Source organism: Hyla sarda, chromosome 4 (assembly GCF_029499605.1).
Source record: "Hyla sarda isolate aHylSar1 chromosome 4, aHylSar1.hap1, whole genome shotgun sequence".
Taxonomy (NCBI): domain Eukaryota; kingdom Metazoa; phylum Chordata; class Amphibia; order Anura; family Hylidae; genus Hyla; species Hyla sarda.
Window position 1 is genome coordinate 121,534,794 of NC_079192.1, and position 72,089 is coordinate 121,606,882.

Below are 72,089 nucleotides of genomic sequence, written 5' to 3' on the forward strand. Positions count from 1 at the left end.
GGCGACAATTCGGAGTCACATGTTAGTTGTTCCCAGAAAAATGAAGCAGAGTATAGGTTGAAAATTGCAATTTTCAAAAGCTACCCTTCATCCATTCCTGGAAAATAAATTTAGGAAACACCTGTGCATTAAAAATGTCCTCTTTACCCCTATACCCAATCCTCAGGGTGGGTACTTTCTGTAATGGTGCCACATGTGGGTGTTTAATTTTTGTATTTTCCTCGGAATGTATGTAACCGTCAGCTACTGATATGCCAAAGGTCACAAATACAAAGTGACCTCTATGACTTCTGAGCCTTGTTGTGCGCCCGTCCAGCACGTTACCCCATATGTGGATGTATTTTTATAGTCAGGGGGAAAAGCCCTCAAAAATTTGTAACCCAATTTCTCATATTACTCCTTGTGAAAATGTTAATAATTGGGTAACCCCAGCATTTTACTGTAAAAAAATCTAATTTTTCAATTTATGGCCCACTTTTCAAAAAACCTGTGAGGTGTTATTTCCCACTGTACCCCTTGTTACCCCACAATGGGGGCTTTATAAATGCACATGACCCCCGACTTCAATTACAACAAAATTTTCACTCCTTCTATTCTGAGCATTGCAATGCGTCCACAGAGCAATTTACATCCACATATGGGGTATTTTTTTTCTCAGACAAAATTGTTCTACAAATTTTGGGGGCCTTTTGCCCTATTACCCAATGTGAAAATGAAACATTTGGGGTAACACTATCAATATAGTGCAAAAAAATCAAATTTTTCACTTTTACGGCCCACTGTTCAAAAAACCTGTGAGGTGTAAGTACTCACTGTAACACTGTTACGTTCCCCAAGGGGTCTAGTTTCCAAAATGTATACCATGTGTTTTTTTTTTTTTTTTACTGTCCTGGCACCATAGGGGCTTCCTAAATGCGGCATGCCCCCAGAGCAAAATTTGTAACTCCTCTTCTGAGACCTGTAGTGCGCCAGCAGAGCACTTTTCACCCCCATATGGGGTGTTTTCTGAATCGGGAGAAATTGGGCTTCAAATTTTGGGGGGTATTTTCTGCTTTAACCCTTTGTAAAAATTTAACATTTTTGGGAAACCAAGCATTTTAGGCAAAATGTATTCTTTTTTTTTTTTTGCATATGCCAAAGTCGTGAAACCCCTGTGGGGTATTAAGGTTCACTTTACCCCTTGTTACGTTCCCAAAGGGGTCTAGTTTCCAAAATGGTATGCCATGTGGGTTTTTTTTGTTGTCCTGGCACCATAGGGGCTTCCTAAATGCGGCATGCCCCCAGAGCAAAATTTGTTTCAAAAAAAGCCAAATGTGACTCCTTCTCTTCTGGGACCTGTAGTGCGCCAGCAGAGCACTTTTCACCCCAATATGGGGTGTTTTCTGAATCGGGAGAAATTGGGCTTCAAATTTTGGGGGGTATTTTCTGCTTTAACCCTTTGTAAAAATTAAAAAATTTTGGGAAACCAAGTATTTTAGGTAAAATGTATTCTTTTTTTTTTTTTGCATATGCCAAAGTCGTGAAACCCCTGTGGGGTATTAAGGTTCACTTTACCCCTTGTTACGTTCCCAAAGGGGTCTAGTTTCCAAAATGGTATGCCATGTGTTTTTTTTTTTTTTTTGCTGTCCTGGCACCATAGGGGCTTCCTAAATGCGGCATGCCCCCAGAGCAAAATTTGCTTCAAAAAAGCCAAATGTGACTCCTTCTCTTCTGGGACCTGTAGTGCGCCAGCAGAGCACTTTTCACCCCCATATGGGGTGTTTTCTGAATCGGGAGAAATTGGGCTTCAAATTTTGGGGGGTATTTTCTGCTTTAACCCTTTGTAAAAATGTAACATTTTGGGGAAACCAAGCATTTTGGGTAAAATGTATTCTTTTTTTTTTTGCATATGCCAAAGTCGTGAAACCCCTGTGGGGTATTAAGGTTCACTTTACCCCTTGTTACGTTCCCAAAGGGGTCTAGTTTCCAAAATGGTATGCCATGTGTTTTTTTTTGGCTGTCCTGGCACCATAGGGGCTTCCTAAATGCGGCATGCCCCCAGAGCAAAATTTGTTTCAAAAAAGCCAAATGTGACTCCTTCTCTTCTGGGACCTGTAGTGCGCCAGCAGAGCACTTTTCACCCCAATATGGGGTGTTTTCTGAATCGGGAGAAATTGGGCTTCAAATTTTGGGGGGTATTTTCTGCTTTAACCCTTTGTAAAAATGTAACATTTTGGGGAAACCAAGCATTTTGGGTAAAATGTATTCTTTTTTTTTTGCATATGCCAAAGTCGTGAAACCCCTGTGGGGTATTAAGGTTCACTTTACCCCTTGTTACGTTCCCAAAGGGGTCTAGTTTCCAAAATGGTATGCCATGTGTTTTTTTTTTGCTGTCCTGGCACCATAGGGGCTTCCTAAATGCGGCATGCCCCCAGAGCAAAATTTGCTTCAAAAAAGCCAAATGTGACTCCTTCTCTTCTGGGACCTGTAGTGCGCCAGCAGAGCACTTTTCACCCCAATATGGGGTGTTTTCTGAATCGGGCAAAATTGAGCTTCAAATTTTGGGGGGTATTTTCTGCTTTAACCCTTTGTAAAAATGTAAAATTTTTGGGAAACCAAGCATTTTAGATATTTTTTTTTTTACATTTGCAAAAGTTGTGAAACCCCTGTGGGGTATTAAGGCTCACTTAATTCCTTGTTACGTTCCTCAAGGGGTCTAGTTTCCAAAATGGTATGGCATGTGGGCGGTTTTAGCTGTTCTGGCACCATAGGGGCTTCCTAAATGCAACATGCCCCCCAAAAACCATTTCAGAAAAACATACTCTCCAAAATCCCCTTGTCGCTCCTTCGCTTCTGAGCCCTCTACTGCGCCCGCCGAACAATTAACATAGACATATGAGGTATGTGCTTACTCGAGAGAAATTGGGCTACAAACACAAGTAAAAATTTTCTCCTTTTACCCCTTGCAAACATTAAAAAATTGGGTCTACAAGAACATGCGAGTGTAAAAAATGAAGATTTTGAATTTTCTCCTTCACTTTGCTGCTATTCCTGTGAAACATCTAAAGGGTTAACACACTTACTGAATGTCATTTTGAATACTTTGGGGGGTGTAGTTTTTATAATGGGGTCATTTATGGGGTATTTCTAATATGAAGACCCTTCAAATCCACTTTAAACCTGAACTGGTCCCTGAAAAATATTGAGTTTGAAAATTTTGTGAAAATTTGGAAAATTGCTGCTGAACTTTGAAGCCCTCTGGTGTCTTCCAAAAGTAAAAACTCAAACAAACAACAAAAAACGTGGTCTCAAATGGCTGGAGGTGCTCAACCCCAAATGCGGTTGTGCATTTATACTGGGGGAGCAGATCCTGCCCTTGTAGTCCGTTGCTAAGGGCGATCCCCAGCATAAAAATGCATACAATGGAGGATGCCTGCAGCGGACCACAAGTGCCACAATAGAATCCTACACCAGATAAACGGTGTGGATGTGTAACAATTAGAATACAATACAGGAATATGGGTGCACTACTGTGGTAGATGTGGTATATTTGGAGGTGTGTAAACTCCAACATTAATGCGCCTTGAATATCTACAAGGCAGCATTAAGGTAGCACCTGTGAGGCCAGGCACCCATATTAGCCAACTCAGGTGGGGCTTGCAGCTTGCCTCCCTCCTCCCATTGCATGTGTGCTCAGTCACGCTGGAGGGTATCTGGGAGGAAGTTGTGAGTCGACCGAATGCTGCCATAATTGCCCACTGACCCCTGTTTTGCTTATCAAGCACAGTTAGGATTAGCGTTAGGTCTCGCACCAATTTGAGAAACCTTGGCGTTGGTGTGCGGGCTCTGGTGTGTCCTTCATATAAGGATACACTGGCGAATGTCTCAATTTTAACATCAGTGTTGAGGGATAGCCAATGTATTGTTTACATCTACCACAGTAGTGCACCCATATTCCTGTAAAAGTAAAAACTCGTCAATTTTATGATGCAATCATAAAGTAGACATATTGTATATGTGAATAAAAAAAATGTATTTTGAATATCCATTTTCCTTACAAGCAGAGAGCTTCAAAGTTAGAAAAATGCTAAATTTTCTATTTTTTCGTCAAATTTGGGGATTTTTCACCAAGAAAGGATGCAAGTTACCATAAAATTTTACCACTATGTTAAAGTAGAATATGTCACGAAAAAACAATCTCGGAATCAGAATGATCAGTAAAAGCATTCCAGAGTTATTAATGTTTAAAGTGACAGTGGTCAGATTTGTAAAAAAAGCTCTGGTCCTTAAGGCCAAAATGGGCTTGGTCCTTAAGGGGTTAAAGAAAAATTTTATTACATAAAAGTTAAACTAAGAAATCTCATTAATCACTTCAATTGTGACACCATATGGTCTCCCAACCCACCACATCCAGACACTCTATGTCAGTGATTCAAATAGCAACGCCTGTTATCTGCATGTCATAATGAATAATAGTATTATTATCCTGACCCAGCACACTCACTATGCATGTTATCGCAAGGCAAAGTGTTCTACACCCCTATTGAGGCTCTTTGTAGCTCGGAAATAGCTGTTTTTAATTGCGATTTACTGCAACTAAATCCGGATTGAACTCAATTTTTGGGGAAAATTTGGCGAATCAGCCAATGACTATACATAACGCATCAGTACAACATACAGCACTAGTCTCCCAATGCTATACATCATACCACAGGCTACACTAACATTCCTGAACAAGGTATAAAACAAAGTCAAGTACCATATTTATCGGCGTATAACACGCATTTTTTAGGCTAAAATTTTTAGCCTAAAGTCTATCTGCGTGTTATACGCTGATAAGCCGCTGCAGTTCAATTATTTAAATTAGCGGGCGCTTTAACCCCTTAAGGACTCAGGGTTTTTCCGTTTTTGCACTTTAGTTTTTCCTCCTTACCTTTTAAAAATCATAACCCTTTCATATTATGGCTTATTTTTTGTGTCGCCAATTCTACTTTGCAGTGACATTAGTCATTTTACCTAAAAATGCACCGCGAAACGGAAAAAAAATCATTGTGCGACAAAATCGAAGAAAAAATGCAATTTTGTAACTTTTGGGGGCTTCCGTTTATACGCAGTGCATATTTCAGTAAAAATTACACCTTATCATTATTCTGTAGGTCCATGCGGTTAAAATGATACCCTACTTAGATAGGTTTGATTTTGTCGCACTTCTGGAAAAAATCATAACTACATGCAGGAAAATTAATACGTTTAAAATTGTCATCTTCTGACCCCTATAACTTTTTTATTTTTCCACATATAGGGCGGTATGAGAACTCATTTTTTGCGCCGTGATCTGACGTTTTTATCGGTATGATTTTTGTTTTGATCGGACTTTTTGATGACCAAAAATACGCTTTTTTTGACTTTGGAATTTTTTTGTGCGTACGCCATTGACCGTACGGTTTAATTAATGATATATTTTTATAGTTCAGACATTTACGCACGCGGCGATACCACATATGTTTATTTTTTTTTTTTTTACACTGTTTTATTTTTTTATGGGAAAAGGGGGGTGATTCAAACTTTAATTAGGGAAGGGGTTAAATGACATTTATTAACACTTTTTTTTACATTGTTTTTGCAGTGTTATAGGTCCCATAGGGACCTATAACACTGCACACACTGATCTTTTACACAGATCACAGGCGTGTATTAACACGCCTGTGATCAGTGTTATCGGCGCTTGACTGCTCCTGTCTGGATCTCAGGCCCAGAGCAATCATTCGCCGATCGGACTCCGAGGAGGCAGGTAAGGGCCCTCCCGGTGTCCTGCCAGCTGTTCGGGACGCCGCGATTTCACCACGGCGGTCCCGAACAGCCCGACTGAGCAGCCGGGTCACTTTCACTTTTGCTTTAGAAGCGGCGGTCAGCTTTGTCCGCCGCTTCTAAAGGGTTAATACTGCACATCGCCGCGATCGGCGATGTGTGGTATTAGCCGCGGGTCCCGGCCGTTGATGAGCGCCGGGAGGGACCGGCGCGATCCCGCTTCATATCGCGGGAGTCGGCGCAGGACGTAAATATACGTCCTGCGTCATTAAGGGGTTAAATCAATGAACTGCAGTGGCTTTTGCAGGTCCAGAGACCTGCCATCGCTGCCCGATTCTCTGCCCCTGCCTATCCTGGGGTCCAGAGACCGCCGCCACCACTGCCCCATTGCCTCCCCCATCCCCGGTTTTTCTGACCCCGCAGAAGCCCCCAGGAAAGGCAGGGGGAGAGAGGCCATCGCTGCCCGCTTCTCTCCCCCTGCCTTTCCTGGGGTCTAGAGCCCTGCTGCCACCGCTTCTCTCCCCCTGGCTATCGGCCGCTGCCCCATTGCCGGCACCAGGGGGAGAGAAGCGGCGGCAGCAGGGCTCTAGACCCCAGGAAAGGCAGGGGGAGAGAAGCGGGCAGCGCTGGCCTCTCTCCCCCTGCCTTTCCTGGGGGCTTCTGCGGGGTCAGAAACAGTGTATCAGGGTATACACATGCACACAAACGTACCCTCATTTTACAAAGGGTATTTGTGTAAAAAACTTTTTTTACCCAAATATCCTTGGTAAAATGAGAGTGCGTGTTATAGGCCGGTGCGTGGTATACCCCGATAAATACGGTATATTGTATTGTAGAAAATTGTCCATTTTCAGTTTTTTGTGAATTAATTTAACAATAATGTGCAATATTTTACAAAGGAACACATTGGGCGACATATTCAAAAACTTAGCAGTCTAAGAGTGTGCAAGATTTTAAATCTGGCATACTTTACAATGTGTGCTTAGTCTAAACCAACTCTTTTTTTTTGTAGACTTTTGAAATTTTGGTGCAAATGAAGCCATGCCCATTTTTTTTTATTTTTACTTTTTACACTTTCAGCTTAAACAATACATATACACTATATACACTACGTTTCAAATACCCATGCTTACCACCCCCACCCTACTGCCCAGTGGGGAACAAACAAACAAAAGAGAAAAAAAGTATAAATAAATTAAATAAATATACTGTATAAGTAATTAGGAAAGCAAGCAAACAAAATATCTTAATTTAACTAAAGTTCCCATGAAGTTTTTAAACCATCTTCCTTTTTTCCTGGATTCTCTACTTCGGCATTTTTTATATGCCTTCACCCTATTAACCAGGTTTACCCATGCCTCTTTATCCCAGACACTTTGGTTAAACCATCATCTCAAGACTAATAATCTTGCAAGATTAAGTAATAAACTTGTTTTTTTGTCCTGCGTTTTATGGTTTGAAAAAAACGCCTGAAAAAACACCAGTGCAATTTCCTGCATCTGGCATGTTTTCTGGCGTTTTTTCATTTGTGTGGAGATTGTAATTTTGTTGAGTACCAAAAAAAAAAAAAAAAAAAGAAAAAAAAAAAAGATGCAGTAGTGATGGGAAAAAAATGTATTTAATGACATTTTAAAAAAAAATTTTTAAAGTGTGTGTTTCACATTTTTTTCTCTCTTTTTTTTTAAACATTTTTTAAGTAGTACTACTACTCCCAGCATGGAACACACTGTTCCATGATGGGAGTAGTAGTACCTGTACTAAAAGACATATTGCCCCCGGTGTCAGTCCTGACAACCGCTGTGATCCTCCTGTATAATATATAGATGCGGCCGCTCTTCTATGGTCCCCTGCACTGACGTATATATACACCTATTGATAATTCCCACAGAGAGTTGTAATTGGCTGGAACCATCTGGCCAATCACATCTCTCTGTGGGAAATATGAATAGGTCTATATATACCTCAATGCAGGGGACCATAGAAGAGTGTCCTGGGACCAGAGGAGCTGTGGTCGGAGCACCGAAGATGATGTGCTGCTAGTAACTTACCATGCGCACATCCTCCTCCTTGCTGCTCCACTCCACTCTGCTCTGTTTCTATGGGCGCACGCACGGGACGTCAGCAAAAAGAACGGTGAGCAAAAATCCCAGAACCACACAGGAGGACCTAGTGAATGACCTGCAGAGAGCTGGGACCAAAGTAACAAAGGCTACCATCAGTAACACACTACGCCGCCAGGGACTCAAATCATGCAGTACCAGACGTGTACCACTGCTTAAGCCAGTACATGTCCAGGCCTGTCTGAAGTTTGCAAGAGAGCATTTGGATGATCCAGAAGAGGATTGGGAGAATGTCATATGGTCAGATGAAACCAAAGTAGAACTTTTTGGTTAAAAAGTATTGATATGAACTTTTGTTATTGACCAAATACTTATTTTCCATCATAATTTGCAAATAAATTCTTAAAAAATCAGACAATGTGATTTTATAGATTTTTTATCTCATTATGTCTCTTATAGTTGAGATATACCTATGATGGAAATTACAGGCCTCTCTCATCTTTTTAAGTGGAAGAACTTGCACAATTGGTGGCTGTCTAAATACTTTTTTTTACCCCACTGTATCATTTATGTGCTACTATGCTGTTTATATCTTCAATACGTGAATCTTTCTTTGCAGAGTAACTACAGTATGTTTGGAGTCTGTGTTTTTCTTTCATGTACCCCTGGCTATACAATGCATGTACATTTTCCCCATATCATTCTGCAATTCCTTATAATGAAAAAGAAAAAACAGAACTTTGGAAATTGTTGCAAATGTATTAATTAAGTAAAAACTAAAATTAGAATTTGAGTATTTAGACCCTTTGCTATGATACTTAAAAATGTAGCGCTGGGGGCCTATCTTTTCTTTTGATTATGTTTTAGATATTTCTACATCTTGATTGGAGACACCTGTAGAGAATTTAGTTAATTGGAAATATGGGTCTGGAAAGACAAGTCCCTGTCTATATAGTGTCACAGCTGACAATGCATATCGGAGCAAAAACCAAGCCATGAGGAAAAAGAACTGCCTGTAGAGCTCAGAGATTGTGACAGAGGGATTGTGTGGAGGCACAGATCTGGAGAAGCTGAAAGTTTCCAAGAGCCCAGTGACCTCCACAATTTATAAATGGAAGAAGTTTGGAACAACCAAGACTCTTCCTTGAGCTGGCTTTATCACCAAACTTAATAGTAGGGGGAGAAGGGCCTTGGTAAAAGCAGTGACCAAGAATTCAATGGTCACTTTGACTGAGCTTCAAGGATCCTGTCTGCAGGTCAACCATCACTGCAGCACCCCACCAATCTGGGCTTCATGGCAGAGTGGCTAGAAAGAGGCCTTTTCTCAGCAATAATAATAATTAAAAACATAAATTAAAAAAAAACACATAAAAGCCTATAGTTTGCAAAAAAAAAAAAAAAAGACTCTCAGACTGTGAGACACAAAATATTCTGGTCTGATGAAACCAAGATTACATTTTCCAGCCTCAATTCTAAGCGTCATTTCTGGAGGAAAACAGGCACTGCTCATTACTTGCCCAATACCATCTCTACAGTGGATAAAAAAAGAAAAAAAAAAGAGACTGATGGGGGCGCCTCATGTATTACCACTTAGACCCTATAGGGAATATGGTAGAGGGAAGGGCTTTTCTGGCCCTTAAGCAGTGGCCGCTCATCTGGAGCGAATATGAAATTCGCATATAACCCAACAAAGTGGGTAACGAATGAAAACAGGAACAGCTGCTGTGCCCAGGGATCCAGGAGAAGGAATGACCCAATCCTGAAACAAATAGGTTGAACAACTGTCAAACATTGCCCGCAGGATGTTGACACCTGGAAGCCGTATGTTGCGGGCTCCGTAGCAATACTGATTTCTGGCCATCTAATACTGTGTACTCTGAATAACTTTGACATTCATTCTGCATGTTAACATACTGGTATTTTTACTCATGATGCTGCACATTTCTATGTAATTTGAGAGATTATTCACTGTTTGATGTATGATGTAATCATTGTAGCTCCGCCCCTTTTGTACTGGCACCAATTTTTTTTAAAGTATACATACTCTGGTTGTATCCTAGCACCCCTATACTGATCCGAGGAAGGGGGTGGCTCCCCCGAAATGCTTCATCCTTTATTTGTTTTAATGCTATTGTTTTTTACTTCAATAAACCACTCCAGTGCTTTGAAATATTCCTGGTTTGGACATCACTTCTTATTGGACACAGCAGCGACATTCAAAGGTTTATTTTCCTCTACTCCGATCTTTACAGTGGAGCATGGTAATTGTAGTATCATGCTGTTGATGTGTTTTTCAATGGCTGGGACAGGAAGACCGGTCAAGGTTGAAAGAAAGTATAATGGATGAAAAGTACAGAGACATTCTAAAAAAAAAAAACTGAGTCAAGGTTCTCTGGAATCCACATAGCCAAGACAACACAGGAGTGGTTTAGGGACAACTCCGTGAATCTCCTTGAGTGACCCAGCCAGAGCCCTGACTTGAACCAAATTGAACCTCTCTGGGGAGTGCTGAAAGATGCTTCCACCAACGTGCTTGAGCGGATCTACAGAGAATGGAAGAAAATCACCAAATCCAGCTGTGTAAACCTTGCAACATCATCACCAAGAAGACTGGAGGCTGTAATCGCTGCTAAAGGGGTTTCAACTAAGTAAAGAGTCTGAATACTTATGTCATTGAAATATTTAGCATTTTCTCTTTAATAAATTTGCAAAAATTTCTAGAATTCAGTTTTTACATTCTCAGTATGGAGTATTGAATGTAGAATGATACAGTGAAACTTAGATTTTTATTTTTTATTTTAGCACAAGGCAACAACATAACAAAATGTTAAAAAAAAGCGAAAGTCCCTGAAGACTTTGCACTATATAGATTTATCCAAAGGTAAATTTGACTTCTGCTGTGTGTTCTAGTAATGCTGCTGTGTACAGGAAGACCTGTGTGTAAAGATATTATTCCCTTTGTTTGGATGAGTGATAGATTTTGTGCCACAAACTCAATTGCATTCATAATGAACATAACATAAAAGAAAACTGCAGCGCAGAAGCATCCTAGCAGTGTCTTATTGCCAAGGTCTATAGGAAATGGGTTTAAATATTAGTGTGAGAACAGTAAAAAAGAGTCGATAGATGCAATAAATCAAACAGCAGCATATAAGTATAGGGATGTTTATATCCTAGTTTACATTGATTTGTCTATCTTATATTTAATGTATTACATTAATTGGAAAGATATTCATGGAGATGATTTATTATAGAGAGCAGCTCTAAAAGACCCCACAGAATACAGCTACAGCATCTTTTCTCACTGAGGATAACCATGTATCATAACAAATTTAGTTTGTATGTATATTTCTCCTGCATTTACAATCAAGCTACACTAAAATTACTTTCTGATGTATACATTTACCTGAAAGAGTACCTGTTATCTTAGTTTTGCTGCTCTCTCTAAAGGCAGAATAATATAGCGACAAATATACTATATGTTCTCCTAAACATCTTGGCATTATAGCATATGTGACTGTGTCTATTACGACAATTTGCTGCCCTTCAGCCTAACCAAGTTGGCGGGTTCCCTTTAAAGAGTACATCTCATTAACATGATAAATTTTATAATCCTCCCAGTTCACTGCCCAATCATGATAAACCACCGCCTGCTTTTATTTTTATTATTTGTTAGTTTTCTACCTTGATATTGCTCTGAATTTTCAGCTCAGCCTCAGGTTTAGGTTCACAGACTGGGAAGGGGCGTTACCCAGCAGGCGTGACATCATCTGAAGCCATACAGGGGAGAACTTCCTCCCTCACTCTGCAACCAACAGAAAACGGCAGTTAAGTGTGAGAGGAGCTATGATTGGATAAGGCTGGACACACCCCCCTCAGCTCTCCAGACTGCATTTCCTGTCTTTGGACTTCTGCCAAGCCAGCAGGAGTCCAAAGTCTTTGCAAAAGATGGGGGGAAATGTGCTCTGGACAGGTAGGGAGACACCTAGTGGCAGCTTTTTTAAACACAAATAAAATATAGAAAACTTTTTTTTTTAAACAAAGCATATTAGAAACATTTTTTATTTACCATAAGCTGTGCAATAGCAAAAATTAGTTTTAGAGTGCCCATTTAAGAGCTTGTTCATGCAATGCTCATTTTGTGTATTTTGTGATGTTGTAATTTATTTTTTATAGACAAAACAAAAAGTGGATGCCAAAGAGAGAAGCATGAAGATGTTTCCTTATCTTTTTGGATTGAATTCAGCCCCCCCTTAATAAATAAGCACATGCTAAATATTTCACCAGAACTACATTGTACAGATGAAACCAGAAGAATTAGAATATCGTGCAAAGTTCATTTATTTCAGCAATGCAACTTAAAAGGTGAAACTAATATATGAGAGAGACTCATTACATGCAAAGCAAGATGGTTCAAGCCGTGATTTGTCATAATTGTGGTGATTATGGCTTACAGCTCATGAAAACCCCAAAGCCCCCACCCCCCAATTGCTATTATTTGGGGAGCCATAACAGCTGCTGGTGTTGATCCACTGTGCTTCATTAAGTCCAGGGTCAACGCATCCGTCTACCAGGAGATTTTGGAGCACTTCATGCTTCCTTTCCTTTTAAGTTGCATTAATGAGATACAATGGACTTTAGCACGATATTCAAATTTATTGAGTTTCACCTCTATATGGAATTACATCACCAGTGTTAAAAAGTTTGACATGTTGTCCAGACAACTCACAAGTTCAGGTCATACCGAGTCTCAGTCCTGGCTGTAATTTTCCATTCTGCCCAGGCTGCAAAAAGAAATATAACAAACTTTAACTCACCTTTCGGTGCTCGTTCTCCCATCTTCTGGTCTTCTGGGCCCTGGTCTTCTTCTGTATTCTGGGGCCTGACATAGCACAATGCGCTGAGCTTATCATTGGCCGCAGTGATGTTCCACTTTGGTCAGTTTAGTGTATCGAGTCCCGAGGAGAGACAAAGCTGCAGCCAGCAAAAAGCTCAGTGCAGTCTGATATGTCAGGCCCCAGAATGTGGAAGGAGACCAGGGCCCAGTAGATGGGAGACTAATATCAGCTCACCAGGGAAGCTGAAAAAGGGAAATTAAAGTTTGTCATATTTTTCTTTTTGCAGTCCGGGCAGAATGGAAAGAAAAAATAAATAAGTGGAATACTCCTTTAAGCTGTGGGTTCTGTTCAGGCTTGGAGCTTGTAACCACAGGGGAGGCATCTCATTCGCTTGGCTTTTGCATACATTACATAGAGAATGACAGCATTGTGTATTGCTGCTGTGCTGCAACTTTCACTGAGTGGGGGAAGGGGAGACCTAATTGGACCTTATTTTTTTCCATATTGACATAATTGAGTAATGAAAGCAGAAGAAATGATAGCATTTAGAGCTGTGGTGGTGTGACCCAGGGTCGAACACAGGGAAGAGCATATCAGAAAGGCTGTTAGAAGCTTAAAATGGGCACTGTCAGATACAAAAACTTTTTATATGTTGTACATCTTGGCAAAACTTTAACCTTTCTATTAAACTTTTCTTATGAAGTATATTTCCTTTTTATAGACACCATGGCTTATAAAATCATGCTTTCTCCAAGCTGAAGCACAGGCATGGACAAAGTCCAGTAAGTTAGGGTGGGCTAGCACTACTCTGTCTGATAGGACAGGAGAGAGCACAGAGGAGTACTATCAGACAGGAGAGAGCACAGAGGAGCCCTATCAGACAGGAGAGAGCACAGGAGTCCTATCAGACAGGAGTGAGCACAGAGGAGTGCTATCAGACAGGAGAGAGCACAGAGGAGTACTATCAGGCAGGAGAGAGCAAAGAGGAGCCCTACCAGACAGGAGAGAGCACAGGAGTCCTATCAGACAGGAGAGAGCACAGAGGAGTGCTATCAGACAGGAGAGAGCACATAGGAGTGCTATCAGACAGGGGAGAGCACAGAGGAGTCCTATCAGACAGGAGAGAGCACAGAGGAGTCCTATCAGACAGGAGAGAGCACAGAGGAGTGCTATCAGACAGGGGAGAGCACAGAGGAGTCCTATCAGACAGGAAAGAGCACAGAGGAGTACTATCAGACAGGAGAGAGCAAAGAGGAGAACTATCAGACAGGAGAGAGCACAGAGGAGTACTATCAGACAGGAGAGAGCACAGAGCAGTACTATCAGACAGGAGAGAGCACAGAGGACTGCTATCAGACAAGAGAGAGCACAGAGGAGTACTATCAGACAGGAGAGAGCACAGATGAGTGCTTTCAGACAGGAGAGAGCATAGAGGAGTGCTATCAGACAGGAGAGAGCACAGAGGACTACTATCAGACAGGAGAGAGCAAAGAGGAGAACTATCAGACAGGAGAGAGCACAGAGGAGTGCTATCAGACAGGAGAGAGCACAGAGGAGATCTATCAGACAGGACAGAGCACAGAGGAGTGGTATCAGACAGAAGAGAACACAGAGGAGTAGTATCAGACAGAGGATTGCTAGCCCACCCTCACTTACTGGACTCTGTCCATGCCTGTGCTTTAGCTTGGACAAAGCCATGATTTTATAAGCCATAATTTCAATAAAAAGGAAATTTTCTTATGAAGTATATTAGAAAGGTGAAAGTTTTGTCAAGATGTAGATCATATAAAAAGTTTTTGTATCTGACAGTGCCCAGTTATCTTAGACAGTCCAAGAAGAGAAGGACCACCTTTACCTGTACAATTGGATATTGAGCACAAAAAAAACATAAAGGGTCACATAAATTTTTCTCCGCATGTAAGGGGCTATGTGAGTTCCCATGCTGGGTCCTTATCAAATCTTTGGAGAGTCTTCTAGATCCTGAGTTCTCAAGCCAGGGTACGCATACCCCTAGGGGTACGCCACGGGTTGTTTAGGGGTACGCAAAAGCGTTGACAAATATCGGCCATGCATTGGCCAGCATTTGGCAGCGCATAGCCGCAGCTCGAGCTGCGGCCGCAACTACTGTAAATTATTTCCCCTGACGTTGTGTGGAGTTGCCGCACAGCGCAGGAGGACGTCACATGTCAGTCCGCCCCCGCTGAACGGGACGCGCTGCATGAAGGAACACCACAGGGAACCGCAGGAGGCCAGGTAAAACAGAAAAAAAAAGTTAAAAACAACTGTATGGGGGTGTATGGGACGGAGCACATGGCATTAAGATGGAGGGGGGATGAGGGGGGATGGGGAGTAATAAAGCACAAGGCATTAAAATGTAATGCCTCGTGCTTTATTACTCCCCATCCCCCCCCCTGCCATTATCCCTCTCCCCTTCCATCCAAATATCCCCCTACCATTTCCCCCCCTCCATCTTAATCCCCTTGTGCCATTCCCCCTTCCTCTGATCCCCTTTTGTCATATCGGATAATAATTGCACAAGGGGATTAATATGGAGGGGGGTAAAATGGCAAAAGGAGATCAGAGGGAGAGGGGAATAATTGCACAAGGAGAATAATCAACCCCCCCTCCATATTAATCCCCATGTGTCATTAATCCTCCCCCTCCCTCTGATCCTCTTGTGTCATTATTACTCCACGACCCCCACTCCCTCACCCCCGATCCACTTTTGCCATTTTCCTCCCTTAATCTTAATCCCCTTGTGCCATTATTATCCGATATGGCAAAAGGGTTATCAGAGGAAGGGGGAATTGCGCAAGGGGATTAAGATGGAGGGGGGAATAATGGCACAAGGGGATCAGAGGGGGAGGGGAATTATGGCGCAAGGGGATTAAGATGGAGGGGGAATAATGGCACAAGGGGATAAAGATGGAGGGGGGAAGCATTAGTATAAAGGTAAGAACACGCCTTTTGTCTGCGGGTACCCCTCGCGCAAGTTCCACGCGAGGGGGTACCAGCGGACATACTTTCAGCCTTTGGGGGTACAGTCGCCAAAAAGGGTTGAGAACCACTGTTCTAGATTGTGTGACATCACTTCAGTTCTTTCTCATTCTGTCAAGAGATTGGGCCTCATTTACTATTGCAAACCCGACATGTTTTGTCGGGTTGTGCGCCAGATTCTGTCGCATTGCGCCAGATTCTGTCGCATTGCGCCAGAAATTCTGTCTGGGCCAGAATTGAAAAAACCCGACTAACTCTCCATTTTGCCAAGAAAACCCCAAAAAAGGGGGTATGGCCGCCGGCAAAGGGGTGTGGCCTCCGAAAAGGGGCGTGTTCCCGACATTTTTACAAAAATCGAACATATTTACTAAAGTTTCCACATAAAATGTGGTGGGTTTGAGCTGAGGAAAACCCTACAGATCAGAGCATGTGGAAAAAGCAAAGTGTAGGGAAAGTGGAAAATGTAGGAAAACCTTAGTAAATACTGTGTAAAATAAATTGTAGGGAATAAAAACCCACAAAGAAACCTACACAACACTCTTAGTAAATAAGGGCCATTGACTTGAATCAACAGACATGTACAGAATGTAAGATACCTTTGGGCAAATTAAGTAAAATTACAGCAAGGTCAGCTAAAGGTCTGACAGTGAACCTAGAATGAAAGAATCCTCAGTGACAGTCAATCTTCTAGTCAATATCTTAAATCGAAATGCAATTTTTTCTTCACACATAGTAACACCTAAAAGGTACCAGGAAACCTCCCTTTAATAAGTATATTCCATGACATGGAGCTGACTTCTGTCTTCTAATAAATGATCTTTGATGTGCAGAATTACATAATGTGCTCCTGGTCAGAAAAATAATTGCAGCGGAGAAACGTAACAAATTTCTAGTGTTGCATGTTTATTTTTAGTCTTTATTATCATTACAGAATGATATTGATTTTAGAGATCTATACAGGAATATATCCTTTGGTCCTGAAGATCATACTCATTACCTTTCCCAAGTGTGGCTATCTATTGGGTAAAACTGAGGAAACAAAAGGGTAAATTATTTCATCGACACAATTGGAAAGCGTTTAGTTTTTTCATACAAAATGACATTCAGAAAGTGTGTTGACCCTTTAGATGTTTCACAGGAATAGCAGCAAGGTGGAGGAGAAAATTCTAAATCTTCATTTTTTTACACTCGCATGTTCTTGTAGACCCAGTTTTTGAAATTTTACAAGGAGTAAAAGGAGAAAAAGGCCCCGAAAATTTGTAACCCAATTTTTTCTCGAGTAAGGAAATACCTCATATGTGGATGTCAAGTGCTCTGTGGGTGCACTAGAGAGCATGCCACATTTAGGAAGCCCCTATGGTGCCAGAACAGCAAAAAAAAAAAAAACTACACCCCTCAAGGAATGTAACAAGGGGTCCGCTGAGCCTTAACACCCCACAGGTGTTTGACGACTTTTTGTTAAAGTCGGATGTGTAAATTAATTTTTTTTTTCACTGAAATGCTGGTTTTCCCCCAAATTTTTAATTTTTACAAGGGGTTATAGGAGAAAATACCCTCCAAAATTTGTAACCCCCTCTCTTCTGAGCATGGAAATACCCCATGTGTGGACGTCAAGTGCACTAGGGGTGCACTACAATGCTCAAAAGAGAAGTCACATTTGGCTTTTGGAAAGCAAATTTTGCTGAAATGGTTTTGGAGAGTATGTCGCATTTAGGAAGCCCCTATGGTGCCAGAACAGCAAAAATAAAATAAAAAAACTCATGGCAAACTATTTTGGAAACTACACCCCTCAAGGAATGTAACAAGGGGTACAGTGAGCCTTAAAACCCCACAGGTGCTTGACAAACTTCTGCTAAAGTTGGATGTGAAAATGAAAAAAAAAATTTTCACTAAAATGCTGGTTTTACCCCAAGTTTTTCATTTTCACAAGGGGTAATTGGAGAAAAAGCCTCCCAAAATTTGCAACCCCATTTCTTCTGAGTACGGAAATAACCCATATGTGGATGTAAAGTGCTCTGTGGGCGAACTACAATGCTCAGAAGAGAAGAAGCACCATTGAGCTTTTGGTGAGAGAATTTGGTTGGAATAGAAGTGGGAGGCCATGTGCCTTTACAAAGCCCCCCGTGGTACCAGAACAGTGGACCCCCCCACATGTGACCCCAATTTGGAAACAACACCCCTCACAGAATTTAATAATGGGTGCAGTGAACATTTACACCCACTGGCGTTTGACAGATCTTTGGAACAGTGGGCTGTGCAAATGAAAAATTATATTTTTCATTTTCACGGACTACTGTTCCAAAAATATGTCAGATACCTGTGGAGTGTAAATGTTCACTGCCCCCCTTATTAAATTCTGTGAGGGGTGTAGTTTCCAAAATGGGGTCACATGTGGGGGGTCCACTGTTCTGGCTCTACGGGGGCTTTGTAAACACACATGGCCTTCAATTTCAGACACATTCTCTTGTCAAAAGCCCAATGGTGCTCCTTCTCATCTGAGCATTGTAGTAGCATTTTACATCCACATATGGGGTAGGTTCTTACTCAGGAGAAATGGGGCTACAAATTTTGGGGTGCTTTTTTCCTATTATCCCTTGTGAAAATGAATAATGTAGGACAGAGCATGTAGGACCCCTTAATAATGATAATGGGGAGGTTGTCACAGGCGATCAAGAGAAGGCGGAGCTACTGAATGGGTTCTTTAGTTCTGTATACACTATGGAAAAAGGAGCTGACATTGGCCAGATCAGTGCTGGTAACACATCATGTAATGTACTGAACTGGCTTAATGTAGAGATGGTACAAGGTAAGTTAAGTGATATAAATGTAAGCAAATCCCCAGGACCGGATGGACTACACCCAAGAGTTCTTAGAGAGGTAAGTTCAGTAATATCTGTACCCCTGTTCATGATATTTAGAGATTCTCTGGTGTCTGGTATTGTGCCAAGGGACTGGCGCAAGGCGAATGTGGTGCCAATCTTCAAAAAGGGCTCTAGGTCTTCCCCAGGAAACTATAGACCGGTAAGTTTAACGTGCATTGTGGGTAAATTGTTTGAAGGACTTATAAGGGATTACATACAGGAATACATAGGGGATAATTGTATTATAAGTGATAGCCAGCATGGGTTTACTAAGGATAGAAGTTGTCAAACCAATCTAATTTGCTTTTATGAAGAGGTGAGTAGAAGCCTTGACAGAGGAATGGCTGTGGATATACTGTTTCTGGATTTTGCTAAAGCATTTGATACTGTCCCTCACAGACATCTGACAGGTAAGTTAAGGTCTTTGGGTTTGGAAATTTTAGTTTGTAACTGGATTGAACACTGGCTCATGGATCGTACCCACATAGTGGTGGTCAGTGATTCGTACTCTGATTGGTCCCCGGTTATTAGTGGTGTACCCCAAGGTTCAGTACTGGGACCGCTGTTGTTTAATTTATTTATCAATGATATAGAGGATGGTATTAACAGCTCTGTTTCTATCTTTGCAGATGACACCAAGCTTTGTAGCACAGTACAGTCTATAGAGGATGTGCATAAGTTACAAGATGACTTGGATAGACAAAGTGTCTGGGCATCCACTTGGCAAATGAGGTTCAATGTGGATAAATGTAAAGTTATGCATCTGGGTACTAATAACCTGCATGCATCGTATGTCTTAGGGGGGATTAAACTGGCAGAGTCACTGGTAGAGAAGGATCTGGGTGTACTTGTAGATCACAGACTACAGAATAGCATGCAATGTCAGGCTGCTGCTTCCAAAGCCGGCAGGATATTGTCATGTATCAAAAGAGGCATGGACTCAAGGGACAGGGACATAATACTCCCCCTTTATAAATCATTGGTACGGCCTTACCTGGAATATGCTGTTCAGTTTTGGGCACCTGTCCATAAAAGGGACACTGCGGAGTTGAAAAGGGTGCAGAGACGCGCGACTAAACTAATATGTGGCATGGAACATCTTAGCTATGAGGAGCGATTAAAGGAGTTACAATTGTTTAGTCTTGAGAAGAGACGTTTAAGGGGGGATATGATAAACGTATATAAGTATATTAATGGCCCATACAAAAAATATGGAGAAAAACTGTTCCAGGTTAAACCCCCCCAAAGGACGAGGGGGCACTCCCTCCGTCTGGAGAAGAAAAAGTTTAGTCTCAAGGGGCGACACGCCTTCTTTACCGTGAGGACTGTGAATTTATGGAACGGTCTACCTCAGGAACTGGTCACAGCAGGAACAATTAACAGCTTTAAAACAGGATTAGATACATTCCTGGAACAAAATAAGATTAATGCTTATGAAGAAATATAAAATCTCATCCCTTCCCCAATATCGCGCCACACCCCTACCCCTTAATTCCCTGGTTGAACTTTTTTGACCGTACTAACTATGTAACTATATAACATTTTTTTTTTCATTTTCACATCCAACTTTAATGAAAATTCGTCAAACACCTGTGGAGTGTTAAGGCTCACTATACCCCTTGTTACATTCCGTGAGGGGTACAGTTTCCAAAATTGGGTCACATCTGTGTATTTATTGTTTTGTATTTATGTCAGAACCGCTGTAAAATCAGCCACCCCTGTGCAAATCACCAATTTAGACCTCAAATGTACATGGTGCGCTCTCACTCCTGGGCCATGTTGTACGCCCGCAGAGCACTTTATGCCCACATATGGGGTAGTTCTGTACTCAGGAGAAATTGCGTTATAAATTTTGGGGGTCTTTTTTTTCCTTTTACAGCTTGTGAAAATAAAACGTATGGGGCAACTCCAGCATGTTAGTGTAAAAAAAATTTTTTTTTTACACTAACATACTGGTGTAGACCCCAACTTTACCTTTTCATAAAGGGTAAAAGGAGAAAAAGGCCCTCAAAATTTGTCGTGCAATTTCTCCCGAGTACGGAGATACCCCATATGTGGTATTGAGTTGTTGTTCTTCAACAGCTGGAGGCTCTGTTTTTGAAACAGTGCCATACAAGACGTTTTTTTTTTATTTTTTTTTATTGGGGGAGGGGGGGGCTGTGTAGGGGTATATGTAGTGTTTTACTTTTTATTTTGTGTAGGTGTAGTGTAGTGTAGTGTAGTGTTTTTAGGGTACATTCCCACGGGCGGGTTTACAGTCAGTTTCTCTCTGGGAGTTTGAGCTGCGGCAGAAAATTTGCCACATCTCAAACTTGCAGTAGAAAACTCGCTGTAAACCCACATGTGTGAATGTACTCTGTACATTCACCCTTGGGGGGGGGGGGACAAACCTCCAGCTGTTGCAAAACTACAACTCCCAGCATGCACTGATAGACCATACATGCTGGGAGTTGTAGTTATGCAACAGCTGGAGGCACATTGGTTTGCGAAACACTGAGAGTTTGTTACTTAACTCAGTGTGTCGCGACCAGTGTGCCTCCAGCTGTTGCAAAACTAGAACTCACAGCATGTACAGTCTCTCAGTAAGAAGAGGAGATGATCCAGCGTGGGTCAATAGAAATCCAGACTTTATTAGAACTCACAGTAAAAGCAGTAAAAGCAACCAGCAGATCAGACGCGTTTCAGGCGCATGCGCCCTTCGTCAGTGATCAAGTCTCTCAGTGCATGCTGGGAGTTGTAGCACTTGACGCCCACATATGGGGTAGTTATGGGGTAGTTCTGTACTCAGGAGAAATTGCATTACAAATTTTGGGGGTCTTTTTTTCCTTTTACCGCTTGTGAAAAGAAAAAGTATGGGGCAACACCAGCATGTTAGTGTAATTTTTTTTTTTACACTTACATGCTGGTGTAGACCCCAACTTTACCTTTTCATAAGGGGTAAAAGGAAAAGCCCCCCAAAATTTGTAATGCAATTTCTCCCGAGTACAGAGATACCCCATATGTGGCCCTAAACTGTTTCCTTGAAATACGACAGGGCTCCGAAGTGAGAGAGTGCCATGCGCATTTGAGGGCTAAATTGGGGATTTGAATCCGCCACAAAAATACCCTATGGCAGTGTTTTCCAAACATGGTGTCTCCAGCTGTTGCAAAACTCCCAGCATGCCTTGACAGTCAGTGACTGTCCCGCAATACTGTGAGTTGTTTTTTTTCAACAGCTGGAGGCTTCGTTTTGGAAACAGTGCAATACAAGACTTTTTTTTTAATTGGGGGGGGGGGGGACTGTGTATGGGGTATATGTATATGTAGTGTTTTACTTTTTATTTTGTGTAGGTGTAGTGTTTTTAGGGTACATTCACACAGGCGGGTTTACAGTGAGTTTCTCTCTGGGAGTTTGAGCTGCGGTGGAAAATTTGCCGCATCTCAAACTTGCAGCAGAAAACTCGCTGTAAACCCACCCGTGTGAATGTACCCTGTACATTCACATGGGGGGGGCAAACCTCCAGCTGTTGCAAAACTACAACTCCCAGCATGCACTGATAGACCATACATACTGGGAGTTGTAGTTATGCAACAGCTGGAGGCACATTAGTTGCAAAACACTGAGAGTTTGTTTCTTAACTCAGTGTGTCGCAACCAGTGTGCCTCCAGCTGTTGCAAAACTAGAACTCCCAGCATGTACAGTCTCTCAGTGCATGCTGGGAGTTGTATTATTGCAACAGCTGGAGGCACACTGGTTGCAAAACACTGAGTTAGGTAACAAACTCGGTTTCACACCCAATGTGTCTCCAGCTGTTGCAAAACTGCAACAATCAGCATGCATTGACAGTCAAAGGGCATGCTGAGAGTTGTAGTTTTGCAACAGCTGGAGGCAAACTGCTACAACTTCCAGCATACCCTTTGGTAGTCTGTGCATGCTGGGAGTTGTAATTATGCAACAGCTGGATGCACCCTTTTCATAGAAAAAATTTGCCTCCAGCTGTTGCAGAACTACAACCCCCAGCATGCACAGACTATCAAAGGGAATGCTGGGAGTTGTAGTTGGAACTCCAGCTGTTGCATAACTACAACTCACAGCATGCCCTTTGGCTTTGCATGCCAAGAGTTATTGCTAAGCAACAGCAGGAGGTGAACAGGCATCACCTCCTGCTGTATCCTGCCGCCGAGACCGCCGCTGCTGCCACCGATCCTGCTGCTCCTGTCCCCACCACCGCACCAGAGGTAGGAGACCCCTGCCGGCATGATCGCCGTCCTGATCACTGCCCAGCAGGGTCATGATTGGTCGGTCGTGCCACCTCACACCTGCTGGGTAAGGGTGAATGGGGCTGTCTCGGACAGCCTCATTCACCCTTTTTTTCCGGGTCACCAGAGATGAGCAGTGAGCGGCGGGGACCGGAATTCCCACATATGCCCTCAGTCCTTAAGGACTTTGCAACGGGGCGTGTGGATACGCCCAGCGTCCTTAAGGGGTTAACCTGCCCAAACACAATTGATATGTGTTGACTGAACGTAATGCGTATCTGGGCCCTCTGACTCTCCACTGACAGCAGATGTTGGGTCACAGTAGGATCAGGCATGTTAGAGTTCAAGTGACCAATCCTTTTGTTCTTGGGGAGATAAGCCACTGCCAGTGGTGTTTTCTTCCCCCAGCTAAACCTAGTATTCATGTGTATAGGGGGGATCGTGAAAAATAGCTGTTGGGTAAATGAAAGAAGAACAATGTAGCTTTACAGGAATGCCCACTCAGCTCTAAACTTGCAATTCCACAAGCAAACATGTCAGAGAAAGCAGGTCTTGAAGAAGCAACACAAAACTAATCAGGTAATGACATGATGCTTAGATACCGTACATTTCCAAATTTTTGAGAACAGTAAAATATGTGTAAGTTGGAAAGAAGAAGAATATTAAAGATCCTACTGGGATAGTAGGTGACATACCATCTGATGTTCAGCGTAGTCATGTGGTGTCTGCTGAAGAGATATGTTTGAGATTGAGACATCACAATTATATCTATCTGCCCATTGTCTTTTTCCAACCTTAAATTACTGCCATTCATGCCAAAATATAGGAATTCATCAAGTGATTGATCCATGTCTAGCTGAAGAATAAAAAAGACATTTATCTAATGGTAATAGGTTTCTGGTTTCTAAGGATTTATTCCTGTATGTCAATGAGTGGTTCGAGGTTAAAAGGGTCAAGGGTATTTGTCAAATATATCATTGAGAATCTAAGTACTGAATAAATCCCTACATTTAATAGTCTTGTTTGATTGTAACCAAGGACAGAAACTTTTGTTATACATCCATATACTGGAGCACTAAATGGGACACATCTAGATGTTAGGATGCTTTACATGTTGAGGTTTTGTTTGTCATTTGTTTATGCTCAAACCAGGCGTGAATAAAAAAAATAGTAAAATGCAAAGTATTATGTTTTTTCATACTTTCTCTTCCATTATAAACCGCATTTAATTTTATATTTATCCAGTAAATCACAAAACCTAAACAAATATTGAGCATGTAAGTGCCCTTTTAGGCTGGGTTCCCGCTAACTGCATGGAGTCCATTGTTATATGCAGCCCATTTGCCTGTCTAAGGCTGGGTTTCCACTTTGGAACAGTTTAAAAAACTGTTTAAAAAAAAAAAAATTATATTGGACTCCATGCAGGTAGCACCATCGCGGATCCCACACTGCACTATGTGGGCATTACAAATATCATTATGGACGCCTAGTTGTAGCTAAGTGTCATTTGGCCATGAGTGGATGGATTATCTGTCTCATTACTGTGTACATTATTGCTGTGACTTTTTATGGATACACTACTGAACACTGCAAATTATCTGCACACTGCACTCCTGGCATAGTATGTTTGTTATTTTTTTTTTTTTTGTTCATGCTGTTGTGCACTTTTTACCTTGGGGTTGATTTTGGTGTAATTAGGCGGATTACCAATTTTTCTTCAGCCTCTTGTGTACTAAGATAGATCACTATTTGTATCTGTATACCAGTGCATATACATTTATGTAGGTTATTTTACTCTACTTGTGCTTTGGTGCCAAGATGCTGTGTAAGATGAACCTGTAATAATTGGACTGGAGAAATGTGTTGGAATAATAGGAATCACAAGATATTATAATTCATTAGAACTGTAACCAATTAATCACCAGTTTAATAATTGGTTATAAACATTTTTTTTTAGTAACCAAAGCTGTGTTGTGATTTAGCATTTTATTGTAGATTTTACAATTTGTTGAGTTTTCATTAAATCATTTTTTCCTAGCATGAGTTGCTATGTTCCCTCCCTAGCCATTGGCCTCTACTTTTTGTTTTGTTCCTTACATAACACTAAGCAGGTACTGTCTTCATGGTTGGGGCCATTCTATTAAGGAAATGGGTACCCACAAAAGGCAGAGCTTCATATACAAAATTTTGGAGACAGAAAATGACACCTACTGGATGTTTCTCTCTCTCACTGATGGAGACTATTATTCAGGGAGTACTCCCCTGGGGACCACTTTGGGAAAGTCCCCACCCTCTTGTGTGTGTTAAGGGTAAAAACATTCATAATACCACATACTTCGTTCCCGGGTTTGGTCAAATGCCAAATCTGTAGAAACCCAGAGGATCCATTTTTCCACAAAGCACTTTGACACCTATGATATTTAAAGTGATGCAAAAAATACTTAAGCTTTACTAAGAAAGGATATACATAAATGCTCTCAACTACTAACCACATTTAAAGTAATGATAAAAAATAAAAAGTATCAATCTTCAGTTTCTGTATTGTAATACAATGTATTATTTCAAGTTAGTGTTGTACTGTTTGGGTTTACTAGCTCTGGGTGTTATTTTTCCACATTTTACTGACACATTTTCAACAATAAAAGGAAAAAATTTCTAAATGAAACAGTTTTTATGTGACTGTTTCTTCATTTAGTGGGATCAAAGGTTATTGGACCAGTGGTACAGTCAGATGACACAACTGGATACACGTATCTGTACAACAAGCACCTATGAAGTACAAGTGGAAAATAGCATATATGTTAAAATTACATTTAATAATGAAACATTTTGGGTACTCTACATATAAGCTGACAACATGTCAACATTTAGCTATATCCAGAATTAAGATCTTACAATGGATTTCACACAAACCATTTATTTTCGCGTTGCAGGATTTGCACAAAATGTGTCTTACTGGTTTGTCTTCACAAGTAGACTGCGTCTACTGGGAAAAAACAGAAAACCATCTCTGTACAAAACAGTTTGCTAGGAGCACGCTGCAGGGCATGGTTTAATTAATATTTGTAGCACATCCAATTGTAGATAATTCGTAAGTCAAAACTGCAATGTCTCATAGACAGCTGCTCCCAAGCCCATTTGTCCTCAAGTCCGAGTTGTTTGAAGAGCCATTGTAAGACTGAAACGCCTGCATCTCCTGATTTAGAACTATCATCTTTTTAGCACGAAAAGAGGACATTGAGCAACGAAATGACCCTGTCACAGAGGAACTTGCGTCCGCATCTGATGTCCTTCTTCTTCCGCAATAGCGCTGAAGCCCTTTCCGAAAGTGTATTGTGAAAAGTCCATATGTGATGGGATCTAGACAGGCATTGACGAGGCCAAAGATGAACAGAATGTGTGTAATTGACTGAGAAACCTTTTCTTCCATGGTCTCGGGATAGAACCAATACCACAAGCCTAGGAGATAGTATGGGGTCCAGCAGATGATAAAAGAGCTAACTATTACAATGCTCATTTTAAGAGTTCTCATCCGAGCTTTGGGGATGTTGTTCTTAGAACGTCGGAGGTAAACCTCTTTAGAAGACACTAGAATTAAAAAGAAACATTTTATTCTTAAATTTCTGATATAAACAAAGCAAGACAAGGCATGAAAAGTTCAAACATATATAGTACATATACAGTATCTCACTATTAATGGCTGTGTGTTAAGGGGGCACAAGATTAAACACTTATATAGGCTGTGCATTCCCTACTTTACATTGTAGCAGAGTGTCATTTCTTGGGTATTGTCACATGAAAAGATAGAATATTTACAGAAATGTAAGGGAAGTACTCACTTATTTGAGATACTGTAGTATTTTTCAAGAGAATCAAATATTTCTCACAGAAAAGGATTGCAGTAACACATGTTTTGCTATACACATGTTTATTCCCTTTGTGTGTATTGGAACTAAACCAAAAAAGGGAGGAAAAAAATTGGACATAATGTCACACCAAATTCCAAAAATGGGCTGGGCAAAATTATTCGTCCACACCCAGGGGAGATTAGCTACAGTGCCATGGGTTGCAAACTTTTTTATAATGTTGCGCATTGTGGACAGAGGCAAATCTAGATCTCTGGAGATGGCCTTGCAACCTTGAGATTGTTGATATTTTTCCACAATTTTGGTTCTCAAGTCCTCAGACAGTTCTCTTCTCCTCTTTCTGTTGTCCATGCTTAGTGTTGCACACACAGACACACAATGCAAAGACTAAGTGAACTTCTCACCTTTTTATCTGCTTTCAGGAGTGATTTTTATATTGCCCACACCTTTTACTTGCCCCAGGTGAGTTTAAAGGATCATCACATGCTTGAAACAATCTTATTTTTCCACAATTTTGAAAGGGAGCCAATAATTTTGTCCAGCCCATTTTTGGAGTTTGGTGTGACATTATGTCCAATTTGCTTTTTTTCCTCCCTTTTTTGGTTTCGTTCAAATACATACAAAGGGAATAAACATGTGTATAGCAAAACATGTGCTACAGTAATCCTTTTCTGTGAGAAATATTTCATTTTGTAGAAAAATTTCATTTTACATTTACGGCCATGACTGTATATTTAAAGAAGCCAGTGCTGAGTTGGCACACATTGAAGGATTCGTTTTGAGGGCCTTATCTCAAACTATACAGATTGTGGGCATGTCTACTTTTACACTAATTCAAGGTAATTGATGCTTTTACCATGCAAACAGATGCTTTCATCAATAAAATCTGTATATGTTAGATGAGAATTAAGAGTGTTCCCTATGAACAAATTTTTGGCTCCATATCAAATTCAAGTGGGGCTGTCTTCTCATAGACTTTAGGGCCTGTTTGGCACTATCTATTGGAGAGGTTTGATTCTAATGACAGCCTAGAGAAGAGGTAGTTGCCACATGGCAGCCATATTATTTCATTTCATTTTAGCCTGTAGATCAAGGAAGCAGTCATCACTCTTAGGCACTGACCTGGATTTACTTGGACTTGCGTTTCAAATGGCAGTCTTAAATAGAAATGCCAAATTTATAAAGAGGTACATCCTATTAATACATTTGGCATATCATTGGATGTCCATGTGCCACAAACTTAAAGGGGTATTCCAGGGAAAAACTTTTATATATATATCAACTGGCTCCAGATTAAACAGATTTGTAAATTACTTCTATTAAAAAATCTTAATCCTTTCAGTACTTATGAGCTTCTGAAGTTAAGGTTGTTCTTTTCTGTCTAAGTGCTCTCTGGTGACACCTGTCTCGGGAAACGCCCAGTTTAGAAGAGGTTTGCTATGGGGATTTGCTTCTAAACTGGGCATTTCCCGAGACAGGTGTCATCAGAGAGGACTTCGACAGAAAAGAACAACCTTAACTTCAGAAGCTCATAAGTACTGAAAGGATTAAGATTTTTTAAAAGAAGTAATTAGCAAATCTGTTTAACTTTCTGGAGCCAGTTGATATATATAAAATATAATATAATATATAAAATATAATGTTTTCCTGGATAACCCCTTTAAATCTACAACACCTATGGGCTGACATTTCTGTAATTTATGACAAGTCATAAGTACCTATGCTAATTTGAGGGGAGACAAAAAATGGGTAACAGTCCTACTAGGCTTGGGGTGAGAGATAGGAGAAAGAACAGAAGAAAAAATGCAAAGAGTAATAAAATAAATAAAAAAGAAAAGAGAATGAGAGAGAGAGTTTCCAAATTAAAATAGCATTTATTTAAATAAACTTAGTGGAGTGAGGTCCTTGGCAGGGCCCTTGCTTCAGACTATTCACGAGATATAAAATATAGATATACTATGAAAACTGTACTGAAGGTATATATAAAAACAACACTGGATAATAATACCCCTATTAAATATAATTAGAACTGGACACGGAAATAGGAAATATTAGGTGCTACAAGTGCTGCAAATATGGATATTTTCTCCGCAACTGGAAATGGATTGTGTATAGTCAATAGCTTGGCAGGGACGGCACCATGCCGAAATAAGTTAGTTAGCAGTACATAATATTTTGTCACAGTGTTTGGCAACGCTGGATGCCCCCTGTTTGGAGCCCACTCTACCCTGACTGCCCAGGGCTACAGTATGAGTGGCTTCAAACTCAGCGGTGGTTGTAGCTGATTGTCCACAGTTATTGTAATCCTCTGCTTCGGGACCTCGCTATCACGCGCGGCGCGAGGACAGGTATGCGAGGCTCCGAGCGCAATGTGAGTTTAGCACTGTGTGCCTCTTACCGGCTATGCCGATCGTGGGCTGGATGCAGTCATCCTAGCTGCGGCTAGCCAGCGGAGCAGAAAGAGTTCCTGATGGAGCGTGTTTCTCTAATCACAGGCTCCTAATCAGTCCTTCCGTGTGTCCACAGTGGGGATGCTATGCTAATTTAACTGTGTAGTAGTGTGCGATTCAAATACACAAAAAATCTTTAACCTGTATAAGCCGAACACTCTCTCCCTATAGTTTAGGGAAAAAATTCAGAATTTCCAAATTCTTTTTAATTTTTTACATTTTTTATTTATTTGTAGTTTTTCCCATCACATACATCTGATGGTTATAAGAACAGCAGCCTTGGCTCAGTTTCTATAACTCCAACACACTTGAATGGAGAGTCAATCTCCGTATACAGATATATATATATATATATATATATATATATATATATATATATATATATGATATGGATGGCTTGTTAGGTGGAACAAAAGTCTGGGTGGAGCCCTGTGGAAAGCTACTTCACTTTTTTCTAGAACCTAGGCAAACAATTAACATCAGATGATCTGTGCTTAGCAAAAAATGAAAAGTTATACATTCCAGCCTATAATATTAGCCTTCTTTTCTCAGCATAGTACTTACATGTCCCCTTGCTCATGCGCTTTGATATCTCCAGCAGAATTCTTGAGTAACAGGAGATCATGATCAGGAGAGGAAGCAGGAAGAGACACACGAAGCTCACCATGTTGTAGGTTGTCTCCTGCCAGTGCTCCTGGAAACTGCCTCTGGTGGTGCATTGGGTGAAGTTCTGTGGTTCGGTGATTGTTACTGTATGAAACAGAAAGAGCTGGAAGGAAAGGGGAGCGAGACAAATGATTTGTTTATGTATGTTACACCTAATGGCCAATGCTAGAATCAATAACAAAGAGCTCACAATGTGGGGCTGTAAAAAGGTATAGGAAGGATAGGCAGCCACCAACAGTACATACAACTGCCTCCCCTGTCTAGAAAAGAAGGGATGCCCCCCTATAAGGACACTGCTGCTGGTACTGGTTAAGGGACTGTGGTTGGTATTCATAGGAGGTATTGTGGATGAACACTCTAGTTGAGACTTATTGGGGCTGATACATATAAGCATCTGGGTGCTTAGGGTCTGGCAACGGTATCATGTATTGTGAATGATAGCATGTAAGCACATTTTCCTTGAACGTCTTGCCAACCAAAAGAGCTAGTTGAGTCTCTGAGTCACAGGGTCTGTACTAAATGTTACTAACATCTACAAAATTAAAGTATGTCTGTTGATTTCAAAAGCTTTTCATATTTCCTAAAGACATGTGCAAAGTTCTGATCAGTTGGACCAAAGTGTTCAGACCCTGAGCAATCTTATGAACAGGACATAAGTCAGGAGAGAAGAACACAGTTGAGCTCTTCTTTCCCTGCTTTCTGTCTATAGGACCAAGACGGTCCCATAAACTTGCTTTATCAGACCATCTCGGTCACATCATTTAGAGCTGGGAGAGAAAGTGCTTAGCAGATAGGGGACTGCACACTCACACAATGTCTCTATGACATATCACTTTTAATTTTTTTTCCTAAACGGCATGGCCCCTGTCATGTCTGGGCAGCGAAGGAGTGCTGCCCTGATCTCACTCATTCCCTCTGGCCCTGCCTACTTGCCTATCCATCTTAAACAGCGGATCGACAACCACAGTGACGGTCCCTTCCTTAATAAGTGGTGTAAGTCACTGTCAACAAAATAAACTACAAAACAGACACAGGTTGGGACATAGTAGGAAACACACAAACTAACAGAAATTATACTAAACAAACACACACAATTAGTCAAGGTCCACTAGCCGAGTCAATACCAGGAGATATCAAAGGTGCCAAGTCGCAAACACAAGAGAAGAGTCAGGAAGCCAAGCCAAAAGTCACAAATTCGAGAAGATCAGGAATATAGATAATAATTGCTAATTACTTGAGAGAGCTCTTTCACATGCAAGGTCTGAGAGTACACTGCAGGTTTATATAGCCAGCAAGACAGGTGCAAAGCAAACAAGGTCAGCTGACCAGCCAGACATCTGGGCGTAGCCCAGCAACAAAAATAACAAAAGCTCACCCTTGGGGTTCTTACAGCCCCTTCAACTTTTATTCGACTGGTTGTTTCAAGGGAAAGAGTATGTTATGCTACATTTCATACTGCTATAGACTCAGTTTTCGTTTATCTGCAGATAGGACTTGGTTGATAGAGTCATATACAGTCAGCCACAAATCAATAGATATAATCTACACCAAACAGCCATAAGATGAGCTTGGACAGCAGTGATACATTTTGTAGAAGAATGGTAGAAAACATCGGGGACATCATAGATCCTCTGGGTTCTGTATATCAATACTGTCAGTGTGTTTCAGAGAGGCAGGAGTCAGTGAATGAATGATGCAGGCGCCACTTACATGGTCAATCTGATAATGTTCATTGCAGAATTTCTATGCTTGGTTTGCAGTACAGCCACTTTACATTTTGATCAGGCATTCATGACACCCACGCACCTTATACAATAGCAGCAGTAATTTATTTTTCTTTTTTTCTTTTTTTTTTATGGACATTCGCATTCTTTGTCAAAGAAATGAATGAGAGGTTACTGTAATCCTGTTGCAAAAATCATCGACTAATGACAATATGTAATTAAACTGAAACCACGGACAATTGTAATAACTTTTCTCTCTCTCTTCACTTTGTGTATACATTTTTAAAAATGGTTCTATTAACCAAGTAATGACTGCACCAGTTTTTTGTTTTTTTTCATTTATGTTTTTCTTGCCGCCTTCTAAGAGCCATAACTCTTTGATTTTTAATCAACTGAGCGATATGGATGCTTGATTTTTGCAGGACAAATTGTACTTTTTAACTGGCACAAAAATATTTGTGGGGTAAAATAAAAAAACAAGCAAACACAAATCTGCAACTTTTGTGTAGTTTCATTTGTACTCCATTTGTTGTGTGATAAAACTATATTCTTTAGGTCAGTGTGATTATAACAATACTCGATTTATATAATTTCTGTCATGTTTATGCTTTGCTTCGCCATACTCTTATTATAACTTTTATATTATGGTTTTGTCTGTATTACAGCTTGTTTCTGTGCAGTCATCTGTGGTTTTTATTATTAGCATTTTGGGTTTATCTGGAAAATGTTTTCCCATTTTCCAGATAACATTCCAGGGAACATTTTAAAAATTGCCATAGGAGAATTTACTATGTGATGACTAGATTGAAAGTATTTTCACAGCAATAACATATGTATTACAGTAAACTGTCAATCTATTAAGATTCTATTATACCCTGCCATAGTCAGGCTGTAATAGGAGACCCCTGGCTGCCATAACAACTGTTAAGCAGCAAGCAATTACCAATGTGCCCAATTGGACCCAGGACATGACATTGACACAACTTCTATCCACCTAAATACTGTTGTCAACATCTGGGTGGTTAAATGGCCAACATTATCACCTGCCTGAGTGGTGCCTGTGTCGTGTGACAATACCGAAGTGAGAAGCTGTGAGAGTAGTCATGGTTGTATGATGTTGCTGAGGCCTGTCTACAATGCGAGAGATGAGTGAGGCAGCAGTGAATGATGATAGATCAAAATCAATGGGCAATGAGGTCCTGCATAGAAACTGTGGTGTAAGTCGTTCATGTTACCATTGGAAACTCAGTGTCATGAGCTGCACCTCACTGGATTGCCAAGCACGGCCTGTGGAGTGTCATTTGGTTGGACAATGAGCGTTTATGGTCTGCCTTTTGGTTAGGGCTGGAGTTCTTTGACCAATTAGGTGAATTGTTTATTGGGCGTGGTGAAGGCTGTTGTCAAAACAGGAGAGCAGGAGCATATTATTGGCTGGTTAAGGGATCAGTTTGGTGTGGCATCGGGTGAAGGGTGCCAATGTTGTGTTGTTGAAAACTAGACCCAATCCTGGTATCAATGGCCAAAATGCCCTACATTGGTATTGGTTAGAGGTCAAAGGGGGAGTTCCTGAAGCCGTATTATAACTAGTGGGTTGACCTGTGTAAGTGTGGGTTTTTCAAAGTTGAGTGTAGGGAGAGGATGATGGGGGAGGTTTAGCAAAACCTGTGCAGAGGAACCAATCAAATTGCTTCTTTAGTTTAGCAGAGACCTTTGTAAAAATTAGAGAAACAATCTGATTGGTTGCTATGGGCAACTGGTCAACTCTTCTGTACAAGTTTTGATAAATCTCCCCAATGTGTGGGAGTAGTTGTAGCATAGTAATATGTGTCACACCTACACTTCTGGCTTTTATCTGAACTTGGATACAGTTTATACTCCGGTCAGTTTCTTACATTTGGGGGTACCAATGAAGTAGTAGTGGGTGCCTCAAGCACTAAGGCCCAGGTGCAACTGCTACATTTATGTCAATATAATACACACTTTATAAACAGAATAACAGCAATTTTTCCTATTTACAATAAATATATAGCCCATCATGTTACAATGTAAAATAAATCATAATCAGCCTCTATGTGCATATACTGTACAACTCTGCAAAAGCCTGAAATGTGCAGAATGCTCTCTCACTGTTATTATATAGTAACATTTTTATATCAAAGGAAATAGAGAGTGTTCCATTAGAACAGCTGTGGGAAATGTTCCAGAGAAGCCATTCATAAATGCATCATAGCTGGTATATTAATGTAATTTTCTTTTTCTTCTTTTTTTCTTTACTGAGAAAAAAATGTTGCAGTGGAAATGACAAGAAAAACATTAAGTATAGAGCTTTTACATGGACAGAGGTGGGATTACAAAATGAGTTCATTGCTTTCTATAATAATACAGTATACTTATATATGGTAACAATGCTAAAGAAAGAGTGTACTTACTAAGGTGTAGCCTATGGAACTGAAAATGGACCAAGTAGTTAAAGAACGCACATACCTTATTGTACATGGCCCTCCTGTACAAGTGGATTGCATGGTAACAGAAGGTCCTTAGGAAATGAGGCAGTAGTACATTTTGGGACATAAGGGCACCTTAAATTGGTTAAACAGGGTTGAGAAACAACCGAATATAGATTTTAGGCCAGTGAATGAACAGTAAAGAATGGAAGTTTATACAGTATATGCTGGCAACAAGTAGTGACCCTGAAAATACCGAAAAGTTTCATACTTTTTGTTACACGTTGAAAAGAATTCATAGTGGTAGCATCAGAAAAGGGCCATAGAGCAATAGAGGATGGCAGCCTGGCCTGATGATTTATGTTTTCTTTTACATCATGTGCGCAGCTGGGTGTTCGTATCACTTACCTGGGGAAGAGCTGGCACCAGGATGCAATGTGGCAGCAGTGAGATACTATGGGTTATGTTCTGCTGGGAAACTTTGGGTTCTGGCATTTATACAGATGTTATATTGTCATATACCTTACCTTATACCTAAATATAATTGTACACCAACTACACCCATTCATAGGAATGATTCAAAGAACATGAAAAAACACAAGCCATTGACTTGGCTTCCAAATATCGAGCATCTGTGGGATGTGCTTAAAAAACTATTCTGATCCATTGAGGCAGCACCTCACAACTTATAGGACTTAAAGGATCTGCTGCTAACATCATTGGACCAGATACCATAAGACTCCATCAAAGGAGCCCATGTTATGATGAGTCAGAGCTGTTCTGGTGGCAGGAGAGGGGCATATACGCAAATGTATATGGTTAATGTTTACTCAGAGTCCCTTTAAATGGTATCCAAAGTCAAGAAAATGTTCAGTGTAAAAAATATGCAAGAATAGAGGACATATAGAGGGGGCAACTACTTTTTCAGAGCAGTGTGCATGTTCCTTAAGACACCTCTGGCACCAAACTGTTTCCATTAAAATTTTCCCATATTCCCTGGTTCAGTTGTTGCTACCCACTAGGTTATTTAATGGTAATATTAGATCCAACCTGTATTTTTTTTATTTATTTAAGGAAAGCACAGGTAAGAAAGGCTGATATTACTTGTATAACATCCTTGGCTCCTCCATGGACATAGGAGAAGCACTTGCATAGAGCAATATCTCTCAGTTGGCAGTAAAGGACAACGAATGGATGACTGCCAGTTGTTTCCCTTGTACCTTAGGTAATAAACTGTACATAAAAAACATGACATCTCTGCCACAATGGGAAGGGTGGTGATCTTAGCAGTCAAACCACCATTTTTTTAATCAACTTTCTAGGTGGGACATATCAGGAAATGGGGTTGTAATAAACAGAAAATCCCAACTCCTCTGACATGTTTTATTGAATGATTGGATTCTTCAAGAAAAAGTAAGCCTAGACACTGTCACAGTATGTAGGCACACAGTTTATTGACTACTCAAATGATGACAGCCAGTTATCAATTTGTAGTGTCCCTGTACAGAACCTTGTCCTGTCCCTTGTCTGGGGTCCCCTCAGCTAGAGTCCCTCCATGTCATAGGGCTCTCCTGTAGGACTTACCCCTAGTCGCCTCATATAAATCTATTGTTTAATATATATATTTAATGTATAGAAGATATATGTATAGGACCTTAGTGGTCATGTGATTTACAGTTGTAATTTATAAAATACTTAAGGACCTTTGGAGGTCATGTGATGTACCCAGAGTTCACTGGGTTCATAACTTACAGGTTTGCCAGCAAATGAGCTTTTGCCTAGCCCTCTTTATATATAAGGGGCTGCTGCCACTAAGTTCACTTTCTTAGTTCCGGATTATCAAGCAAGCACAACCTCATCATCTCATCAGCATCATCAATTCATCTAGGCCCAAAGCCTAAGAATCTGCAGCCACTAAACGTGAGTTACTCAAAGCTCAAACTACTGAATCCTGTGTGACTACTATCAGCTCCAATATTCTAAAATAGTAGCACAGTAGCTAGCATCAAACGCTCATTGCTTCCAAGTCCCAGCAAACCTGTGAGGAACTTGAAAAGACTGTTATGTTCAATACCCTTGCATGAATTCCGCAAGTAAAGTTTCTTCAGTTTACTTCATAAAATCTGCTGGGGGCATTCCGTTATATCCCCCTGCCGTTTGTGGGGCGGTTGGCGGTAGGAATATTACTATTGAGGAAAACCACCCTGGCGTCACGACATCCAAGGGTTAACACCATCAGACCCTACACTATTACTGCAACACCCTAGACACCATTACTCTCCAGGCACCACAAATGTATTCACACATTCCTGGAGCTATAAGGAACAGCACCTAATGCAGTGTATTAGAAAAGATGCTCCGGAATTGAATTTGTATAAGTACAGGTTCTTCTCAAAAAATTAGTATATTGTGCTAAAGTTCATTATTTTCCATAATGTAATGATAAAAATTAAAGTTTCATATATTTTAGATTCATTGCACACCAACTGAAATATTTCAGGTCTTTTATTGTTTTAATACTGATGATTTTGGCATACAGCTCATGAAAACCCCAAATTCCTATCTCAAAAAATTAGCATATCATGAAAAGGTTCTCTAAACGAGCTATTAACCTAATCATCTGAATCAACTAATTAACTCTAAACACCTGCAAAAGATTCCTGAGGCTTTTAAAAACTCCCAGCCTGGTTCATTACTCAAAACCGCAAACATGGGTAAGACTGCCGACCTGACTGCTGTCCAGAAGGCCATCATTGACACCCTCAAGCAAGAGGGTAAGACACAGAAAGAAATTTCTGAACAAATAGGCTGTTCCCAGAGTGCTGTATCAAGGCACCTCAATGGGAAGTCTGTGGGAAGGAAAAAATGTGGCAGAAAACGCTCCACAACGAGAAGAGGTGACCGGACCCTGAGGAAGATTGTGGAGAAGGACCGATTCCAGACCTTGGGGGACCTGCGGAAGCAGTGGACTGAGTCTGAAGTAGAAACATCCAGAGCGACCGTGCACAGGCATGTGCAGGAAATGGGCTACAGGTGCCGCATTCCCCAGGTCAAGCCACTTTTGAACCAGAAACAGCAGCAGAAGCGTCTGACCTGGGCTACAGAGAAGCAGCACAGGACTGTTGCTCAGTGGTCCAAAGTATTTTTATCGGATGAAAGCAAATTTTGCATGTCATTCGCAAATCAAGGTGCCAGAGTCTGGAGGAAGACTGGGGAGAAGGAAATGCCAAAATGCCTGAAGTCCAGTGTCAAGTACCCACAGTCAGTGACGGTCTGTGGTGCCATGTCAGCTGCTGGTGTTGGTCCACTGTGTTTTTCAAGGGCAGGGTCAATGCAGCTAGCTATGAGGAGATTTTGGAACACTTCATGCTTCCATCTGCTGAAAAGCTTTATGGAGATGAAGATTTCATTTTTCAGCACGACCTGGCACCTGCTCACAGTGCCAAAACCACTGGTAAATGGTTTACTGACCATGGTATTACTGTGCTCAATTGGCCTGCCAACTCTCCTGACCTAAACCCCATGGAGAATCTGTGGGATATTGTGAAGAGAAAGTTGAGAGACGCAAGACCCAACACTCTGGATGAGCTTAAGGCCGCTATCGAAGCATCCTGGGCCTCCATAACACCTCAGTAGTGCCACAGGCTGATTGCCTCCATGCCACGCCGCATTGAAGCAGTCATTTCTGCAAAAGGATTCCCGACCAAGTATTGAGTGCAAAACTGAACATAATTATTTGAAGGTTGACTTTTTTTTGTATTAAAAACACTTTTCTTTATTGGTCGGATGAAATAGGCAAATTTTTTTAGATAGGAATTTGGAATTTTCATGAGCTGTATGCCAAAATCATTAGTATTAAAACAATAAAAGACCTGAAATATTTCAGTTGGTGTGCAATGAATCTAAAATATATGAAAGTTGAATTTTTATCATTACATTATGGAAAATAATGAACTTTAGCACAATATGCTATTTTTTGAGAAGAACCTGTATGTGCTTAGACACATCGGGAAAGGAACCAAATTCTCTGTATTTTGCCCTACTATTGTTTATCCAGGTTCCATAATATGCATATTTTATTGTATATTTGTAGCACTATAGACAAAATGTGTAAAAGAGACAACACTGGACTCCCCAGCTGTGCAAGTAATCATCCATGAATGCCAACCCGGCGAAGCATACAAGACGTGTAGTAGATACAGCACCAAAAAGCCGGAGACTCAAATCTTGATGGAGTGTGACTTTATTCGCTCCCCAAAGTGCAACGTTTCGGCAACAAACTGCCTTAGGCAGTTTGTTGCCGAAACGTTGCACTTTGGGGAGCGAATAAAGTCACACTCCATCAAGATTTGAGTCTCCGGCTTTTTGGTGCTGTATCTACTACGTCTTCTACTATAGAATTATCTTTATCTTTAATGGAAAAAAAAATTGTGAAGGTCTATACCTGTGGCAATGATAGTACAATGCTCATTATCCAGGCAGCTGATAACATTATTTTATTCTTCTTCTTGGCATCATTTATGGCTAATGGGTTGAGGATAGCAGACTGCCGGTCCACGCTGATCACCACAGTCACAAAAGCACAAGAGTACATGGACAGAAGCTTAAAAAACATGAGTATTCTGCAGGCAACGTCCCCTGCTTGCCACTGCACAGTGATATTCCATATGGCATCCAGAGGCATGACAATAAATGTAACTAGGAGGTCGGCTGTGGTGAGGTTAAGGATTAGAATTCGGACATGTGACCTTTTCTTCCTGCTTGTTCTTGCAGCTGCCCACAGAGCCGCCAAGTTACAGGAGGCTGATAGTGTAAAAATAACAAAGGTGATGATGACCCGGGCCTTGGCAGCTGGAGAGAAGGTGGGGAGCTGGATATGACGATGAGTTATATTAGGGTAGGATGTGTTTGCATCTAGTTCACATGAGTTGCTGAGCCAAGGTCCGCTGATACAGTTCTTGCTGCCAAGTTTCTTTGTGATGTTTATAATATCCATTTCTGGGGACAAAAATATATATAAATACTTTATGTAACAAAAACTTAATGATATTTTAAGAAACAGTTCACATAGGATATACTTGAATAACATCTGATAACATAGGATGTCCTTGGATAACAGGGCATTCAGCCAGAGCAGTGGAAAGTTCTTCATCGCTGTATATTAGGACCAGTGGAATTTACTTAAAGAGGTACTCCACTACTCAGCATTTGGAACATTCTGTTCCAAACGCTTACAGCTGGCACCGGGGGCTCGTGACTTCATGGCCCCTCCTGATGTCATGCCCCACCCCCTCAATGCAAGTCTATGGGAGGGGGCGTGACGGTCGCCACACCCCTTTAAAGGGGTACTCCGCTCCTAGACATCTTATCCACTATCCAAAGGATAGGGAATAAGATGTCAGATCGCGGAGGTATCGCTGCTGGGGACCCCCGGGATCTCGGCTGCAGCACCCACCTGTTGCGGCTTCTGGCAGCGCTGGAGGCTCTCATCCTAACACCTCCCGACCACGGTAACGTGAGATCGGGATGTCACGACTCCGCCCCGTGTGATGTCACGCCCAGTCCCTCAATGCAAGTCTATGGGAGGGGGCATGATGGCTGTCACGCCCCCTCCCATAGACTTTCATTGAGGGGCGGGGCGTGATTTCACACCGGGGCGGAGTCGTGACGTCACAATCTCACATCACCGTGGTCGGAAGCCGAAGCCTCCAGCGTTTCCGGAAGCCGCAACAGGTGGGTGCTGCAGCCGAGATCCCGGGATCCCCAGTGGCGGGACCCCCGTAATCTGACATCTTATCCCGTATCCTTTGGATAGGGGATAAGATGTCTAGGGGCGGAGTACCCCTTTAATATGAACATATGGGTAATGGTGTATGCCCAGCGGCAAAACTGAATTTATTCAAAGAAGCACTTACAGTTTAGTTGCCTATTTCTTCACCTTTATTAGGTCATATCGTAGGTGTGTTCTTTATGTTCTTTCTCTAAAAAATATTTAGCTACTGTACTTTCTCCAAATTAATTTTCTCTGCTATTTTTCTTTGTAGTGTTCTACGTATGTTTGATTTATATTCTGTTAGTCTGATTTTCATTTTTCTGTTTGTTTGTCCAAGGTAAATCACGTTTTCTGAAGTACAGGTATAAAAACCTTTCACCGGGATTTTGTTTCCTCTTTTTGGATGGTGAATATATTCACCCTTTATTATTCCATTATTACAATGTGTGCAAGACCAGCAGGAAAATGTACCTTTTCTGGTCGTAGCTAGACATGTCTGTTGATCTTTTTTCTCACGACCCCTCCCATAGACTTGCATTGAGTGGACGAGTCGCTACGTCACAAGGGGACGTGGCCGTGAGGTCATGAGCCACCGGCGCCGGCTCTAAGCATTTGGAACAAAATGTTTTGAACGCTGAGCAGTGGAGTACCCCTTTAATGCTAAAAGGGAACATTTCAGGCTTAATATACTGCCCCCACTGAGGACAACATAAAATAGTGGCAGACACACTGGGGAAGATTGCAGCATGTGCAGCATTTTGGTACGTTTTTGGTTTTCTGGAATCCAGTTGCTCGATGGCTGCCATTGTGCCACAGTAATATACAACAGCTATGAGCTGATAGTTTGGCAACTTTAGGTGTTGTTGGTTGGCCTTAACCCCTTAAGGACTCAGCCCATTTTGGCCTTAAGGACTCAGACAATTTAATTTTTACGTTTTCATTTTTTCCTCCTCGCCTTCTAAAAATCATAACTCTTTTATATTTTCATCCACAGACTAGTATGAGGGCTTGTTTTTTGCGCGACCAGTTGTCCTTTGTAATGACATCACTCATTATATCATAAAATGTATGGCGCAACCAAAAAACACTATTTTTGTGGGGAAATTAAAACGAAAAATGCAATTTTGCTAATTTTGGAAGGTTTTATTTTCACGCCGTACAAGTTCTGGTAAAAATGACATGTGTTCTTTATTCTGAGGGTCAATACGATTAAAATGATACCCATTATTATATACTTTTATATTATTGTTGCGCTTAAAAAAAATCACAAACTTTTTAACCAAATTAGTACGTTTATAATTCCTTTATTTTGATGACCTATAACTTTTTTATTTTTCCGTATAAGCGGCGGTATGGGGGCTCATTTTTTGCGCCATGATCTGTACTTTTTTTTGATACCACATTTGCATATAAAAACTTTTAATAAATTTTTTATAATTTTTTTTTTAATAAAATGTATTAAAAAAGTAGGAATTTTGGACTTTTTAAATTTTTTTTCGTTCACGCCGTTCACCGTACGGGATCATTAACATTTTATTTTAATAGTTCGGACATTTACGCATGCGGCGATACCAAATATGTGTATAAAAAATGTTTTTTACGCTTTTTGGGGGTAAAATAGGAAAAAACGGACGTTTTACTTTTTTATTGGGGGAGGGGATTTTTCACTTTTTTTTTACTTTTACTTTTACATTTTTTTACATTTTTTTTTTACACTTGAATAGTCCCCATAGGGGACTATTCATAGCAATACCATGATTGCTAATACTGATCTGTTCTATGTATAGGACATAGAACAGATCAGTATCATCGGTCATCTCCTGCTCTGGTCTGCTCGATCACAGACCAGAGCAGGAGACGCCGGGAGCCGCACGGAGTAAGGAGAGGGGACCTCCGTGCGGTGTTATGAATGATCGGATCCCCGCAGCAGCGCTGCGGGCGATCCGATCGTTCATTTTAATCGCGAACTGCCGCAGATGCCGGGATCTGTATTGATCCTGGCACCTGAGGGGTTAATGGCGGACGCCCGTGAGATCGCGGGCGTCGGCCATTGCCGGCGGGTCCCTGGCTGCGATCAGCAGCTGGGATCAGCCGCGCATAACACGGGCATCGCTCCGATGCCCGCGGTTATGCTTAGGACGTAAATGTACGTCCTTGTGCGTTAAGTACCACCTCACCAGGACGTACATTTACGTCCTGCGTCCTTAAGGGGTTAAAGAGGTACTCCACTGGAAAACATTTTTTTTAATCAACTGATGCCAGAAAGTTAAACAGATTTGTAAATTACTTCTATTTAAAAATCTCTGGACAGAGGTGTCAGCAGAGAGCACTGTGATCAGACAGAAAAGAAAATCAAAAAGAAAAGGATTTCCTCTGTAGTATACAGCAGCTGAAAAGTACTGGAAGGATTAAGATTTTTAAATAGAAGTAATTTACAAATCTGTTTAACCTTTTGGCACCAGTTGATTAAAAAGAAAAAAACGTTCTCCAGTTGCATGTGAGGAATACTCGCGCACTGCACATTCCCTCCATGTGAAACGGAGCCCCCTCCTAGCCCCCCCTTCCCTCCCCCTTGGCATGAGCAACACACATCCTCAAAAGTCTCACTTATTGAAGCTACTACAGGTGCTTTCTGGAGTTGGTTCCAGCATATTCATTATACCGCTGCCCCTGACCACCCTCCAATAATTGAAAGGTTTATCCCTATAGACACTGGCATGAAGAAGCCTGACTTATGTCTGGCAGCACCAGGTGCGGCAACACAATGAGCCTGAAAGGTTTGGTAAAGATAAAGTGCACATAAAGTAAATATAACCATATAAAATTAAGGGTAACAATAATTGTGACACAAATTTAGCAGTTTATATTTTGTGGTTTGCAATACGTGGGCCGCACTGTTCAGACAGGTTATGAATAAGCACAGGTGGAACATCAAACATGGTTTCATGCTCCACAGTCAGTCAAGACATTTTACCGCTACACATCAAAAATCAGTAGATCATCTCAGTTTAAAAATTATTTAAAATATTCCAAGCAATATACTAAATAGATGTCAACAATTAATTAGCAGAGAATCCTTTTGGATTTATAAATTGGCTACACTGACCTCGTCAGAACTTAATGAAATTATCGAAAATGTTCGATAAATATATTCATCATACATTTATAGGTTCTGCAAATAATTCACAAAATGTAACTGTATATGATTGATCTGTTCAGACTGTGGAACATGATTGCATGAATTAAACTAAATGTATTATTCTTATTATTTTCATTTTTAATTTTATTGTTATTGTTATTCTACTGAAGTCCTATTTATGTATCTTATACATAACTATATATATATATATATATATATATATATATATATATATATAAATGATATTTTTTTGTGTTATTTTATTTAATGCTCTGTGTCATCCCATTAAATCACTTTAGGGTATGTACACACCAGCGTCTTCTAACAAGGCGTTATTTATATTATTTTTGGTTTTTTATTTATTTCTTATTTTTTGTTCTTTCTATTCTATTTCAATTATTGGTGCTTGTGAACCCTAATTCTAATTCCCTGTGTTTTATGAAGAATTTTAATGCCCAGTGTTCTATGAAGATTTTTACCTTATCTGTATGTAAAGGGCTAAACTTAGGATATATAACCTTGCTTGTACCTGTGATTGCCATGCCTGAGGAAGCTGCACTTGCGCAGTGAAAAGCGTTGCATCTTGGCTGAATAAAGCTTCTTTTATCTAAACCTACGTACCTGAAGCCTCTTTGTTCCGGTCAGCGCCAGAGAATTCCCTGCCACCCATTAAGTTCCTTGCATCATACAAGTTAACATGGGAAGGCTGCAGACGGACAACCAAGTCTCCTTCATTGTCTAACACGTGCTAACCATTGTTGTGTATGTCGGTACACAACCGGTGCGGGTAAGAGACCACCTGTACTCCGTCCCTGTCCGACATTAGCATGTGTGATCCTCCACAAGGAGCGCTTCTGCTTTGCGTTTTCAAACACCTCTACAGGGCATGCACTAGCATATACACACATAACAGGGACTACAACTCCCAAAATGTTATTCAGGAGTACCGTCCAACGTTCAAGATTTATTCCCCAGCCCCTGCAGTCTATAAATCCCCAGCATGTGCACTTTGTCATCCTCCCATTCAGTGACCACAGGCAGAGCTCAGGGTGGAGATGAGGAGCCGTGTACATCCTCTCTCCCCTTCTCTGCTCGGTATTCTTTCTCCTATGCAGACCTGTGTCCTCTGAAGGCAGAGCAGGTGGAGGGGAGAGGAGGGGGCATGTACCTGAAATTAGGGGGGGCATATACGTTCTCTCTCCCCCTGCTCTGCCTTCGCTCTACCCTCCCACCCAGCTCTAGCTTCGGAAATCTTCAGAGAGCTGAGGGGAGGAGCGGAAAGTCTGCACGGGGCTCAAATTTCCACCTCATACCGGCCCTGCCTCCAGACATGATGTTTAGAACTAAGGGCAAACAGTTCAATTGTGGCTTCATCAGACCAAAGAATCTTCTTTCTTACAGTCTGTCAGTCCTTTAGGTACTTTTTGACAAGCTCCAGACAGACTTTCATATGTCATTTACGGAGAAGAGGCTTGTTAAAGGCCACTCTGCCATGAAGCCAATATTGATGGAGTGCTGCAGTGATGGTTGACCTTCTGGAAGGTTCTTCTGTCTGCACACAGGATCTTTGGAGCTCAGCTAGAGTGATCATTGGATTCTTTTTGGTCACCTTTATCACCATTTCATTCACCCCCCTGATTACTAATTTGGTGGTATGGCCAGCTTAAAGGGGTACTCAGCTGGAAAACATTTTTTTTTTTTTAATCAAGTGGTGCCAGAAAGTTAAACAGATTTGTAAATTACTTCTATTTAAAAATCTTAATCCTTCCAGTACTTATCAGCTGCTGTATACTACAGAGGAAATTCTTTTTTTTTTTTATTCTTCTGTCTGAACACAAGTGCTCTCTGCTGACACCTCTGTCTGTCTCAGGAGCTGTCCAGATCAGAATAGGTTTGCTGAGGGGATGTGCTCCTACTCTGGACAGTTCCTAAAATGGACAGAGGTGTCAGCAGAGAGCACTTCCTCTGTAGTATACAGCAGCTGATAAGTACTGAAAGGATTACGTTTTTTTTATAGAATTAATTTACAAATCTGTCTAGCTTTCTGGAGCCAGTTTATGTTTTCCAATGGAGTACCCCTTTAAGTTGTCTTTCCAAATCGTATTGCGTGCAGAATGAAGGGGTACAACTTAAATTGTTTCGATCTTAGCACAAGACTATTGCATAACAAACTGTAAAAAAAAAGTAAAAGGGTCTAAAGACTTTTCTGAATGCACAGTATATGTGTATATATAATGCGTATATATGTGTGTGTGTGTGTGTGTGTGTGTATAAAGTACTTGAAAACAGTGTTTAAAAATTGTTCATAAACTGCTGTATTACAGGAATTGACAGAATATTTTGTTTTACATTAAAGCCGAAAATTGAGAAAGAGAAGAAATTCTATAAGTTTTCAGGTTTAAAAAGAGAGCAGATGACTCTACATGATCCTGGAATGACAGCGTGTGATTGGTTAATACACACCGCATGTGACCCTCTTCCGCCCAAGTGTCCAGCAGATTCTCTGATTAAAATCTATCTCTTGGCACTGCCAGGACGGAGTTTACTATCCCTAAATCAATAATTTAACTAGAGGGTGGCACTGTCCTTGGATAACAGTCCATTTTGCCAAAGCAGTGGAAATAACATGATTGCTGTGTACTAGCATCACTGGGAATCTGTTTTACTAAATGCTTGAGGAAAGATAAAGCTGTAAATAAATTCCATGTAAATATAGCTAGAAGTATTATAAGATGTTCTTTGTGTTCATATCCAAACTTATAGTGTTGTTACTTTACTGCTAGGGCATGTTCATAATAAACATATTCTCAGATTTCTGGGTGGATTTGCACTCCATAATGATGCCGTTTTGGGCTTGGATAGCTCCACCCACTGCGATTTCTGCTTAGAAAAAAAAATCAATAAATTACATGTTTTAAAAAAAAATTCTGAGGTGTATAGTCCCTTGGAGAACAATAGGACATGGATGCTGGGCAAAATTCACATGGATTACATAGTGGAATACTATTTCTGTGTAATTGTGTAAACTTTCCTGTAAATAAGTTTCTAAAATATGTCTTATTTTAAACAGCATAGTGTTATTTTAACATGTGCTGTCAGTGGCATTGACAGAGGAAGGGCCCCAAAGCCAAAGTAAATTGGATTACTCTTTCTGATGTATGCCAGGAACTGTGATGCTCATAGACAGGGATTTATCTAGAATGATAGCAGGAACCCTACACATAAAACTGTGTTACCTGCAGAAAGAAGACGCTTGAAGCATTAATTTTCTTTATTCTGTGTAACAATAACAAAAAAAGGATTAAAGAATGTGGGTCTACAGGAAGGGGTGTTACTAGAGTCCCAAACTCAAAGGGCACTAGACTGCCAAAATAAAAATAGGGCACAAAAAAAAAAATAGTCGTACAGTTACTGAATAACAAGAGTACCAGTACAAGAAATAAATATGGTCAGCACCTTCAAACAATGTTAAATATATGCACAGCTGTGCTGGAGCCCTTTTTCCTTAGAAATCTGTTTTGAGATCGGCAATGCTTGGAAGTCCCTTGGAGAATGAATGCACAGCTGGCCACACGTGTGTGCTGCCACTCCATTCATTTGGAGGGCATTTGAGATAACCCCTTAAAGTCAACCATAGACAAAGGATGGCTGTTACCCAAAGCCGTATCTCACAATTATCTGTGACATCTTTACTTGATACTTTTTTTATGTAAACTTCTCCTCATTCTGGGTTAAGTAGTCAAGTGGGCGGACCTACTCAATTATTGACTGCTCAGTGTATAAATGTGCATATAGAAAGAGCTGTCAATCACCCACTTAACTACTAAGCAAGAATGAGCAGAGGTTTGTATGAATACATGAAAAGTTATCCTGGAATTCCTTTCCACAAAAGTATATATCAGTGTGCTTAGCTACTCCTGCTCTATGACATACTACCTGTAGACTGGACTGCATTTTCAACATGGCATGTTCCTTTTAATATAAGCATTGTGTTCAAAACCCAATGAACAGGAGACTTTACACACAAGTCCTTTTTTTGTTTGAGGATAGTAGTGATTTTTAATAAATAACATTTATAGACTGAATTGCATCCTGGCTGCACCATCACCAGTAGGGGTTTACCTTCTGGGACACATACTAATTATTTGAATGGAGGTACTCAGTCCGTGTCTTATTCAGATAAGTAACAGGAGACAACGAAACAGCCAACTGCACATTACAGCACTTGTATAGCCAGTGGCTTATTGTGTGTGTGTGGGGGGGGGGGGGGGGGGGGATCAGGGAGTCAGGCGGTAAACAGGGGCAGGTGGCAACTACCTAGCTTTATCTACTGGTGGGGATCATCTACCTACTGTTGGCATTTACTTAATGGGGCAATTGCCTACCAACTGATGGCATCTACCTTATGGTGGATTGTGTACCTACTGGGGGCCTTTGCCTAACAGGGGATTACCTACATACTGGGGCATCTTTCTAATGAGGGGATTTACCTACCTACTCAGGGGATCTACCTAATTGGGAGAATTTCCCACCTATTTGTGGAATCTACCTAATAGGAAAATTCCTTACCTACTGGGGTATCTACATAAAGGGTGGGATTATCTACTGGAAGCTTCTGCTTAAGGGGACGGATCATATACCTACAGGGGTCATACTCATAATAGGAGAAATTACCTACATACATAGGGACACCTACCCAATGGGTAATATTTACTACCTACCCTGGGACATCTACCTAATGGGGGGGGGATTACCTTACCTCTGGAATCTAACCCCCACCCCATCTCACTACTAGTGTTGTTCACGAATATTCGCAATGCGAATTTTATTCGCGAATATCGCATATTCGAGAATATAGCACTATATATTCGTAATTACGAATATTGTTTTTTTTTTTTTTTCACAGTACACATCACAGTGATCACCCCTCTCTGCTTCCAGCACGTGGTGTAAAGAAGGCTCTAATACTACTGTGTGAGACTGGCTTATGCTAATTTTTGTATATGCTCATTTTCGCATATGTTAATTTTCGCATACGCAAATTTTGGCATATGCAAAAATAAAATGAGAATATTACGAATTTAGAGAATATATTACAAATATTCGTCCATATATTCGCGAATATTCGAGAATTCGAATATGACCTATGCCGCTCAACACTACTCACTACCCCTCCTCCCCACATACCTACTCTCTTATACTATTTGGGGCACCAAGGGGGGCAATTTCTGGAGCACTGAGGGGACAGGTGGAGAATGGGCTGAAAATGGCACAGTCTAAGATGTTTGTCTGGCAGATTCTGTGGAGATGAGCTATTGTTGGAAGAAGTCTTCCAGGTGGTCAGAGCCAAATAGAGAAGAAAACCACTCTTATGGTCTGTAGAGCCTGCTATTTAGTATCAATATGGTAGTTTTATCAAGTCGCTATGTGGTGATAAATGGTAGTGGCCATGATGTGGCACAATTCTTTGCCCCTGGTATAGTAGTGTTCTTGGTGATTCTAGTCTGTGTATAGTGGTTTTTATTTAATAACAGTATGATAGTATTATTTGTCACTGTAGAAGTAATATATGGCCCTGGTGTGGATGTATTGTTTCATTTCTTTTCATTTAAACTCAACCCTTGAGAAAATCAATTCTTTAGAAAAACGGTTATACTAGTCTGAACTAATCTGTCTAAAACAGCCAGATAACTGCATAATACTGTCCATGGGAATATATAGGAGGTCAAGTACTCTGGTTCACACGTTTGCAAGGAATACAATAGGAAGGTTTCCCTCAATAGGACTTCATCTTTTACAATAAGCAAACCTGCACTACTTCAGTATTGGGGGAAGGGGGGGGGGGGATATGATGTAAAAGGCGAAGGTCCAGAAATTGATCTTACAAAAGTATAGAAAAAACATATACTGTGTTGCTGCTTGTAAGAATGTAAGGTTTTACATGAAGTCTGAAAAAGCAAAAATCATAACAGATACATACTGCAGTCACAAAACTTTACCCAAGACCTTATGGGAACATATACATGGGATGCTAAAGGGCACACACTTTAAGATGTCTATAGTGGATGGATATTTGCCAAAAGGCACCCATGGGACTCTGCTTAGGGTATCAGTGTTAAGAGGAGCAGCACTTAAGTAATATAAGAAAAAAAATGTATATATACATATATAGCACCCTGGCAGCCAGCCCAGGATCAGTATACACCAAGTCCGGAAATCGCAGCACCAGCCATGGATCTTTAAAAACTGGATTTCTTTATTGTCCCCATCACAAATTCAACATTTCGGCAGTAATAACTTTATCAAGCACACTTGATAAAGGTTATTACTGCTGAAACATTGCATTTGAGATGGGAACACTTAAGAAATCCAGTTTTTAAAGATCCATGACCTGGCTGGTGCTGTGATTTCCGGACTTGGTGTATACTGATCCTGGGCTGGCTGCCAGGGTGATCACGGGCACAGAGGTCGACCACCCAGTGCTGTCTTACCTTCCTTTCTATATATATATATATATATATATATATATATATTTTTTTATTAGCTGCTGCCACCACGCTGTTGCCTGTAAATTAGATACATTATTCCTGTTTAGTTTAATCCACATGGGCAGATTTACAGTGAATCTGCAACAAAATCTGCACATAACCCATACGGTTTCTGCTACATATTTCTAACTGATATCCTTGAAAACATTCCTGGAAGCACACTACACACATTTGTTGTATTCGGACCAAATGTCACAGTCAGTACAAGCTATACATACACCCCTGGTTATAAATACTGTTTGTGTACATAAACTTTAGTAGCATACAGTGTATTCAGTTTATATATCTAAATATATCATATTATTAAATATTTATGTTAAATTCAATTATTATGTCATTATGTGATAACGTATTATACAAATGGTAGTGAAGTTTCTTACCTTTTATGGGATACAGATGAATTGCCAGAGCCATACAGAGCTGTCACAAAGGCTTCCTTTCCACTACAAGCAGATGAATAGAAGAGAGCAGTTTGACACTGTGTACAGAGCACCTTCACACTAATCCTCAGGATGGAGCATGGCACTGGTTCACAAGCCTATCACACATGCAGGATGCATCTTGTTTCCAGCAAGAATAAAATGGAATTGTCCAGGACAGATGAGAAAAGTCTTCAGGGGTTCCCTCCTTTTTGACGTTTTAGAAGTTATTTTAGAAGAACAATCTATGTTATCCTTTCTATAAATCCAAAGTTTAGAGTCAAAAACAGCCCCCTGCTGCTATACTTATCAGTTATTCCCTGGTAAAATGTCAGCCAGACCTCTCCATGTCTTTGCACCTCAGCATCATTATGTTGTATGTGATTTCAGCTTCTTGCCTTCTGGTTGAGGTGTTAATGTACATTAGTAACAGATCAGAGTGCAGAATGCTGAATTACAGGACTACAGCAACTCAAAGTTTAGCCTATATATTCAGATAGTATAGTCCATGGGCACTGCTCAAATAGTGCACTGACCAACTAGTAATGGGGCAATCTAATAAATCATTGCTAGGGTGAGGTCTTAGAGGTGGGGACAGTATTGCAGAGAGGACTTGACATCTTCAGAGCTGGAGTAGTAATGAGGCAAGGAGCTGAATTTATTCCAAGAGGGCTGAGGACCGTGACGTCACACACCTGCAGTACATCTTCTGGCCATGTGTAAATGAGCCAATACTGCTCCTTCTCCATCTTCATCCATCCATCACTTCAAACCTTTTCATATGTTCAGAATAACAAATCCTCTTGTGTGGGATTATTAAAGCCCCTCGGAGTTGCTCTAGTGTTATTACCAAGTATTGTGATTCAATTATAAAAGCCTTCACACTTTCGGTAATATTTTACTTAAAGTTACAGTCCCAAATCTAATATCCAATGTGTGGATCTTAATAGATAATATTATGAATATTAAGCCCCATGGGATAAAATTAAAAAATTAGTATTATATCATGAAAAATGTAAATTACATAAAGTTTGTATTTTTGCCTAAAAAGTTTGACTGACTTTTTTGAAATGTAACAAATGCCCTGTATAATGTTACATAGCTTATGGGCATTCAAAAGAATATAGGCTAATGCATATAATCATATTATTGTGTGGAGCTGCAATACAGTAGTCTGTGCAGCCGTACTATAGCTCCATATGCTTCTGATTTTATATGGAGGTATAAGGTAGAAGAATCTTAAAATAACAATTTTTACTTAAAAAGTACCTGTCACCAAATAAACTGTTGTAAACTAACTCAGTCTATGTTTCCTAACTACTCCTAACACTCCTCCCACCCTTAAAAAAAATTCAGAGCTGTAAAAAGCTGTCTATCTTACCTTTCTTCTTGCTCACATAGTGCAATTTGGTTGGAGAGCTGTGATGAATAGAAGACCTCAAGCTCTGTGCATGTTTCAGTCTGTGTTGCTATCAGTGAGTCTCTCCTTCAGCTGTCAGTCTGTGCAGCTTTCTGTGAGAATCTGTGGAGCTTTCTGTGCAGCTGTCAATCAAGCTCAGTGCAGCAAGGAGCATTTCCTGAGTTTGGACTCCTGCCAGGCCGGGAGGAGACAAAACTCAAGGTATTAATTGTGGAAGGGAACAGAACAGAGTCACCTATTGGCCATTTTTTTAATTACATTTTAAACATATTTATGTTGATAATTTGAAAAGCAAGTAAATCGGGAACTGTCTGTTAATTACACAAGGAACTCCATATTAAAAGTTTTATTTGGTGACAGGTACTCTTTAAAGTTTCTTTAAAGTAAAATACGTCTCGGTGACATGCCAAAAGTTTTGATTGGTCGTGGTCTGGATGTTCAGCCCCCACCAATCTCTAAAAGCTCCTTTCACTGCTTGTTCTAGCTATCGGTGTGTGGGATCTGAACATCCAGACCTTGACCCAAAAACTTTTGACGTGTCTCTATGACAAGTTGAGTTTTTTCAAATGACATGAACACTTTATGGCTGTTTTCATATGAGAGAAATACATATACATTTTTAAATCCATGTAAATGACCCAAGTACTGGGTCTTATATAAAGGACAGCCAAAATACCCCTTTAAGCATGCATGGGATAGGCATAAGGCTAAGTTTCCACTTGTTTTTTTTTTCTGGCAGTTTTTGGAAAGCTGCCGCTGCAGTTTTTGAGCTGAAGTCAGAAGTGGATCCATAATGGAGGAGAAGTATAAGTCCTTCCATTATATGTCCTATTCCTTTTGAATAACTTCTGGATTAGGCTCAAAAACTGCAGTGGCAGTATTCCAAAAACTGCCAAGAAAAAAGCCAAGTGGAAACTTAGCCTTATGCCTATCCCATGCATGCTTAAAGGGGTATTTTGGCTTTATACATCTTATCCCCTATCCAAAGGATAGGAGATGAGATAAGATGCATGATCGCAGGTGTCCCGCCACTGGGGACTCCGTAATCTCGGTGCAGTCCCCGAGATTCTGCCATCATGCCCCCTCCCATAGACATTAATGGAGGGGGCATGGCAAGACACCACTCGGGGGCGTGGCTGTGACGTCACATCCCCGTCTTGGAGGCAGCATCCGGCAAAGAATGTCGGGGGCTGCACCGAGATCGCGGGGGTCCCCACCGACGGGACCACTGCGATCATACATCTTGAATAGGGAATAGTATAGTATATATAAAGCCGGAATACCCCTTTAAATTCCTTTACTGCATTTGCAGCTACCACTTCTGCAGGAAGGCTATTCCATGCATCCACTCTTTGCCGAAGTAAATAAAAATTGGATAACCATATGCCGATGTAAATAAATATTTGATATAGTACATGCAGTGCTAGCAAAAGGCAGATTCCAGGATACAAAAGAGGGGAAAATATAAAGGAGGGTTTTGTTAGCACTCTGTTAGTTGTTTTGAAGTGTAAAGCACACAAAACTTGTCACGCTGTATGTTCCACAGTTTAAGTGGGATGGATCTTTCACTGCCACCTAATGGTCACTGTTGATATTACATTTTAGTTCTTCGCATTATTTACCAGTATTTTTGATATAAAGTATTTTTTTCCTACTGTATTCTAAATGGTGAAGCTAAGCACTGTAGCATATTTCATGTAGGGTTTCAAAACTTACATTATTCTCTCCTTCAATTGTTAATATTATGTGGCAATGAAATAATACATTAAATAAAAAAAATAAAAAAAGATTATGTGAAAAATAGTTATGTCACTTATATGTTGAGCTCCATTAGAAAGGCTCTCAGGCTAGGCCTACATGGTCTTTACGTACAACACTCACATACAATCTTCAAACGCTTTTTTTACATTTTGTTATTTTGTGGCCTTGTGCTAAAATAAACAATTATGTCTCCCCCCCCCCCCCCCATTATTCTGCACTCAATACCCAATTTTTTTTGCAAATTTATTAAAAAGGAAAAACAGCGCGTTTAAGCTGTACACAAGAGCTAACATGTTAGTTTGGTTGTGCTAACATGTTAGTTTGATACTTTAGGCAGCCTGATTACGGCAATACCAGATTTGTATAGTTTCTGTCATGTTTTACTAATTAAAAAAAAAATTCTGAACCTTTCCGAATTTTTTTAATTGCTATTTTTAGACCCCTGTAGCTTTTTTCTATTTTTATTTTGCATACCAGGCTGTATGAGGGCTCATTTTTTGTGCCACAATCTGTTTTTGGCATCGGTACCATTTTGGTATTGATCTGACTTTTTTTTATCGCTTTTTAACTTTATTTTCTGGGATATTATAAAAATTGCACTTCTGTGGTTTGGATTTTTTTTTTACATTTACGTCATTTACCGTACAGGATACATAATGTTATATTTTAATAGTTTGTACAATTATGCACGCAGCAATACTAAATATGTTTATTATTATTATGTTTACATGTTTTTATATAGGAAAAGCGGGTGATTTTAACTTTTAATGTGGAAGGGGTTAATGTGTGTCTTTTAAACTTTTATTAAAACTTTTTTTTTACACTTTATTAGACTTTTAGAAGGAATCATTAGATTCCTCATACAGATCAATAGGGTTCTATTGAGCTCCATTGATCTGTGTGCTCTGCGCTCCATTGATAGAGCCTAGTCCAGCCAGGCTCTATCAATGACAGAGCCACGGGACAGCAGGGAACTGAGGTAAGCCCTCCGGCTACCTCTATAGTTGATCCACCCCACTAGCCCACCAGGGAGCATTCACATGTCCCTTTAGACTAAAGATCTAGTGCTGGCTATTAGCAGCGGCCCCCGGCTACTGAAATCAGCCGGGGACTGCAGAGTATGGAGCGAGCATGAGTCGGGAGCCCCCTCCATACAGACTGCTGAGCGCCTCCGCACTTGTCAGGTCCGGCACTGCTTGCCCGAAGCAGGACTAAGGGCCGAAAAAATTCACCTGCCCGGCACCAGGAACGGCATGTCCCAGGCGTCGGGCGATAGGAATTTCACATCCCTGTAATAAAAGGCGATCAAAAAGTCACATATACCCAAATGGGGTACTTAAACAAACTACAGATAATGGCACAAAAAATTAGCCCTCACACATCCCTGAATATGAAAAAATAAGAAAGTTAGAGGTAGTCAATTTTAAACGTACTGATTTTGTGAAAAAAAGTTTGAGATTTTTTTTAAAGCAGTACAATAATAGAAATGTATGTAACCATGGGAATCATTTTAATCCTATTGACCGAGATAATGAAGAAAACATTAAATTTTTACTGTAAAATGTACAGCGTGAAAACAAAACACCCCAAATTTGCAAAATTATGAATTTTGTTCAAATTTCCTTACACAAAAAATATATTTTTGGGTTTACCATACATTTTAGCAAAGCAAAGCAAAATGACGGCTCTCCTCGGCTGAATTCTTACACCTGCACCTGGATTAGCCGGCAGTGTTCCCGGTTCAAGCAATGCAGAAAGAAGGGATTTCCAGCGCAGGATGAATGCAACAGGTTCTTTATTACGGATCACATGGAATGCACAGGTAACACCAATGCGTTTCGGGTCAAGCTGGACCCTTTGTCATGGCATGTCCGTTATACAATAAGAACAAGCTTAAATAGTACAAAATATGGTCACATGTGTGTGACATCACAAAGTTAAAAGCTCATACAAAAACATGGAAAAAATGCACACTCAGAGACAAGGAAAACATGGAGATGGATAAACCAACATCCCAAACCACATCGAACGTATTCGAAAAGCCGTATATATAATATCTATGGGCATTCGAAAACATACACTATCAGTGGCAATAGAAATAGTTATAAAACAGTAAAATAACTCGGAGAGAGGAAAGCTGTCGGACAGAAAGCCAAACATAGCAAATTAGTATGTCAAGATCAAATCATGTCTTAAATTCATACCCATAGGCTCTCTTGTATTTAACAAAAAAATCCAGTAAGACTCTCTGTTCAACAGCTTACTTCTCAGATCCCCACCCCTAATGTTATTTCTAACCTTTTCGATTGCATTTATTTGTAAGGCCGACACATCTCCATTATGCTTATCCCTGAAATGCTTCGACAGGGCTGAAATATTGTATTGATCATTTTTAGCATCGGAGATGTGTCGTCTCATCCTTGTTTTTAATGAATTCGAAGTACAGCCTACATATTGGCATCGACAAAGGCTGCATGAGGCTAGATACACCACCGAAGTAGTGTTACAATTACTGTAAGACTTGTTGAAGTACTGTTTACCCGTAGAAAATGAGACAAAGAAGTTGCATACTTGTATGTGTGCACATGTGATGCAATGATTATGTCCACATCTCCATGTGCCTGGATGGTGTAACCATGTATGTGTATTAGGTGTACTAGATTCTGTCAGGAATAAACTAAGCGATAATTTGGTACTAAATGAAGGACCTCGTCTGGAAACAGTTTTAATATAGGTCTTATCAAAATCTTGTAATGCACTGTCATTTTCAAGAATAGGAAGATATTTTTGCATAATTTTACCAATAATGTGAAATTGACGACTATAACTGGTAACAAAAACAGGGAGTTTCTTTTTCTCATACGACTCCTGTGTAAAAGGCAAATCTATCCTATTTCTAGAACTATTACATGTAGAGGATATCAGGGTGGCTCGATCCAAATTTTTTGCTTTTACATATGCATTATTTAAAGTAACCTCATCATATCCCCTAGCTTTTAACCTATCATGCAAAACTAAAGATTCTTGTTCGAAAACATCATCCTGCAGGCAGTTCCTTCTAAGTCTTATCCATTCCCCATAGGGAATAGGGAATATTCCGAACCTGCGCTGGAAATCCATTCTTTCACCATACATTTTAGGGTATAATGAGTGATTTCATTACAAAATACAACTGGTCACGTAAAAAAATGGAAATATAAAAGAGTAATGGATTTTAGAGAAGGAAAAAACAAAAATGCTAAATTAAAATAGGCTGTGTCCTTAAGGAGTTAAAATTGGGCTCTGGGGTCTCACATTTCTCTTGATCATGTCTGAAATGGATCTACACCTTGATTGGAATCACCTGTGGTAAATTCAGCTGATTGGACAAGATTTGGAAAGACACAGCCATGTCTATATAAGGTCTCACAGCTGACAATGAATATCAGAGCAAACACCAAGCCACAAGGGCAAAAGAACTAAAAGAACTGTTTGTAGTGCTCAGACCAAAATGTAAGAAGGCACAGATCTCGAAAAGGGGCATGAAATCTTTGCTGCACTAAAAGTTTTTCAAGAGCACAGGGGCCTCAATAATTCTTAAATGGAAGAAGTTTGGAACAATCAGGACTCTTCCTTGAGCTCGCTGCCCCACCAAACTAAGTAGTAGTGGGAGAAGGGCCTTGATAAGAGAGGTGACCAAGAACCCAATGGCCACTCTGGCTGAGCAGATGGGCAGATGGGAGAAACTTTGCAAAGATAAACCATCACTACTGTACTCTGCAATCTTGGCTTTATAGCAGAGTGGCCAGAAAGAAGCCTAAACTCAGTAAAAGACTATCATGGATATAAATTCCTTCACTAAACTGGAAGAATGGAACAAATGTCCAGTCCGGCTGCTACAGAATATAGCTCTTACTTTATTGGATAATGAAAATCCCCATAAGGAACATAGATGCAGGACAAAGATAAGATGTGATGCGTTTCAGCTAGTGCAAACCAGCCTTAGTCATACAACTTTATATACTTTTTTATTATATAATAAAATAAGTGCCACATTCTGAAGCAGCCGTGCTGGACATGTGTCCCTTTCTTTCAGTATCTTACCGGTGGGGTCCGCACCAGTCCACGCTCAGACGAGGTTGGAGTGGGCTGATTTTCTCTGTTTTGGACTTTACTGAACTGGTTGTGTAATGCAGCCTACATTTCCCATAAATTCCTGGCTTTGGGTGGGGAGTTTCATCATTGTACCTATTTATCTAATCCGGCTGCTGACATGGGGATCACCCAGGTGAACTCATTACCCTCCGCAGTTCTGTGTTTTCTTATACAAAATGTGATTTTTAGAGAACTATTAACATGAGGAGACATTTTATATATGAAGATTTTAAGTCTTAAGACTGTATTAACACTTTGAATTTTTACTGTATTATTCATGCATTTACCATGAGAACTGTGAACTTATGGAACAGTCTACCTCAGGAACTGGTCACAGCAGGAAAAATTAACAGCTTTAAAACAGGATTAGATACATTCCTGGAACAAAATAACATTAATGCTTATGAAGAAATATAAAATCCCATCCCTTCCTCAATATTGCGCCACACCTCTACCCCTTAATTCCCTGGTTGAACTTGATGGACATATATCTTTTTTCGACCGTACTAACTATGTAACTATGTAACTATGTAACTATTACTGCATTTTGCCAGACTTTGCTGCGATTAGTATATTTATGAAGTGTAAGAGAAAAGCAGAGTATCTGGAGAAAACCACACGAACTCATGTGCAGATGTTGTCCTTGGTGGGATTGGCCACCACCCTACCCTGATCCCATAGAGATGGAGAGAGTATGAAAAGATCAGGTGGAGAGGGGTTTGGAAGCCACTGTAGTATGAGGGGATCTGGTAGGTGATGATGTCATCCTGTAGTTCACAGAAAGTCAGACTCAGTACTGACATCCTGTTGTGTCCATTAAGCACTGGAAGAATTGGAGAGTCAGACAGGTGATCACGTGACCAAGTTGTAGTAATGAAACATATAGATGTAGCTATGGTGCTGGAATAAAACAAATTGCACTGTAGGACTAGTAAAAGTAAGTGTGCATGATATAGGCAAACCCAGGGTACTTCTTTAAGTTTACATTTACATAGTTACATAAATTTACATATTTATTACCATAGGGAGATGGAGAAAGCAAACAAGCTTAATCTTTGCTTTCTCCAATGGCGGATGCCAGGTGGGTTAGCTTAATGACGGTTAATCTGCAAATATTTATGCAATGTGTATGCCCATTTTAATCCATCCCCTGGCACTTTCAACTCATTCCCCTTACAAGTTATTGAAACAAGAAGGAAGAGCGCTCCATAGCGTAAAACCGCCACTAATTGGACATTAGTAATAGTAAAAAACCCTTACCGAAGGCGATTGCGTGAACTCACACACAACAATGGTCTGCGGGAATGAGAGAACAAGTCTGGTCTGCAGCCTCCCCAACCTAGGCAATATTCAACAGGTGAGGACTTCCAAGGGGCGGTGAGGGATATCGGCGCTGACTAGGAACAGACACGTCCGGTGAGTAAAAGATTTTTTAATTAAATGCATTTAAATAAAAAATATTTTACTCACCGGACGTGTCCGTTCCTGGTCAGCGCCGATATCCCTCACTGCCCCTTGGAAATCTTACAAGTTATTGAGCATGTTTCCGGAAAGCTAATAAAGGCTGATAAATAGCCATATGAATCTTATAGAAGTTTTGTTATATTAGAAAAGAACATCTGCTTGTTCTCAGAAATAGTGGCACATTCTATTTGTAGCTCTTGAGCTGTTCTTGGCATTACAAGATGGCCCAATCCAAATAAAGGGATCTGATCTGTAGTACCAAAGTCCAGGAACAAAAAGAGTGCTGCTCTAATCCCATACATACAGCCCCATCACTGCAGATTGATGTCTCAATACATATAATTTATAAGGTTATTAAAAAAATAAAAACAAACCAAATTCAAATCACTTAAATTTATTTACATAAAGAAATACAATTAATAAGGGATTTCTTTTCTAGTGTTAAAAACCCAATTGAGGGTATATTCACACTTACAGAACCCTGCATATATTTAATTCTATTTATTATAATTGATTGATAATTGATTTGGTTGTGGTACCTGTCAGTTATTTTGATTTCTGGGGAAGAGTGTAGGTTATTATACACTAGCTGAGTACCTGGCATTGCCTGGTTTTTCCTACCTAATCCTTGTGGGGGAGTAAAAGCAACATAGGAGGAAGTTCTCATATCCTGTCCTCATATCCCGCCCTCATATCCTGACCTCAAATCCCATCCTCATATCTCCCATCCTCACTTCTCATATCCTGTCCATATATCCCAACCTCATATCCAATCCTTATATCCAAAACTCATATCTCAACCTCATATCCCATCCTTATATCCTGAACTCATGTGCACATGCCCTATATGTGGGTTAATAATAGCATTGTTAATGGTTTAGTTTTGCAAAGGGGATATGGCAAATTTGCTGGTGGTATTAAATTGTTAAAGAATTTAATAAAAATATTAACTGAAGACTGGTGAAAGGGTTTATGGAAACACCACTGATGGCCGTACCAAATGAATAGGGATAACTTTTACACCTGGTGTAAAGTAATAGTGACGAGTAATGAGATTAAAATGCACTTTTATTAGTTGTCTGATTAAAATATTACATCAAACTGATGCAAAAATACAAAAAATGAAAAAACAATGGGGGAGATTTATCAAAACTTGTGCAGAGGAAAAGTTGCCCAGTTTCCCATAGCAACCAATCAGATCACTTCTTCTTCTTCACCAAGGGTGGTGCGGCTGCTGACAAGCTCCGAGCATTTGCAAGAGACCCGGCCCAAGATAGCGCCCGCGCCTCTCACATACCCACGAGGCTGCATCGTGCTTCTTCTTCGACTCTGGTCCGGAGCTGACCCTGGGTGAGGTATCGGCACAGCTGCTTGCGGCAATCACCTCCTGCCAGACCACCCTCACGGGCAAGATCGAGGAGGTTAAGATTGATGTGGGTCTGCTCAGGCAAGATATGCAGGGCCTGAGGGAGAGGGTTACCCATGTGGAGGGGAGGATCTCTGCCGTTGAGGACACTTTAGCTCCAGTCCCTACCTCTATATCTGAGCTGACTTCGCAGCTAGAACTGTGCAGACAAAAAAACGATGATTTAGAGAACCGATTAAGGAGAAATAATATACGTATAATTGGCATGCCTGAGAGATCTGACGGCTCAGCGCCTGGTGCTTTTGTGGAGCAGTGGCTTAAGGATATTTTCCCGGATGCCTCCTATTCTGTTGCTTTTACTGTGGAGCGGTCACACCGTGTCCCTGCAAAGCCCCCTCCCCCATGGGCCCTTCCTCGGCCCTTGCTCGCCAGAATATTGAATTGTAATGACCGGGACCTTATTCTCCGCTTAGCTAGACTGGCTCCTGATCTGACCTATGACAATGCCAATATTTCCATTTTTCCTGATTTTTCGGCGGACTTACAACGCCGCAGAGCAACGTTTGTGGAGGTTAAACGCAGGCTGAGAGATTTGGGCATTGTTTACTCCATGGCATATCCTGCGCGTCTTAGAGTTGTGGATGGTGACCGTGCGGTGTTTTTTATTGACCCTGGAGAAGCTGCTGAATGGGCCAGATGTCGCAGAGGATCTCCTAGACGTTGAACTTTCTGTTTGCCTGGCCCTATTTGTACCTGGACTTGGATGATATGCCTGCATTGCTGATGAGTATAGCATCTGTGTCGTACCTGGACTACGATTTTCCTTTTCTCTCTTCTCTGCTGATCACTGGACTTTTTTGTCTTTCTCCTACGCCTTTTTTTGCGTAGTCTTTCTCTCCCCCCCCTGTGATTCTCCCTCTTCTTTATTCTTCCTCCTTCTTCTCCTTTTCTCTCTTTGCTCCCCCTCCGCCCCCCCTCTTCCCCCTCCCTCCCCTCTTTCCCCCGCCCTCTTTTCCACCCCCCCCCCCTTTTCCCTCTCTCACTCTCCTCTTTCCCCCTCCCTCCTCATCTCTCCCCTTCTCTCCTCCTTCTCCTCTTTTCTCTTTTTTCCCCCCTACCCCCTTTCTCCTATTTCCCCTCTCTCATCTTCCCCCACCTCCTTTTCTTGTTTCTTCCTCTAGGCTCTCCCTTAGTTTATCTTTTTCTCTCCTTTACATCTCTCCCCTTTTCTTCTCTCCCTCACCCTTCTCTTTTAACCCTCCTCTCCCCCTCTTTTTACTTCCCCCCTGTGATGCTGGGTGTTGCTCCTTCTCTGGGGCGGACATCCCATGGTCCTCATTTGTTTTTGTTTTTTCCAACTTTGATGTGGTTGGGACCTGGAGGGTTTGCAGGCCCTCATTTCATGTGAACTTACACAGGCTTCCCTGTATAGCCTAGAGCCACTATGCTGCTGTTGACTCAACCGTGTGAACCATTGGACTTGGACTTTTGTTTGGTTTGTTATTGTTTTATTGTTTTTCGCTCCTCCTACTGTGTGGGTACTCTAATATATGTATCATTTGTGGGATTCCTCATATTCTATGCCTCTAAGGGCAGATACTCCCTGATTTGTTACCTCACCTCATGTTTTAGTCTCTGCATACACATGTTTTTCCACCGGTTGTATGGCTAATCTGAAATTTCTTACCTGGAATGTCAGGGGACTGGAAACACCTAAGAAGAGGGCCCTGGTCTTCTCACATTAGAGAGTCCATAACCCCCATATTATCTGCCTTCAGGAAACCCATATGGTTCCCGATAATCTTCGTATTTTTCGTAAGCAGTGGGTTCAGTGGGCTAGCCACTCTTGTTACTCTACTTACTCGAGAGGAGTTTCCCTGTTGGTGCATAGGTCGTTGAGGTGGGAGGTGGATCAAGTCCGTGTGGACCCGGTGGGACGGTATATCTTTGTGCATGCCTTTATCAACAATACCCCGTTTGTCCTTCTTGGAGTGTATAATCCCCCCCTGCTGCGCTGGAGGTTTTGCATCTGGCGGCCTTGTTCGCTGCTGGTTTTCCCCATGCCCGAGTGTTATGCTTGGGTGACTTTAATTTAACCCCTGATCCCCTTTTGGACCGCTTTCATGCATCACCTCCAATGTCTAGACCATCTGTCCCTACTCCCTTGGTTTCCTTCATGCTTGAGGTGGGCTGGTTGGATGTATTCAGAAGCAGGTACCCCCGTCTAGTCCAATATTCCTGTTATTCTATAGGTAATCATGCATTTTCCCGGATAGCATGTTGCCATTTCCTTTTTTACCCCTTGTTGCAGAATGTGTTTTTTGGGCCGCATGCCATCTCTGACCACTCCCCTCTGGTGGTGGAGATCGCCTTGTCTCAGGAGACTCATGCTCGGAGGTGGAAGGTGCATCCTTTTTGGTTGCAAATATTTGGCCCTCAGGATAGGATACCCGACCAACTTCAAACATTCCTTGCTATGCACCATCCGGTACCTGATACGTTGTTGCTATGGGAGACCCTTAAGGCCTTCGTGAGAGGCTGTTTGAGATCTTCTATTTCTTTTATTAAAACTGAGTCATCCATCAGGGAGGCGGAGCTGGCTCGTTCATGTACGGAACTGGAGGCGGCCTATGTAGCAGACCCCACTGAGGTACACAAGCATGCATGGCTCTCCACTGGCAGGCAATACATGCTTCACCCTAATGAAAAGAATAACCGCAAATTGTTCTTTACTAACCAATTCTATTTTGAGCACGGCAATCAATCTAGCAAATTATTGGCCCACCTGGTCAATCAAAACCCTATTCTTATAATTGCTTAGAGTCGGGCCAATTGTTGATGTCCAATGAGCTTATTAGTAGAAAAAAGGGGGCTCACTAAATCAATATCAAGAGAGGGTGCGCCCCTGAGGAAGTCGCTCAGCGACGTAACACGTGGGGTTCTGGCCTGACCCCGTCCTGATATGCTGGATATCCACCTCTGTCCTTGCCTAAGTATTTTTTAGTGATAGTCCTCATTGGGATATTTCTGCTATTGAGGGTCAGTTTAGATGGTTGTGGTATATTGCATATATAATATATTGCGATATTTTGGACGGGGTCACTTACCTGTGGGAGGGGGGTCATGGCCCTTCCCCGGGGTTGTGCTAGGCTCTTTCTGAGCTGTTTTAATTGGTTTTAAATGTCTGTGTATATGTAATACTGTGTTGATGTATTTAATAAAATAAAATAATTTTTTGTATTTTGATTATAATCGGTGGTGTGCGCCCTTAATTCTTCAGTGAAACGCTGGTTTAGTGGTTGGTCCAATGAGCTTATAGCTCAGCGGTTTGAGCAATATTATGCTTCTTTATATACTTCCCAAGTTGCTTACTCGAGAGACGATCTTAGTTCCTATTTGGCCTCTATATGGTTCCCCACCTTGTCCTTGGACTCCGTTTCTCTGTTGGACACTCCCATCACTGTGGAAGAGATCTCTGATGCCCTTTCGGGCATGCAGAGGGGTAAGGTGCCGGGGCCTGATGGCCTCCCGGTGGAGGTGTTTGTTAAATACGCTGAGTGGTTACAGGCTCCCTTGAAAGCCATGTACGATTCGGCGTATGCTGAGGGGCGCCTCCCACCTTCATTGTATGATGCTAACATTGTGATGTTACTCAAACCTGATAAGGATCCCTCCCTAAGTAGTTCGTATAGACCCATTTCCTTGGTCAATGTTGATTATAAGATTTTGACTAAAATTCTTGCCAATCGATTGAACAAGGTGATATTGTCTATTATCCATAACGACCAAACGGGTTTTATGCCCAGCAAATCCACCTCTGAGAATATTAGACGTGTGCAGGTTGCGATTCAATTGGGGACGGTGCTGAAGGAAGATTGGGCCTTGGCCTCGTTAGACGCGGCCAAGGCATTCGACTCAGTGGAATGGGGGTACTTGAGAGAGGTGCTGGCCCGCTTTGGGTTCGGCCCCGGGTTTATTCGCTGTCTATTTTATATTCCTCCCCTAGTGCCCGAGTTGTGGTGAACGGCTTCATATCTGGCTCCTTTGCCTTGGGCAGGGGCACACGTCAGGGGTGCCCCCTGTCGCCGCTTTTATTTGCGGTGGCAGTGGAGCACCTGGCTCTTCTCCTAAGGCAGGACCCAACGTACCGGGGTATAGTGGTGGGTGACCGAGAGGACTGTTTAGATCTATATGCAGATTACCTTATCCTGTTCATGTCATGCACTCTGGAGACCCTTCCTATTGCTATATCTGTCATTAATAGATTTGGGGATTTTTCAGGTCTTAGGATCAACTGGTCCAAGTCAGCTTACATGCCTTTGCTCCCTTATACTGGGTCCTCTGTTTTATGCGGCCTACCTGTGGTATCTTCCTTCAAGTATCTAGGTATTGTGATGCATAGGGATTGCGTTTTGGACCTCTCTGTTAATGTCTTATCTAGCCTTTCCTATGTCAGAGATAAGTTTAAGGTTTGGGGTGTGTTCCCTTTAACTGTCCCTGGCAGGATTCATTTAGTGAAGATGATTGCTTTGCCCAAACTGCTTTATTTGCAAGAACACTCATCTAACCCGGGCCCGGTAACATTTTTTAAGTCCCTCATTTCCTTACTGATTCCCTTTATATGGGGATCGGGTAGATCCAAATTGAAAAATCACTACTTTGCAGCGCCCTAGGGATCTGGGAGGTGCTGCACTCCCTGACTTCAGGTGTTATTATTTAGCGGGGCAGCTTCGCTATATTAGGCATTGGGTAGTGTCTGATCCCCTCCCCAATTCTGAATACCACTTAGCTTATTATTTAGTTCCCACTTCTTTGAGGACGTTTTTGGAGGGTGCCCCTCCCCATACCCATAGGTTACTCCCTCTTCATAGGCTAGCCCTCCAGGTGTGGTGACAGGCGCAAGTGACTACGTCTTACACTGTCATCAAGGCAGACCTTCCCTTATGGTGCAACCCCCACACTGCATCTGTCTGACGCTTTAGATCCCCCTTTTTGGACAGCACACGGGGTTACTACACTGGGTGACTTGTATAGCAATGATATCCTTAATTCCTTTTCTCAGGTACAACAGGACTTTCAGGTTCCCCGCACTGCGTTTTATAAGTATCTCCAACTACGACATGCGCTGACTGCACAGTTCCCTCCTCCTAGACCTCCTATTTCTGACTATCCACTTATAGATGTCCTACGATCACAGGGCCCGAGGGGTTTAGTTTCTATTCTCTACACTCACCTTACTAGGACCAAAATTGCTAAACTGGATGACACGGCTGAGGGGTACTGGAGGGTGCACATTCCCTCCTTGACAGCGGAAGAGTGGTCGAAGGTACTGTCTTCTCACCTTACCGTGTCACCTGCTGCAAATAATAAGCTTATTCAGTTATATATAATTCATCATAGTTATCTTACCCCGGTTAGATTGTGTAGAATGGGTCGTGCGCCCTCTGGCGAATGCCACAGGTGTCACGCTCCTGATGCTGACTTTTGGCATCTAATATGGCAGTGCCCCTTCCTTCAATCGTTTTGGCAAGAAGTTGTTAGTTTTTTATCTACCCTTATTTCTATCCCTGTGCCCTTGGATCCCCTGGTGTGTCTCTTCGGAGCCTTACCGGAGGAGTCTTGGCAACATCACATGAGGATCTTTCTCCGTGAGGTGCTCTTCCTGGCTAGGAAGGCCACTGCGCTACGATGGATGGATCCTCGACCCCCCTCACTCTCTCAGTGGAAAAAGTTGATCAATAATATTGTCCCATATGAACTGTTGGTTTGCAAGCACAGAAACTGTCCTGATAAGTTTAATAAAATGTGGGGCTTGTGGTGTGGGTCCCCTCTTACCCGGTACTCCCCCTCAGCTTATACTTCTATGATGACCTCTGGCTCATTTGGCTCTCCCTTTTAAATTGCACTTTGTAGTTGGATATATTATGGTACCTTCCTGTTGTAATACTTACCTAGCCATTTGGTCTGGCTGATGTTTTGGAGTATCTGTCCACTGCTATTGGTTACCCCTCTATTCGATATCCCAGGTGACGCTATAGTTCTGCTATAGTACTTCAGAAGGAGCTTGACTGTATTGTTATTTGTAAGTTAAGTTTTACCTGTTGATTGCAATATCTTGCCGCCTGTAGACTGATTTTGTGGATATGTTGTCTTTGTAACTTTTTATTCACTTTTCAATAAACCGAGTTTAAAAAAAAAAGGTGACTTCAAATATATTTTTATTAGTGCACTATATATGGAGGTATATTTCACACAGTCCTCCATTATATGTGCATCAACACACACTATTCACACCTCCATGGGAGGGACTGCGTGTCCACCTTAGAGTTGCAAGCACTGAAATCCTAGAGAAGGTCTCTGCACTTATATATTGAAAAAAATCTCTCCACAGTGCACGCACTCCATCTCATGTGACAGGGTTTACTCTTTATTGCATGTAGTTCAGATGTCTGTTAGTATTCTTTCAAGTGGTTAGTAAACTTAAAGACATATATCCATTATTGATGCTATTCGGGTATCTGTTAGTAAGTGTTAGTTCACACCATGCATCTCCAATACACAATCCTGTTCCACTTGTGCAACGTTCAGTACATCTGGGTTTTTTAAGATATCTGTTAGTAGGTGTTAGTTCACACCATGCAACTCTAAAGGTATGTTCACACTGCGGAATTCCCACAGAATTCCGCTCACGGAATTCTGCGAGTAGAATTCTGCTCTGTGAACATTATCATCAGTGTGAACGGGTCTTCCGGAATTTCAGCAACGGAATTGTTCCACGCAAAGAAAGAACATGTTCATTCTTTATCGTGGAATTCCGTGAGTACTGCATAGCCGTCAATGGTGAAGGTGCAGTGCCCCACAGTCCTACCGTGGCCACCTGATGGAACAGTGATTCCCAACCGCGGTGCCGCGGCACACGTGTGTGCCGTTCGCCACTGGCCGTGGTGCCGCGGGATTTTGCTGTGATTTTATTTTTTTTTTTAAATATCCCGCCCCGGCCTGCGCGCTTATGACTGGCGGCGCAGGGGGGAAGGGAAGCCTGCGTGCGCACTGCGCACACAGCGTCCCCCTCCCGCTCCCCACTGCGTCCCCTGCGTCCCCCTCCCCCTTCCCACTGCGTCCCCTGTGTCCCCCTCCCCCTTTCCACTGCGTCCCCTGCGTCCCCCTTCTACCTTGCGGCGCAGTGAGCCGAAAATGGGTCCCTGGGGCGGAACGATCTTCACCTGCGCCGGACTCCCGTGCCTGCCGTGGACCTGCAAGCTGCGCGGACCGGCTTGCTCAAGGTACTGTACCCTTTCCACCCCTCTGTTACCCCTTCTCAACCCTGTCCAACCCCCCCCTGTCACCCATGTCCACCCCCCCCCTGTCACCCATGTCCACCCCCCCCTGTCACCCATGTCCACCCCCCCCTGTCACCCATGTCCACCCCCCCCTGTCACCCATGTCCACCCCCCCCTGTTACCCATGTCCACCCCCCCTGTCACCCATGTCCACCCCCCCTGTCACCCAGTCTGCGTGCCCACCCGTAATCCAGTCTGCGTGCCCCCCCGTCATCCAGTCTGCGTGCCCCCCCGTCATCCAGTCCGCGCCCCCCCTGTCACCCAGTCCACCCCCCCTGTCACCCAGTCCGCCCCCCCCCCCTGTCACCCAGTCCGCCCCCCCCCCATGTCACCCAGTCCGCCCCCCCCCCCGGTCACCCAGTCCGCCCCCCCCCCCTGTCACCCAGTCCGCCCCCCCCCCGTCACCCAGTCCGCCCCCCCCCGTCACCCAGTCCACCCCCCCCCGTCACCCAGTCCGCCCCCCCCTGTCACCCAGTCCGCCCCCCCCTGTCACCCAGTCCCCCCCCCGTCACCCAGTCTGCCCCCCCCACTGTCACCCAGTCCGCCCCCCCCCCCTGTCACCCAGTCCACCCCCCCCCGTCACCCAGTCCGCCCCCCCCCTGTCACCCAGTCCGCCCCCCCCCCTGTCACCCAGTCCGCCCCCCCGTCACCCAGTCCGCCCCCCCGTCACCCAGTCCGCCCCCCCCCGTCACCCAGTCCGCACCCCTGTCACCCAGTCCGCACCCCCGTCACCCAGTCCGCCCCCCTTGTCACCCCTGTCCACCCTCCTGTCATCCCTTTCACTCCTGTGCACCCTCCTGTCACCCATGTTCACCCCCCCATCATCCATATCCAGCCCCCCCCCCTTTCCACCCTCCTGTCACCCCTGTTCACACCCATGTTCACCCTCCTGTCATCCTTTTCACTCCCGTTCACCCCCTCCTGTCACCCATGTTCACCCTCCTTTCATCCCTTTCACTCCCATCCACCCTCCTGTCACCCATGTTCACCCTCATCCACCCTCCTGTCACCCATGTTCACCCTCATCCACCCTCCTGTCACCCATGTTCACCCTCATCCACCCTCCTGTCACCCATGTTCACCCTCATCCACCCTCCTGTCACCCATGTTCACCCTCCTGTCACCCCTGTCACCCATGTTCACCCTCCTGTCACTCCTGTCACCCATGTTCACCCTCATCCACCCTCCTGTCACCCATGTTCACCCTCATCCACCCTCCTGTCACCCATGTTCACCCTCATCCACCCTCCTGTCACCCATGTTCACCCTCCTGTCACCCATATTCACCCTCCTGTCACCCATATTCATCCTCCTGTCACCCATGTTCACCCTCCTGTCGACCCATGTCCACTCCTTTGCACCCCTGTCCACTCCTCTACACCTCTTTGTCCACTCTTCTACACCCCTGTCACCCATGTACGCTCCTCTACACCCCTGTCACCCATGTACGCTCCTCTACACCCCTGTCACCCATGTACGCTCCTCTACACCCCTGTCACCCATGTATGCTTCTCTACACCCCTGTCACCCATGTACGCTCCTCTGCACCCCTCTGTCTGCTCCTCTACACCTCTGTCCACTCCTCTACACCCCTGTCACCCATGTACACTCCTCTACACCCCTCTGTACACTCCTCTACACCTCTCTGTCCACTCCTCTACACCCGTCACTCATGTACGCTCCTCTACACCCCTCTCTCCGCTCCTCTACACCCCTGTCACCCATGTACGCTCCTCTGCACCTCTCTGTCCGCTCCTCTACACCTCTCTGTCTGCTCCTCTACACCTCTCTGTCCACTCCTCTACACCCCTGTCACCCATGTACGCTCCTCTACACCCCTCTCTCCACTCCTCTACACCCCTGTCACCCATGTACGCTCCTCTACACCCCTCTCTCCACTCCTTTACACCCCTGTCACCCATGTATGCTCCTCTACACCCCTCTGTACACTCCTCTGCACCCCTGTCACCCATGTACGCTCCTCTGCACCCCTCTGTCTGCTCCTCTACACCTCTCTGTCCACTCCTCTACACCCCTGTCACCCATGTACGCTCCTCTACACCCCTCTGTACACTCCTCTATACCCCTGTCACCCATGTACGCTCCTCTACACCCCTCTATACACTCCTCTACACCCCTGTCACCCATGTACGCTCCTGCACCCCTCTGTCTGCTCCTCTACACCTCTCTGTCCACTCCTCTACACCTCTCTGTCCACTCCTCTTCACCCCTGTCACCCATGTACGCTCCTCTACACCCCTCTCTCCACTCCTCTACACCCCTGTCACCCATGTATGCTCCTCTACACCCCTCTGTACACTCCTCTGCACCCCTGTCACCCATGTACGCTCCTCTGCACCCCTCTGTCTGCTCCTCTACACCTCTCTGTCCACTCCTCTACACCCCTGTCACCCATGTACGCTCCTCTACACCCCTCTTTACACTCATCTACACCCCTGTCACCCATGTACGCTCCTGCACCCCTCTGTCTGCTCCTCTACACCCCTCTGTCCACTCCTCTATACCCCTGTCACCCATGTACACTCCTCTACACCCCTCTGTCCACTCCTCTACACCTCTGTCCACTCCTCTACACCCCTGTCACCCATGTACGCTCCTCTGCACCCCTCTGTCCGCTCCTCTACACCTCTCTGTCCGCTTCTCTACACCCCTGTCACCCATGTATGCTCCTCTACACCCCTCTGTCCACTCCTCTACACCCCCCTGTCCGCTCCTCTACACCCCTCTGTCCACTCCTCTACACCCCTCTGTCCACTCCTCTACACCCCTCTGTCCACTCCTCTACACCCCTGTCACCCATGTATGCTCCTCTACACCCCTCTGTCCACTCCTCTACACCCCTCTGTCACCCATGTACACTCCTCTACACCCCTGTCACACATGTACGCTCCTCTACACCCCTCTGTCCACTCCTCTACACCCCTGTCACCCATGTATGCTCCTCTACACCCGTCACCCATGTACGCTCCTCTGCACCCCTCTGTCTGCTCCTCTACACCTCTCTGTCCACTTCTCTACACCCCTGTCACCCATGTACGCTCCTCTACACCCCTCTGTACACTCCTCTACACCCCTGTCACCCATGTACGCTCCTCTACACCCCTCTATACACTCCTCTACACCCCTGTCACCCATGTATGCTTCTGCACCCCTCTGTCTGCTCCTCTACACCTCTCTGTCCACTCCTCTACACCTCTCTGTCCACTCCTCTACACCCCTGTCACCCATGTACGCTCCTCTACACCCCTCTCTCCACTCCTCTACACCCCTGTCACCCATGTATGCTCCTCTACACCCCTCTGTACACTCCTCTGCACCCCTGTCACCCATGTACGCTCCTCTGCACCCCTCTGTCTGCTCCTCTACACCTCTCTGTCCACTCCTCTACACCCCTGTCACCCATGTACGATCCTCTACACACCTCTATACACTCATCTACACCCCTGTCACCCATGTACGCTCCTGCACCCCTCTGTCTGCTCCTCTACACCCCTCTGTCCACTCCTCTACACCCCTGTCACCCATGTACGCTCCTCTACACCCCTGTCACCCATGTACGCTCCTCTGCACCTCTCTGTCCGCTCCTCTACACCCCTGTCACCCATGTATGCTCCTCTACACCCCTCTGTCCGCTCCTCTACACCCCTCTGTCCACTCCTCTACACCCCTCTGTCCGCTCCTCTACACCCCTCTGTCCACTCCTCTACACCCCTGTCACCCATGTATGCTCCTCTACACCCCTCTGTCCACTCCTCTACACCCCTCTGTCCACTCCTCTACACCCCTGTCACCCATGTATGCTCCTCTACACCCCTCTGTCCACTCCTCTACACCCCTCTGTCCACTCCTCTACACCCGTCACCCATGTATGCTCCTCTACACCCCTCTGTCCACTCCTCTACACCCCTGTCACCCATGTATGCTCCTCTACACCCCTCTGTCACCCATGTATGCTCCTCTACACCCCTCTGTCACCCATGTATGCTCCTCTACACCCCTCTGTACGCTCCTCTACACACCTCTAAACCACTTTGTCATCCATGTCCACCCCTCTACACCCCTCTGTCACCCATTTAAAAAAAAGTTTGGCGCCTAATAGATTTGTTTTGCAGGTTTAACGGTGAAGAATTGTGTGTGGAAGAAATCGTGATGATGGCCCGGACCAAATGGAGAAGAGAAGGCAACGAAGCAAATTAGAGAAGACGTCATTGGTGAGTTGCTGTATAAAGCAGCACTTTAAACTACATACCCACTGATAAATAGATATAGTGCATTGCGTTTTTTACCATTTTCCCCCTTTTTTTTTTTTTTTTTTGCTCGTCCACCTCTGTAGCGGTGCCCCGCGGAATTTTTTTTTTTTCGAGGTGTGCCCCGACCCGAAAAAGGTTGGGAAACACTGTGATGGAATCTCCGCTTGTAGTGTGAACATAACCCTAAGGGGGACACGCAGTCCCTCCCAACGAGGTGTGAACACTGTGTGATGATATAATGGAGGACTGTGTGAATATTGTGTGTTGATACACCTTGTACAGAGGACTGTGTAAAATACACCTCCAGATATAGTGCACTAATAATATATTTGAAGTCACCTGTACTCGGAGCAAGTGACATAACTGTATGTGTAGCAGCTACACGGGTGAAACCATGTGGCAGCAAAAGTAGATGGCGGCCAAGCTGCCCTGTATTATAACTTATAAATACTAAGCACATAGTTTTTTCACTTATTGTATTTTTGCTATCAGTTTGATATAATATTTTAATCAGACAATTAA

The 72,089-nt window shown here is 42.4% G+C and overlaps 1 protein-coding gene across 1 annotated transcript; it reads right to left on the bottom strand.

The window, feature by feature from the left end:
* Nucleotides 1-24,841: 24,841 nt before the first annotated feature.
* Nucleotides 24,842-50,468, bottom strand: LOC130368380 (gonadotropin-releasing hormone II receptor-like). The gene is made up of 4 exons (XM_056571946.1): nucleotides 49,773-50,468; nucleotides 38,377-38,930; nucleotides 29,663-29,867; nucleotides 24,842-26,370 (listed from the first exon to the last, which is right to left on the bottom strand). Exons 1-4 carry the CDS (start codon nucleotides 49,804-49,806, stop codon nucleotides 25,895-25,897), a joined length of 1,269 nt encoding a protein of 422 aa, XP_056427921.1. The 5' UTR covers nucleotides 49,807-50,468; the 3' UTR covers nucleotides 24,842-25,894.
* Nucleotides 50,469-72,089: the final 21,621 nt, after the last annotated feature.

Bases quoted from the DNA above. Each gene is read 5' to 3' on its own strand.
- LOC130368380 (XM_056571946.1), bottom strand. From the start codon at position 49,806: ATGGCTCTGGCAATTCATCTGTATCCCATAAAAG. The intron at 29,868-38,376 runs GTATAGACCTTC...CTTTCCTTCCAG, and splicing joins TTGTACTATCATTGCCACAG to CTCTTTCTGTTTCATACAGT. The intron at 26,371-29,662 runs GTAAGTACTATG...TTTTAATTCTAG, and splicing joins GCGCATGAGCAAGGGGACAT to TGTCTTCTAAAGAGGTTTAC.